Below are 72089 nucleotides of genomic sequence, written 5' to 3' on the forward strand. Positions count from 1 at the left end.
TAATTCGTTCCAGGGGAAAACTTTCCCAAGTTTCAGGTCCATTGTTCGTCTTCTCCGCAGGTCTGTAATGATATGTTTACTCACCACATCACTACTTATCATCTTTTGTTCAAGTACTCCTTTGACACTTGCTTAATTTTACCAGATCTCAAATTATAATTTGGAATACCACAATACATCTAACAATTTACTGTGGAGGATGCAGGTGTTTCCACACCTGCAGAAATTACATTACATTACATAACGTTACACAGACGTGAAGCTAATGTTCTTCTCAGGGTGAATGAGCAGGTGCAATTTGACTGTCTTGCTCTACAATATGTTGACAGGTTGAGGAAGCACTAATTGAAAGACACTGACTGGCTCCAGGGATTTAATCCAACTGTTCAATGAGTCCAACTGTGAAGTGGTTTATGTAATTACTGTTTTATCTCAGATAAAATGTCACCTTTTAAGGTCATGCAAATGACAGTTATGCCAATAGTGGCATCAATAATAGGCGCAGGTATTAAAGCCTTTCTTTAGTTTTGGTGTTGCCATCGGTGTTTGTTATGCAGGGTATTGATTATCCACTTGTTATTGGTGTAATCTTACCCTGCCCAGAGTGTGCAAAACTATTTATTTAGAATTTTCTAATGGAATTAAAAACCAACATCATTCTGGAAAGGATATTACCACGGCGGCTCAGGAATTCTTCGAAAAACCATTTTCAGTTAACATAGTTTGGCTCTACATCTATAGTGCAAGTTAAAACTCTACCAAACAAAGCAAAAGCCATATATCAGCAATACCCAGAAACGCCACCAGCTTCTCTGGGCCCAAGCTCATGTGAGATGGACTGATGTAAAGTGGAAAAGTGTGCTGTGGTCTGAAAAGTCCACATTTCAAATTGTTTTTGGAAATCATGGATGTCGTGTCCTGTGGGCCAAAAAGGAAAAGGACCATCCAGATTGTTATCAGCGCAAGTTCAAAAGGCAGCATCTGTGATGGTACGGGGTGTGTTAGTGCCCATGGCATGGGTAGCTTGCACATCTGTGAAGGCACCATTAATGCTGAAAGGTACGTACAGCGATGTCTTTTTTAGGGACGTCCCTGTTTATGTCAGCAGGACAATGCAAAACCACATTCTGCATGTGCTACAACAGCCTGGCTTCGTAGTAAAAGAGTGCGGGTACTAGAGTAGCCTGCCTCCAGTCCAGACCTGTCTCACATTGAAAATATGTGTCGCATTATGAAGTGCCAAATACGACAATGGAGACTCCGGACTGTTGAGCAACTGCAGTTGTACATCAAGCAGGAATGGGAAAGAATTCCACCTCCACAGCTTCAACAATTAGTGTCATCAGTTCTCAAACACTTATTGAGTGTTGTTAAAAGTTATAACACAGTGGTAAACATGCCCCTGTCCCAGCTTTTTTGGAATGTGTTACAGGCATCAAATTCAAAATGAGTGAAGATTTACAAAACAACAAAGTTTATCCGTTTGAACAGTAGATATCTTGTCTTTGTAGTGTCTTCACTTGAATATAGGTTGAAAAGGATTTGCAAATCATTGTATTCTGTTTTGATTTATGTTTTACACAACGTCCCAACGTCACTGGAATTGGGGTTGTATAATATTGCCTATAAAGGCAACAACAGAATTTGTACTATTCTAACAAGCTTGAAATAGCTGCTAATAGTTGGTGTAGCCAATTTTATTCTTCAATGCAGACTGAACTCTCTTAAGCAAGCTCTATTATAATTTATTTAAGTAATCTTCACGATTGTTCTCCAGGCTTCTTGAAGGATATTCAAAGCTCTTTTTTTGATATTGGCTGCCTTTTATTTTGTTCTCTGTCAAAATGATGCCTCACTGAGATTTGGGCTCTGGCGAGGCAAATCTTTCAGTGATAGTTTTACATTGTGTGCTTTTCTATCCATGCATGCTTTTACTGCACTGGCGGTGTTGGAATCATTGTTATACTGAAAAATGAAGAATGAAGTGAATTAGACACTTTACAGGTGGCATTGCAGGGTTATCATGATGGTAATTTTGTAAAGATGTTCAACTGTGTTTTGGCTTGAACCAAAGAAGATCCCCGCCCCCACTCCCCCAGATATGCTGAGTCTTCAGCTAATAGCTCTTTGGGTATCACCTTGTTGATGCCAAAATGTTATACCTGTGTTATCTTTTTTTGCAGATTTAACTAAAAACATATAATTGTGGTGCGGCTCATTGCATGAGGATGCTTGCTAGTATAGCTGTCTATTAAGTCTATGTAAACAGACCTATTTTATGGCAGTAGAAAAAGAACAAAAACAAACATAAGCATAATAATAATAATGGCTGAGCTCCATTAAGTAGCACAGTAAACGTTCACAGAGAACCAGCACACATAAAAGGAGCGGAGTGCAGCAATTGTTAATATACCTGCTGTAACTGGTGATGAGTCAAAATATCTGTTTGTGACTAACATATGTGCACGGATAATAATTTGAAACATTTTAAATTAACTTTCAAACTGAATTACAGGGAAAAGACAAGAAAAAGATAATCAAGCTCATAGATCTTTTACTTCCTCAAGCTTAATAAAGATATTAACTGGAAAAGACTGAAGGGTTTTAGTGTTAACTTTTCTGCTGCTTCACACTTTCTAATTATAATAATTTAATGTACTGCTGTCAGCTAATAAGAAGATGTTACTGACTGTTGAAAAGATGTTTACTTCTCTTGGGAGGCCTAAAGACCCTCTCTTCTTTCTCCATCTTGAGGATTAGCATCCTCTGTTTCTATAGTAACCTCTTCAATTAAGAGACAGCCAGGATCTCGCTGTTAGCCAGCAAGGTGCTAATTGATACTGGATTTCATGTCATTTGGGGGTTGAAATGAGAATTAGGGAAAGAATTAGTGTGTGTATGAGAAACCACTGACAGCTTTTGGATGTTATTAGCATTGGGAGAGACATTGCATCTGCATATAATTATTGTGACTTTGATTGGATTGGTTTCTTTTTTAAATGGCTGATTAGGAGAAACAGGCTGTGTCCTATACAGAGGGTATTAGGAAATGTGCAATCATCTAATCTTTATAGCTGCATTAAAATTGCTTGTGTGAGTGTATAACTTGTGTCCCTGGCAAGCCCTAACTCAGACAGCGACCGATTGAAATGGAGCAGCAGACCCTTTCCCCCCTTTGTTCTCCTTGTTTTCCCAATCCATCGCTTTTCTTTCTATAGCTTTCTATAGATCTTTTCTGTCTGTTTTCTTCTGCAACCTCCTAACACCCATGAATATTTATATGTGTATATATATATATATATATATATATATATATGTATATATATATATATATATATATATATATATATATATATATATATATATATATATATATATATATAAACACCAATAGGTCACAGTGCACAGCAGCTGCAAAACAGTCTTTATATCAGCAGTGTGAATCATCATTAGCACACTGCACATACGCTATGCAGATGACTTTTGGCGAGATAATAAATTAGCACAAAGTGTTCCACAAAGCAAAAATTATCCATAAGCAACGATGTAATGGTGCACATCATATGATTTGATAACACACATTAAAATGCAGCGAAAATTGCACCTACAGTAAAGTACCATTTGCTCATAATCCAGTCTGCTCTCCAGGTGACCTCACGAAATGAGCAGTGCTCTACAAATGGATGATATAAATCTCATTTTGCTTATGCCTTGCAGCAGAATTACAGCGCACTGGCTCAATTAAAGCAAAGGACTGATTACGGGCAGGAGAGAAATCAGAGCGGGAATACTGCAGACAAAAGTAGACAAAACTATATTTAAACTGCCGAGCACATTTCCTATTTTTAAAGGGGTCAGAATCATATTCTAGCGCCTGTCAAATTTGTTTGTTTTCTCATTACTCAACTTCAAAAATATTTTTTTCCTGGTAATAATTTGCCTTCCTGCAAAGCATGAAAATAGAACAGAGGAAAATTGCACTTCTATCATCTTAAGAGATTGCTGTTTTATGTTTCTGCAAATCACATCTCAAGTGAGAGAAAGAGTGAAATGTTTGCCAGAGGCTTTAATGTGGCAGGAGTTCAAAATTTACTTGTCTGTATTCCATCTTTCTTTGTAGTATTGCAGCATTTTTCCTTTCTTAGTTACAATTTCTCACTTTTGAACTTCTATTTTTAGCTTCCCTTGCGTTTCGTTCTGGGTTTTAGGAACTGCTACGTGACAGCAGGCACACGAGACTCTGTAGAAGTTGTTGCGAATGTGAATATTAAGAGGATAAAACTGTATTTTAACATCACACTGTTGTTACCCGTAAAAATGAAAAAACAAAAAACAAAAAAAAAACTAAATTAAAGGCCACATTCTTTCACGTATTGTAATATAAGATATTTTTTATTAGAAATAAGTCACATTCATTTTGTGCTGTGAAAACTGTACATTTACAGGAGGTAAAACAGAACATTAAAAACATCGTGACGAGAAAGTACAATCGGGTTTTCGATACAAGTAACTCGAGGTATGAATTGGGCTTTGGGTGGGGCAGAAAATTTTGACGGGGCAGGGGAATTGACTGGTAGTACATACTGTTGAGTTACCAACACTGTTACAGAAGACATGAGGTTCAATTACCCACCGCTACACAGCTGAGAGTAATAACAAACATCCTGGAACACAGTTATGTGATATTCATAGGCTATCATTCATTCTATATAATGCTCATTTTTTCTCAGTACTATCATCTACCTGTCACAGAGAGCTCCAAATATGGAGCCTTGTGCTAACAGATCTCTAGTGAATAAATTCTTTGAATTACTAATACAGATTTGTTATACAGTATTCTCATAAAGCATCTATATGCTCAGTAAATATGAGGAAGATGGTATAAAAATTTTGAAACATTAGTAAAAAAAAAAATCTCGGCCTATTATATATAAATTATATTATCAGTCTTGCTTGAGCATCAAGCGCCCATCATATTGCACTATATCACACTGATGGCTGAAAACACAAATGTGTTGAAGTTTTGAGGACCTGACGCTGAACTTGGAAGTCATTTCAGAGCCAGGAACCTCCTGTTCTGTCCAAAAGTCCTGCAAGGCTGAGAAACAAAAGGGCGATGATGAAAGGCCTTTCTGAACCCTTGAATCCACATGTTCAACATGGAAGAGCCTGCATCTTGTGCTAGCTGTGAGGGGAGGGTGGTGTCCCCAGCCACCTCCTCACATCTCTATCCAGCATTTTCCAGAGTGCACTGCTCTTCCCGCTTGAGAGTCTGTGTTCTTTCTGGTGCTGGTGTTTTGGTATCGAAGCAGAATACTGGAGGAAACCAGCAAATGGTAACTAACCACCACCTCCATCACCACTCAGCATTGTTTGTCCCGATGCAGTCGATATGGGCTCCGAACACATTATGGGTGCATTGAATCCTTCTTTTCTTCTTCTTTTTTTTGAATAATGTCATAGGTCACAGTACAGCAATAAATCTTGTGCCTGACACTTCATGAGGAAGGAATAAAAATCAAAATATGCTATTAACTCAATAATGAGAGAAACAATGCTAATCATAACACCAGCAATAATAATTGGAATTATAATAGCCATGGTGATAACAAGAGTGAGAAACTCTATCAGCGTGATTAAGCTCTCCAATAGAGGAGTGTGTTTTGTTCTCAGCACAGAGTCATTTTCAGCTCTGGAGTTGCAGTTCCAGATGTAAAGCAGTACAAACAAACACACAAGCTGAATAAATAAAAGAAAAAGATTAATAAAAACAATAAAGTAACCCACTTCACAAAAGCAAAATGTATGCGCCCATCAGAGTATTGGAGCATGAAACTGGTCCCATATGCTCTCTTTGCCTTGTCCTGTTTTTTGGAAGGTTTTTTTTTGGCTGGAAGAAAATCAGCCAGGAGTTCCGGCTGTTACTCCCAAGAAGCAGGGAGAACGCGCCGTTTCAAAATGATTCACTTTTTCTCCAAAGTTGAGAAGGAAAAAGAAGCACAGACATGTCAACCACAGCTCTGAAACCCAGGCTGTGGCGCTCAAGAAACTCCCAGTGAAGCATTAATGGAACCACAGACAGTCCTGGTCCGTGGACTCCACTGATCACTCCACTACCCCTATGACCTTTACAGCACTCTAATAAGAGATGCTGATAAGTCCACTCTGAAGCTACAATTAACATCTCCTTCACCATCACTTCCACTCCACCATCCCTCCTTCTCTTCCTTCTTTCCTGCTCTGGCTGAGGGTTTGAAGACATTGATTCTGGGACCTACTTTCTCACTTCCTCTCTTTCTTGGCTTCCCCTACACTATCCATGCAGGATCCCATTCCCAAACCAAAAAAGGTGATCGAGGTGAAATTAGGCGGCTTCGCTAGCCCCCTTCCTCCCCCTCAGACCTCTGTCTGCAGGTCAATGATGTCCTGCCCCACCAGAGGGATGGTGGTGCTTGTTTTCTCCCACTCCACAGAGTGCAGCTCCAGAGGCGAGGCAGCTAAGGGCTCCAGGTCTTTGCGCACCCATGCAGGGGGTGATGCCGGTATTCCCCGGACTCCCTCCCATGGCCTCTCCAGAGGACCTTGCTGCTTGTCCTGTAGGAGGACAAAAGAGAGGTCACTTTAGTGTTGCTGTCACTCATTAGCTCCGGGCAATTCCTGATCTAATTGAAATGAAATGGGCTTCATCAGAGGTGATTTTCTGATAATGAAAGTCATTTTTGTCATTTGGCGAAAATGACTCCTCTTTGAGGCATGTGGACACTATGATAGTGTGTCTTGACTATAGGTTGTAAATTTTGAGAGTGTGAGGTTGTATATAAACACTCACGCTGTGGTTCGTTTTGTCACTTCCTCCTGAAGACACACTCCATCTCACAGACTGTAAGAAGGAAGGAAGAAAATACATCCTTATTCAAATGACCTCAAGGCACTTACAACCATAGCACAATACACTATGTTGTACATTGTTTTAATTCCACAAAGGTCATTTTCACACCACGTAAATTTTTTTTTTTTTTAGCAATAACATTGCCTCTGCATTTCCCATTTATCTGTGTTTTTCAATTCCTGAAACATAATGTGCATGGAGATGAGCTACAACAATGACATCATGATTTCTTACCTTGCTGTCAGAAGCAGGAGACTCTCTGTCTTTCTCAGCATGGTGCAGCTTCCTATTAAGGTCCTGGAACATGTTCTGGTGGCGTTTCTTGGTATGCATTATTTTCTAGAGTACATGTAAAAAAATGAAATTAGTATATTGTTGCATTGCATTTATTATACGAGTCATTTTCCTAATGTTTTCAGAGACAATATCCAAATGATATTTACCTCAAAGTCCAACTCAGCATAACGAGATTTCTGTCTCTGTGAGAAAACGAGCGAGAGGAAGAAGGTCAGTTTGGTTTTAGAAACTTATTAGAAAACTGCAAAAGGAGACTAAAGCAACTATTCCATCTTCTCTTACCTCTAAGGAGCTCATGGAAAGGGTGGAGATGGTCTCACTCTTGGACATCATTGAGTTCATGGACTCGAAGGTGTTCTCCAGGCTGCTGTGGGTGATGTGAGACTCACTGGACATGTTGTGGATGTTCTGGATGGGGGAGTCTCTCTCTGAATATGACACGCTGACTTGATCAGGGGGGATCGACTTCATTCCAAAGGCAGCCTGAGGCTCCGCAAAGGGCCCGCCGAGGTGCATGAGTCTGGCTTGTGGCAGCTGCTCCACGCTGATGTTGTACTTTGTTGTGTCATCTTTGGGCTTAGCCCTCAGGGTGGAGGTAGTGTTGGGCATGAGGACGTAACCGCTGCCATCAGAGACACCACCCTCTGCCTGAGCGAGATCGGCGTCCAGCTGCTGGAAGAGCTCTCCCTCGCAGACATACACAGGTTTTCCGCAGGATGGGTCGACTCCTCCTGCCAGGCGGCTTTTCTCTCTCTTCAGGGTAAGGGTGTGGCTGGAGTACTCAGGAACCGCCTGCATGTGACCTTTACTGGGGTTGGATGGCAGGGTGTGGTAGCTTGAGCCCATGGGAAGGGGCATCTGAGGAGGAGGCATCTTCTCTTCGGAGGAGCTCTTCATTCCTTTTAAGCAGAATTGCAAGAGCGAGAGTTAAAAATAATGGACGTCTAAGGAATTTGGTCCAATAAAAATGGTCTCTTTTTTTTGCAAGTGCAAGGCTCACTTATATTGAAATGCAAATGGAAAAATGGTTAAGGGTAAGAAAGGAAAAAGCTGATGTAAAAAGGGGCTCACCTTGTCTGCTTGAATCTCCATCCTTTTCACTATCAGACGGCTGATAAAAGAACAAAAACATTCTATCAGTGTTTAATGTATGCATATATTCATTTAAGGGTAAATTCAAGAGGCACTCAAGACATTAAAAAGGCAATAAGCCAAGAAATTTACCATATGCTGGGTGTGGCCATTGTGCAGGGAACTGCCAGAGTCTCCATTTCCATCATCCTTGCGGTCGACTACTCTGCACTTTACAGCCTCTTGAACCTAATGCATGGAAGGGGGGAAAATATTGAGAACATTGTCTATGTTCTATGTTAGGTAACCTGATCAAAAAACAACCAAATCAAACCAATTCCCTTTTATCTTTTTTACCTTGTCTTATTGATTTGTTTTCTTACCTCTCTGCGCAGAATGCAGTGCACCATGACAATGATGAACCCCTCCAGTGAGTCGAAGACGGCAAAGAGGATCTGAAAGAGGGCTGAGCGGCGGTCTGTGATGGCCAAGACGGCAGACATCCAGGTGAGGGCCAAGAGAGGCAGAACCACGCAGGAGCTCCACAGTGATGCCCTGCAGCAGGAGAGAACAGCAGATTAGTAACAACTTCAGTTGTTTGATTGTGCGGCGTGATATCAAAGCACATCATCAATGAACCTGTAATGGCACTGATAAGGACGATAAGCACAATACTCGAGTGTGTTGAGAAGATCAATAAGACCTACCCGGCTCTCTCTTTCAGTTTCACGTCGGTGATGCCGTCCTTGGATACCAGCTTGTTGAAGACCAGAATACCAATGAACATATTCACCTGTGTGCAGGAAAAAAATACATGGATGAAACAGTGTGATCATGGGTGATGCATTTACAAACAGCTATGTATTGTGATGGATTGGGATGTCAAAGTCAGAATACAAACCAGAACGACAGCTGCAGCAGGGCCTACAAATGCGTAGAGGAGTCCACCCTCAAGAGAGAGCCAGCAGCTAGAAATGAAAAGGAAGAATGTTAATTCTTTAGCTAAGACAAGAGTTTTCTCTCCCCTCAAAAGAAATTCTAGAGTAAAGAGAAGTGACAAAAACAGAAGGCTTAGAGTAGACTTACTAGTTGACAGTGCCGTATCCCTTAGCTTTTGTAAAACCCACAGACACAGCCACCACCAGTGCAGGAAGGCCTGCAAGACAGAAAAGGGGGAGAAAAGTTAGATCATCAAAGATAAAAAGCTATGGAGAAAACAAATGATGCAACACAGATTTAAAAAAAAAAAAAGAGAGCGACACAAGCGTGAAGACGCTTACCCCAGCCTAAGCACAAGAAGCGCTTGCGGATGATGCGGTTGCGCAGACGACCAGTGACAGCCATATAGGACTGCCAAGCTTCGGTCAGCACCCAGCAGAAAGAAGAGAGGAAGAAGAAATGCAGAAATGCAGCGATGAGAGTGCACACCACCTGTGGGAGCCCGGAAGGAAGGGAGAGATAGAAAGATGAGAAATCTGTGTCAATCCCCTAAGCAGTAAATTTGAAAAAGAGAGGGTAGGATTGCTTAGAAAAGTGCCTTACCTTGTTGCGAGCCTGAGTTTGTCCAACAAGAATGAGGGCATTGGAGCATATAATGGAAAGGCAGAAGTTGATAAGGATAACGGAGCGCTCTGAGCGGATGTACCTAGAGTTTGGGAAAGGTGGAAGGAAAAAAGAGTGAGTTTGGCAATGCGCGGGCAGAAGGAAGGGAAAAACACAGAACACGGCATAAAATATTAGAGGCTAGCATGGCTGATCGTTGCTCGGAGGGATACTTACTTCCACACGGAGACGTAGATGATGATGAGGAGCAGCAGGGTGAGAGAGGAGACCCCACAGCCAACGATGAGAGTCACGGACGGGAGCAGTGCCTTGTCCATGTTCTACAGAGAGGAGACAAGACCACGCATGCCTCTTAGAGCTGATTATGAACACACATGCACATTTATGCAGAGAAGAAACCAGCAATAAAAGCCACACACACAGACATACACACTCAGGATACTAAGCTTCTGGGTATGCGCTATCTGGAATAGCAGACAGCTCCCCACAGGCAAACAGTTGAATGGCACAATCAGGCCACGGCTGAGGCAAGGTGACATGTCAGAAAGATGGAGCAGCAAGCTAGACAAATGGTCAGGGTCACTGCATTTCTCCACTGAGCATTTGAGTCAGCAAATGAGGTGAAAATAATACACAGATATCTCTCTCCATTAGGCAAGAACGGGGTTGCTCAAATCCCAGGGCAGTTCAGGTAGGGTTGCCGTAATCAGTCATTAGTCTGAGCTGCTACAGCGACAGTCTAATCACTGACAGACATCCTGCGCTCGTCTTTTCTCTCCCCTGTTAGCTGTGCCTCCGAATTTTGGTTCATAATTGTGCCAACCAGCAGCTCCTCATCCATCCCTGGAGGGGTGAACAGGTGGACCATTATCACCTGTGCATTAATCTGCCACCACCTGCCCTTCTGATCTCTGACAGCAGCTTGGTGCCTGCCACTGCCAGCGGCGGTGACCATCCCATGTTTCAAACAGCCCTGTCACCGAACCTCTGGTGGGGGAAACAGAGGAGGGATTGTTTTTTGTCTTTCGTCCCTGCTGCTCAATCACCTAGAGGGCCAATAGGTCACCGCTGTGCACACAAATCTCATCTCCTTGAGACTTCAAAACACCCTTGCTGCTTGGCTAACGCACCTGCAAAGCCCCCACAAGATAATTGTGCAGTTTCGCACAATTTGTGTGCCCGGAATCTCTGTCTAACACCTACCCTCGTGGCTTTAATAAGGGTTTAAGTTAATCTAACACCTCTGATCAAGTTGTCATCACCACAGAGCGTGTGATTACTGGTAAAAAAAATCTGTCTTTGACAAATGCTGTGATTGTATTTTTAATAATGTGTTGACAGGGAAAAGACGGATAACAGCTGCAAAGGGAGAGTGAGAAAACTGTCCTGAAATGAAATGAATCTGCAGGTATCAAATTAGCCCTGATAGAGGAGAGGGAGATAGAGTCTGCTTTGGCCTTCATTTGATTTATGATGGTGATAAATTCTTGTATTGCAGGGCACATGAGAAGCACAGCTTCTAATACGTTTACCACTGTGCCCCCAAATTTAAATGGTACAATACAGAGCCTTGAGGGATTGTTCCTCTTCATCTCAGTATTTGCTCCACATAGGGTTTTTCCCCCCCTGATATTAAAGCACTACCATGAAGTCCAGCCTGTGGCAGCCAAAGACTAATTTAGTGTGGCAAATTTGTTTCAAAATCTATCCAGCTACATCAGAAGGGGCCCAAAACAGATGGCAGATAGAAGTGCATTGTATTTTTTCCCCAGACTTTACTAAATCAGGCAAAGAGAACAAAAGGGTTCATACAGTTTGTCCTGACCCCTTTCTTTCTCATTCTCTATATCTGGGTTGAATCTTTACCATGGGCCACTGACTAGAATTTAGAAAGCCAGCTTGACCTACATATGAGGCATGTCTTCTGCCTGCCCTTCACCAAATCGCATCAGCTACTTGTGAAGAAATCTAAATGTGGAACATCTTAGCTCGTGCACATTTTTAAGGTGTTCCTTACTAGCACTAAGTAGTGGTCGAGGGAATCGGCTGTTCAAGCTGTGGGCTGTTCCCACAGGACCATGGTGTTTCAAACACCTGCCTCAGAACTCGTGAAACGATACCATCGAATGAGAGCTAACATACTGCAGTGTCTGGCTGTTTTTCCGCTACTCTCTATTTCAGCCTTGTGCATTTCGCTTGTGTTGTTTATACAGTTTGCAGGAAGATGTTATTGAAAATGTCCACAGCGCACATCAAAGGATGGATTGGGGGGGGGGGGGGGGGGGTGCATCAGTGCATGACCAGACGTCTGTCTCTCATTGGTCGCCTCTCTGGCATTTCAGACTTGGTGTTGTGGCCATAGAAGAAGGAGGAGGAGGAGGGGAATGGATGTAATCGAGAATTCAGAGATATTGGCAGACGAAATGATTGGCGCAGCTGCATTTTTAGTGGTGCGGGGGATTGAGGGGAGGGCCGTGTGTGTGTGTGCGTTTGTGTGTGTGTAGCCTGTAACAAATATTGGAGGGACTATTTAGACTGGCAACAACAAAGCAAATCAAATCTAGGATGTAAACAACAGGTTGGGGAGGAAAAAATGACAATCCTCAGTGGGGATTGAGCAGCAGAAAAACACTGCATACCAAATTCACTGGTTGTTTGTCTTACTCCTGCCTGCACACTTAAGGAAATAAGAAAAATTTGCGTATTTAAACTATACATTTCCTCAGACTAATGGACATCTGTTGATTGTTTATCAGATCGGAGATGGACAGACCATTTCCTCTGTCCTGAGGGGTATAGCAGAGAGGAGGAGGAGGAGGGGATGTGACTGTGTGTTCCCCCCTTCAGCATCTCAGTTATCAAAAATCACACAGGCCGAGTTTGCGCTGCAGAAGCCGTTACCAAGGCAACTGGAGAGGAAGATGCTCTAGAGGCAACACAGTCTAAAGGGGGAAAATTACACATTGTCTTTGCGCATGAAATAAAGCGATGCACAAGGGCACATTTTGGTAATCAGCGCATCGGGCATGCAAGCTGCACTAACTCCGTATAGTTTGGACAAACGTGCATTATTCATAACCATAATCGGACAATAAATGCAGTCCGACGGGCAGAAAATCATTTTATGGTGTTGAATTAATCATTCGCAGGCGATCTTTCTTCTAATACAAGCAGCTAGGCATTAACGTATTTCATACTACAGATAAAACATATATCTTTTCTATTTTTTTAATATAATTTATGTAGCTGCAGCAAACAAATCATCATCAAATTAACAAGCACGAGCAAAATAAAAATGTGCACGCCCGAAACGCAACTCGCAAGGTTTTGAATTCAAAATCTAAACGCAATCCGCGCACATCAACATGTTGCTCGGTTATCCCCCGCTAAATATACATAACCCAGAAAAAGCTGCATTTCTCCGATCAGCGGCACCTGTACGGAGACAAAGGAGCGCTGGCAGGCAGCGCTACAGCAAAGCGCTCGAAAAACAAGCACTGTACGTTCACACTGCACCGCATTCACGCGCACACTGCACTAAACTCTTAACATGTACATCGGAGGGAATAAAGAAGCTTATTTTATGATCAGATGGATAACTTACCGAGTCGAAGTTGACGTGCGATAAAATGGCGAAGGTGGAGAGGCTGTCACACACGCATTTGGTTCTGAATGAATGAACGGGCACCGCTCTGCAGCTCCGAGCAGACCAAGACCCAAGCAGAGAGGAACTGCACAGAGAAGGAGAGGGAAGGCAACAACGGGTTAGGAGAGGAGAGATCAGAGAAATCTCTCGTGTGAATGTCTCTTGATGGATTACTATTATGGTTTTTGTTATATAAGTGGTGGGAAAATATGTATATATAAAACATATCTATGCATTCAAATACCGTTTATGTGAATAAATAATTTTTTCTATAACATACTACGACTGAACTGTTTTATTTTAGAACTTATTTGCAGGTTATTTTCTTTTTGATGGGTCCATCTGTGACATAATTAGTGATAAAAGACCTTCATAAAAGTCTTAATCTCCAACAGTTCTTGCTACATACTATCTTTCTTCAGCAGACATGAGATAAAAGGCAAACAGATGTCCAACTTATGGAGGATAAGAAGACAAAGGACAAGATGTTCCCTCTTTAGAAATAGAAGGACAGGAATATGGAGGCGATGTGAATTGTGATCCTTTCTCAATTTTGAGGAAACCTACACCTCAGCACCACATGTCAGATGCCAGAGAGCACAGGGGACTTTAAGGCAATGTCCAGCACCCTCAGGCTCTGACTGGGTGGTAAACAGAGAAGGGTATTATAGCCAGCAGGTCCAGTCTGGTATAGATTGCCATGGGAGGACAGCTGCAGGGTAAAACTATTATGACTGTCTACATCTAAGTAGGCTGGGCTGCACTTTTTAATGTGCACTCTGTTTGAGCTGTGATAGGCTAAAGGTTGCATGTTGAATTGTAATGAAAGGCAGGTCTTAAAAAGCATGTGTGACCCCATTAATGTCACAGAAAAAGACCATGTCCTGCGATGAGAGCACTCTCAGACATATGCAGCTCTGTAAGCAAACAGCGACCCCCCCCCCCCCCCCCCCCAACTCTGCCATCATCCCGAGCTCCATCTTCTGCCATTTCCACCGTCTCTATCCTGCCATTAATCACATCCGCTGTCAAAAAAGAATCTAATTTGACTACAGGCACATGCCTTCTCTCTGAAAGTATACGAGTTAATTACATTTTCTCAGACTCTGGTTATTATGTGAGGTGCAGGTGTATTTTCTTATCAGTCTTTCTGAAGTATACAAGTCTATCTATATGCAAATTGTCCACCTGTGTATTGCTCAAGAGTGGCATAGTGGGTCTGGAGGCTGACTGATCCAGGGCAAGTCATTCAAATGGATGTAAGCATCTTTAAAAAACTAAACTTCCAAATGCCACAGACATTAACCTCAGCGGTGGCGGATGAGCATAACTGAGAGGAAGGAGAGGGACAGTGTCCATCGTCTTTACGCTGACACTCTGCAGTTGACCTAAAGGTGCAGCAGTGAGCTCACTGTGATGCTAATGATGAGGTTAGAGGTGCCGCCTTTGTATTTCTCCCTCTTCGGGATGTGGTTAGTTTAAAGTGACGAAGGAGACTGTTAGATCAAAGTGAAGTGTCACTCAGTTGCAACCAGTGTGGCTCATTAGGGCTGTCATTTCTCGCATCTGTGTGCTTTGCAGTAAGTGTGTAAGACAGCTGATTGAGTCCTAAAGCTTCAGGCATGGGGCTCAAAAAAATGAACATGTTGTGGCATTCCTCTGTGTTGCTGTCAAAGTGATTGACATGAAAAATGGATGAGAAATTATTGCTCTCTCTGCGGTGAGAGTAAGATTAACAGTGGGTAGTGCCCGTGGAGTGGAGGGGGCTGAATAGCTATTGTAGGGACGTCAGCTCTACGTGAGGAGATAAACAGCAGCTAGCACCAGATCAGGTGACGAGACCATGCAGGACTTCATGTGAGTGATGGTTAGACGCACATATAAGAAGAAAAACAACTTTAGTCACCACTTACGTTTCGCTTTCGTCCCATGAGAGGCACGTCTCGTTTATGGTGCCCTGCAAGAAGAGGCAGATGGAGAAGAAAGTGTGAGGAATCGCTACAGAAAAGGGAAACGCGTGGGTTGGGACACCTTACTATAAATGTGTGAGATGCAACAGCTTGCTGCCAGCCACCTGCCCACATTTCTTACACTCTCTTGTAAAAGCATGCATGAAACTAAAAACAGCTCCTTATCAGCACAAGAGGAATCATTACGCATGATTTGTCATCATCATCATTCACCATCATCATCAGCAGCCGACCACTTGGCTGTGCTGTGATCTTCCATGAATTTCAACTGACACAAGTAAAGTAAAAGTCACAGTGTCACTGAAAATGTCAGTAAAATGTCAGGCCTTGTGCGCTGTAGTGAGCAAACAGCCAGAGGGGGGTGATATTTATTCGTGAGGCTCCATTAGTTTGGAGAACCATTAGGGACTCACATTATGAAGGTGGGGGAATTCGATCTCAACGGGGGATGACAGCAGAGTTGGGTTGGGCTTGACGATTACCGTCACCACCTTAGAATTGAGGAGGGTAGTGTTGCTGTGGAGAAAGAGGACATTTCAATGAGACATTACAGCAGAACGAACGCGGGTATGGTCTGATGTAAGGCTTAGCAGTAAAAATGACTCATAAATGCAAGAAAATACAGGAGGATAAAGTCAAAGGGGCGCCATCTAGTGGCTACAAAATGTATTTCATGGAAGGCCAGTTTCATACACATAAAAGCAGAGAGATTGTATTACCTATGGAAGGACAGAATGGATGCAAGGTTTCTGTAGAGGACCATGCCAGTCACAATCGCATCGCTGCCATCTAGAAAAAAACAAGCAAAAAAAAAAAATCATGTTCACAAGGCTGCATGTTGGCTGATCTCCCCCATAAAATAAATTATGTAAAAATGATATCGATACACGTTTGTTAATTCTCACCTGACTGCTCAACGGACAGAGCATCACGGGACACTGTGACCTTCTCCTCAGAGGTCCTGACCCAGTCAGACGTGTCTCTCCAGCCCTTCAAAGTGAAGGTGAAGTTGGAGCTTGTAGCTGGAGAGCGCTTGTGAATGCTCAGCACTGAGAGGAACAGAAATTTAGACATTATGGCTTTTTGTTAGTAAACAGCACTCAGAGGTCATCTATTTCAACTCTGTTTATTTTATACTGCAACAGCTGAAAAACTGTCTGAATGAACTGATGCAAACTGCGCCAAGGACACTGCAGTTTCGTGTGTAGTGCTAGCTGACCATAGTAGTCACTTCCCACTAAATTCTGTGAGAATGTCACCTTCACTGAGCCAAAACAGCCATGCAAATTGCAGAAAGTGATTCAGCGTGTGACGTTTGCATTTCACGCTGTAGTGCTAATTGAAAGTTTGATAAGTTTGTGCAAAAGGCACCACACGCATGTTATGCTAAAAATACTGCCGCAGCATTTTGGAGGTGGCATAGCTGATGAAGATGACAGCCTGCTGCCGTTTGTATGTTCAGATACACAGCGGCGAGATTAAGATTGATGGACTCTCCGGGTGGAGAAAGGACAAATCACTCTGAGCAGACATGAGAGGGATAGAGAGAGGCTGGCAGAGGAAATTGGGGCTCACCTAAATTCTCAGTGGTTTCATAAATTTCCTGAAAGCCACTCATTTGCATCCCAATCATGCTCACAAACTCTTCAACGAGGCGGAGGAATTCCTTAATAGTGGCACCCATCTGGTTAAGAAAAAGACAAAAGAGAGAAGGATAGGAGTCAATAACAGGTGAATTCAGTTGATTGAGTTTGATTGTATAAAAAGCGTGCAAATGGATTTAATTGTGTAGAAAGGCAAAGTCGCAGTTCCTTAATTACATGTTCATATCTAGTTTTCCTGTCCCTCTGACTGTTAGGGTTGTGATTATTCTTTCAGAGTGCTCTGCAGTGGACTGAAAAAGGAGGAGAAAAAATGTTTCTTGCTGCTATGCAACCTCGGAACTTCCTTAAGGCCATAAATGGGCAGGCTGTTGATTCATACTGAGGTTTTTTCGTCCACTCTCTCCTGCTCAGTGGAAGGGAGGGCTGCCCGACTTGCGTGTTTCTGACGCACAACTGCAGCGATGTGGGCGCAAGGTGTGTGCTTGCATGAGATGTACAGCTTGTGTCTCCTTACAACAGCCATCAGTATGTAGAATGGGATGGAGGCTCACAGATTGCCGAGTGGGAGTAGTGATTTTCCCTGATTCAGTTTCTCTCTCTCCCTTGCTGTCATCTTGACGTGCTTTTCTCTGTGTCGCAATGGCCTTAGTAATCCACCCTCCTGTTTTTCAGTTTGTACACAAACACGTGTTTGCAAGATGCGGTGGGAGTTTTCTTCTTTTTGAACTTTTCTATCTAAAAAGTCTTGTCTCTCTTTGGGAACTCAATTAGTAGGAGTTGTTTCATCACTCGCTTTAGCAGGAACACTGACAGAGCATCATGGAAGTGGGAGGGGGGAATATGTTCTTCCCCGTCTGTTGTAAGAACAACTTAAGAACATATTTAAACAAATTGAGAAATTCTAGATGTTAGAGCCATAATTCTAATTATTTTCTGGAGAATGTCATGAAAATAGACTCTTTTTCTCCAGCTTGCTCGCATCTACTGTGAATCACTTGTGTATGAACCCCCTTATCACCTACCAGCTGTGCTTCATCCCATTTGTCACGATGTTCCTCCTTCAGTAAGTTGCTGATGGTTTGGACGTAGTTCTGCAGATCATTAAATAGAGGCAGAGGTGTAAGAAGGTGCCAACACCGGTGCTTTTTGAATTCCTTGCTAACAAATCTTAAGGCCTCACCTCTATATCGGAGTTGCTCAGTCTCAGCCTAGTTTCTTTGTAGAGTTCGGTGGTGTTCTTCAAGATCTCCATGATGGCCAAGATGTCGCCGCTGTAACTTGCCCCTTTATCAGAGGAGGTTCTCAGGCGTGAGATCACCTCAGCGACCCCATCCACGCTTCGCCCCATCTGTGCTTTGGCGTTGTAGTCCCTCGACTACAACAGAGAGTCAAGAGGTTAGTCTGAGCCTTTGCGCTCCCAAAAAACAGATGAGGCATTTAGGATTTTAATTAACTGGGGCATGTTTTTCAGGGCTTACCAGCATCTGAATGTTTTCATAGTTCTTGGAGACACACTTGATGTAAGTTGGGTTCTCCCAGGAGGCGAGGCCAATAGCATCAAGAGTGCAGCGGCGCAGAATCAGACCTGTTGTAAAGAGAAAGCAAAATCTTGTTTTTGGCATAGTGGGGGGTTATATAGTTTAAGCACCTAAGGGGCGGAAATAAAAACTACAAATCACATCAAACATCAGTGTTACTCTACCTGAGGCATTAGCAGGGCAGCCAGTGGCAGCCAGGTCTCCAGCGGGGGTTTGCTTCCACACGACATCTCCAGTGATTTGCTCGGGGCAGATCTCATGGGGTTCTGACAGGTAAATGAATCAAGTGAGATAAGATAGGAAATCTATTTTCTTTGTATTTGGGCTGCGCTGTACTGAGACTATGTTTATTTATTGTATCAAGACCACTAACCAGGGCATCTCTTGTCATTGCAGCGCTTATGCTCTCTAGAATCACCAGGGCAAGGTTCTCCTCCAAAGAAAGGCCCTTCACAGACCCTCTGCCTCTGCTGGTTGCCTCCACCACAAGTCTTGCTGCAGCTGCCCCATGAGCTCCATTCATGCCAGCGTCCATCAACTACACACAAAATATTTTACAGCATTAACTCTGTACTGTGAAATGCCTGATTCATTTCTTTTTTTTTCTTTAAGTGAATTAGATATATAGATATAAACATATATAAATATATATATGTGTATATATACATATATTTACCAGGGCACTCTTTCAGGAAGCAGTCGGCTGTCTCTTTAAAGCTGCCGTGGCACTCTGAACCCCCGTAAGATGGCCCGTTGCACTCCCTGGTTCTCTGCATGGTGCCATTGGAGCAGGTGGTAGAGCATGGAGTCCAGGCAGACCACTCATTCCAGAATCCGTCCACTAGAGGGAGGCAGAAGAGCACGTTCGCCGGAAAGTTATAACTTTGTGAAGACGTGACAGGCCCTCAGGCCAGAGGCATCATAGCACAGTCACCAGTACATTAACATTTCACATGAACTACTTTTTTGAGTTTAAACGAAACAGAAAGTTGGAGCTCAGTAATCTGCCCTTCAAGCATGACTGCATGTACCTTTCACCCTCTAAGATCCACTCTCCTTAAATAGAACACACGCAATTACACTGACCACGGAAGCCATCTTTCTTGTAATGTATTTTTAAATAAATTACTCAGAAATGCAACTAAGATTGAAGATTGACTGACAACAGAAACCAATTTTCACATCCTATTTTTATATTTAAGAGCATAATAACCCTGAAAAAAAAAAAAAAGAAAGAATCAAAATTGTTATTAAATGCTGTCCTGAAATGATAAAATAGATGTAATATTCCTCGTGGTCTTTAGAAAATTTGGTCAAAATAAAGAATTAAATTACAGCAAATAGGCAGCTAAGGATGACTTAATTTCCTAAACATTTCAGTTTCAAATTGAATTTATAATCCTCTCAGTAAATGACTTTGCCAACTCTCTGTTTCAAACACTAGCAGTGATTTAGCTGTAGACGACAGAGACATCTGCTGATAGTAAAATGCAACTGCAATAAGATTTTATTCTGATTTAAAAAATAGAAGGAAAAACACAGACTAAACCAACTGTGAACAAAGTAGGGAAAAACTAACAAACTGCTGCTGTGACTTCAAAATGAGTTAAATCTTTTCAGTACATGTGTAGGTGGCTGAATGACCGTGAGCATATTATGAGTCACTGGCAGTTGTTATAAAGCTACTGACTAATGCCCACAGAGGATTTTATTCTGATGCGTCAGATGTAATATCAACCTGCCACTGCAGTCGCTGTTTGTGATGGTGGTGATGCCAATAAGTGGCTTAATTAGCTCCTGTCTATGAATCACTTCGCCAAGGGGGGTTAAATAGCATATCCAGGGTCAGTTGTCATAGATTTTTAAGGACGGTAGTAAAAGAACATGAGTCCAGTAGAACTTATTTGATGAGGATTACGTATGTCTTTTTTATACTTACACTTAAATAAGCACTTACAGTCTAAAGGTTCATGACTCACCTGGGCAAACAGCAATGTTGCAGAACTTGGTTTGCTTTGAGGGGCCACGGCAAGGCTCTCCGCCATTCTGGGGCTGCTTGCATGTGCGGGTACGATCACGATAGCCGCGGCCACAAGTGGATGAGCACAGGCTCCAGGGGGTCCACTCATCCCAAGCACCATCCACTGCACAAAGGTAACACAAGGGGGTATTTTGATGAAGGATATTATAGAACACAGGATGAAAATGTAAGCTTTAATGTCCTGGAACATTTTATAAACTCTCCACTAGGTGGGGCAGTCAGCTAGGTGGAAGATAGTGAAGTTTCCTTGATGATGACAGTCAGCCCTTTTTTTCAGGCTCTAAATCTCAGTTTGTGAGAGCTCAGAGATGTTTTTATAACTTGTCTGCATCTCGTCATCTACTTTACTTTTGTGATTGATGTTGCATAAAGGAACCTAATTAAGAGATAATGGCTTCTACTTGTATTATACACTTCAAAGACGTCAGGTGTCTCTCCAATTTTCTACAGCTCTCTCTGTTTTTTTTCTTTTCTCCTTCTGCAACATTAAAGAGGATCAACCAGGGACTCACCAGGGCAGACAACTGTGTTATTACATGGCCGGTTCTCGCGCAGGGGTCCGGTGCACTGGGTGGTGAATGAGGAAGTAGCACAGACACGGCTTCGGCCCTGCCAGCCCTCCCCGCAGGTAACTGAGCATGCACTCCAGGGGGTCCACTCATCTGTAGTAGCATCTATGAACATGATATAATAGAGGGTCATCACAGCCCCTTAACACTCAGAAATGTTAGGATGATAATTAGATGCCCTGAGTAACACCTTTGGCTTGGATCACAGTGTGCAAAAGTGTTAACAAGTGCTTGCTATCTCACCTGTTTGAGTGGCAACAACTCCATGGTTAGAATCATCAGCATTGTCCCTTCTCAACCCAATTATGGCCCGCAGACCCTGGCTCTTGTTGCGCTCCTTGCCTGAAAGAGTTTGAAAATTATGCCATTACACTACTTAATCTGCATCATCTGCACCATCGTTCTCAGTTGCATGACTAAATTAGAGCTGGGCTTACCAATGCATGCCTGAGAGTTGCAAGCCCGCCCTTCCTCCACTGTTCCCTCGCACGCGGTATCATCAGGCTGGCAGGCTCGGCTGCGCACCTGGACTCCGCCACCGCATTCCTGACTGCATACGGACCAGCGGCCCCAACCAGACCAGCCCTCTGCAGGAAGAGATAAGAGGGAGAGAGATATTGAGCAAAAGTTGGAAACTTAAACTGTTGTAATGTAGCTGATTTTCAATCACATTTCCAATAAAAGAACAGGAAGTGAGTAATATATGTTTTATGTAAAGACAATGAGCAAGGACGATTCTTTATAAGCAATACAAGTTCAATTTGAAATGATGAATGTTTGCTTTTAACCACATGGTGTGAACCACAGCAGAGCAGTGTGTGTGTGTTAGCCTGACTGGTGCGTTGCTATGACAACCTCAAGTGCGGCACTTCGATTTCTGGTGCCAGCTGGCTGCGAGTTCTTTGTGTTCTTCTCTGCCCCGGGCTAACAGACAAACATGCCCTCTATCTCCCCCTAAGACTAAGCCTCCTTGTCAAGCATCTAGATAAAATGAAGAGCTGACTGTGTGTGCAGTTCAGGAGGTCCTGCCACTTAGGTGTGAACATGCACTGGCGAATTTCTCTAACACCTTTGATTTACCCCTCATTACTCTGCGATGGTTAAGTACACAACCTCTGCCTATGGCCCCGCTCTGCAGACGAGGATCATTACCTTAGCTCCTCTTCAGACACACACGCTAACAGACGAGTTGTAGAAAGCATGCAGAGCTGTGGGGTCTTGCACAACATTATCTAACCACCCCAACAACAGTCTGACCTATTTGATTATTGCTAAGCAAATAATAAGCAAGCCAGAACATACTTGGGGAAAAAAGGGGGATTGAGCACAAATCAAAACACTCAAGTTACAAACTTACTGATAATCTCAGCATCACGTCCATTGTCTTTGGGAATGGGAAGGCATTTCTCAACATAGACACCGCCTCTGTAGCAGCTTCCTGGCTTCCTCTTTGGGACCTCCCAGCACTGGCAGGGGGTGTTCATGATGCCACAGGGGTAATCATGGGTGCTACTGGACAGGCACTTCTCCAGCCACTGGCACAGCATCTGGCAGGCAGGCATACTTGGGTTCCTCTTCCCCACGACCAGAAACTCAGCCTTGAACTCACTGACATCATTCTCACCGTTCACAATCTGCAGGCCGTTTCGTGGAGCAACCTTGCGCATCTGCAGGAACTGCTTGCTTGACTCCAGATAGGTGACAGTGGTTGTACCATCGCACAGCCTAACAACCTCATCGAAGCTCTCCATGCCCAGGTAGGTACGGGAGGTCTCAATGAAGGAGTCGAACTGGAAGGTCCGGATCTGGCGGGGCACGCAGGACTCGGTGGGCTTGGTGATTTTCATGTAGACGGTGTAACGGCGAGGATCAGGATTCTGCAGGGTCCAGGAGCATGGTGTGGAGTGCAGGGTGGTCGTGGAAGTGAAAACACCAAAGAAGCGGCTCTGTTCCAGGGTAGCACAGGTGGGAGAGGCAGGTCCAGAAGGAGTGCAGGAGGTCAAACCGAAGAAGAGCAGGACGAGGGCCACACAGGGGCCGGTAAGAGCTGACCACGCCATTGGGTCGGCTTAGATAGAGGATATTGTTGATATAGCTGTGATTTCTGGTTTAACCAGGTCGTTTCTTTGACTTCTTTGTTGCAAGTTACTGCACTCAGATCTCTTACTTATCTTCACAACCCCTCTCAAGAATTGTTGGATGCTTAAGTTTTAGCAATTCAGACAATGTGCCATGTCTGTATCAAAGAGGAAGCTGCAGAAAAACAGAGAAATGAAGAAGAGGAAAAAAATTGTCAGTATGCACTAACATCTAACTAATCAAAACAAAACACCACATATTAGTATGCATGAGAGGCGCTTTCTTCAAATACAATGCATTTCTTCCACTTCCATGATATGCATTTTAATTGGCCCTATTGTCAGACTAATATTTATGCATCAGGAATCTGCCTTTGATCTGTATCACAGCGTTTTGGGGTATGTTCAGTGATCTAAAATGCCCTGTTCTTTGGGACATAATTACCCAGGCAGTGCAATTACAGTCCTTCACAGCAAGCTGGTATCTCCAAGCTTTTGCTCTTTCCTCCCACACACTGAACTGTACTGCGAATCGTGTGCGTCAGTCTGACGTTCATACAAGCATTGCCACTGGCAACCACAGACGCCTATTAGTTCCATCATTTGTGCAATGCGCCCCTGCTATTGAATGCTAAACAAGTGAAATGGTTAGTCTGTGTGTGACTTCATATCCTGCTATGGCATTTCTAAAATTGCTTTTGCATTACATACCATTGCAGTGAGTGAAATGATCTATGCAGCTATGGTGACTAATGCTTGTCTTCTGTGCATAATTAGGGAAAAAGCATGCATTTTAGGCGAGGTGCATGCACATATCATACCTGTGAATCACTGAAACCCACTCTAGTGAACCATTTAATTCTGCTCTGCTGAAAAGCTATATGCATGCACATTAGACATCTGCTGCATTCTTTACTTTTCTTTATTTTGTCTTACTAATCCTGCAGGCATACTTTGTACAGAACTTGCTTTATCTTGTAGAGACTCCAACCTTTGCCACTATATGACTAATCCTGCCTGGAGAAGCAGTGCACAGTCACTACAAAGTCTGTGTAGTCGACTGGACTCACAGAAGAAATGGCCAAGATGCTCCCTGAGCTCAGACGGGAGGACAAAACACTGTTGCTCAGCAACACCTTTTAGGGTTATTCTTTTTCATGTTCAGCTATACTTGACTGATTGTTGTCAGTGCAGCTCACTGAAGCTATCATCCACTGCGACATTTAATACATAAGCTGTGATCAGGAATTGTAAGATATGTGTATGCAGGATACTAAACATGTTATTTCAGTAAAAGCCTGTATTGGCTACATGTTGCCATAGGGTTAATCATAAAGGTGGGGCAGCGACACAGCCACACAATTGATGCCTATAGTGGCAGTCACTTTGAGAGGCACCTGCACTTTTCAGGCAGAGAACTCATAATTACTTTCCTCACATCTCGTTTCACCTCTCTCCATCCATCCCTGCCTCTCGCTAACCCTCCCTCTCCTCTTTTTGAGCAGCGCAGCAAAGACCTCTGCTTTGTGTAGGTGGGTGTCTCCCACCCGCCTCCCAACAACCGGAAGCTCCATGAATGGGCATCGGATGAGACACAGAGTGAAAAGAAAGGTCCAGCTGTCTTTGAAAAAGTCTGTGTTGCTCTCTTTCAACACCCCCCCCCCCTCCCTGCTCACCCTCCCCATCCACCCCACACCCAGTCTTTCTGCCCCTTTCGTCTTGCTTTTTCCATTAGCTGTCGTCAACAAAATTTTTGCATAGCGGGCAGCCTAAAAAGCAGGCAGATTGTCGTTATGGAGACGGGGTTATTTTTTGCAGATCAGTGTGAAACACATAAAAAGTGCAAAATAACAATCCGCAGCATGCTGTCTGCTTTTGCTGGCATACACAGTTCCTCTATGGCACATACAGCAAGCTTTGCATTACTCGTGTCAGGTGCAAAGAAACAATTATACTTATTAATGCAAAAAGCAAAAAAGCATCCATTTGATGAAATGTTACATTTGCACAGGCTGTTAAGAAACACCTGCAGATGTTTAAGACATCTGCATGAGTCTTGGCCAGGTCTCTCTTGTAAAAGAGAGTTTTGATCTTAATGAGACTTTTACCTGAATAAATAAAGAACTATATTACTGTGTAAATCAGAAAGTTATGATAATTTCCATGGGTTGTAGTAAGCACTGAGTTCTGATTTGGTTAAGATGTGATAAAGAGGATAGTGTTGAAATTAGTCAGAATACTATCTCCCAGAAGAGATATTTAATATTAAAATCCATTAAGACAAACCAATTACTTTTAATCTGATGTAACACTTTGAAAGCAGATACGTTTAGTTATCTAGATTTGTATCAACTGAAATGTGAAACTTAAGCTTTTCTGTCTGAATGCTGTTTGAGATGGAATCTGTCTCCTTCTTCACTGGTAGATTTGTGTGTATGTATGTTTGAGTGCAGTAGAGGAAGGATAACAAACAGATAATCAGTATTTCTCGACCTCTGTCTTTTCTTTGCAAGCTGCTCTCTTTTGCTGAACCGAACTCAAGAAAAGCAATTTCTGAAGCCATTACTGATTGTGCTTCATCCACAAATTGCTCGCTTTTTTGTTTGCTGCACCCATTGCAAGTAGTTGCACACGTGTGCAGGAAACTAGACCACTGGAGATGGCTTTGCTACAGTAAAAATATCAAACAGCGAAACTCAACCGATTGCTCACATGGACTCTAGGCACCTGGAGGCACAGTTTGCAGAGTGCATGTGTGTTAAATAAACTCAGTCTGTAGGCTTTTTTCAGGGATGCAGACATTTCTTTTTGCTGTGCAAAGTCTCTGTCTTAGTTATCGTTGAAATCCTGCTACATGGAGTAGTCAGACGATGTAAGCTGTTGAGGGCATCACTTAAAAAGCATCTGCAATAGTTAAATGTTCTGCTTTATACAGTTCAAAAGATTCTAACATCTTTCACAGCCACACCCAAATCTTCCATGTAGTCTAAAAGATACAGCTATACCAGAAACTTCTGTCAAACAACCTGTTGCCAAAATCAGAGCGGCATGACATGGTACTATCGCTACCCTTCCAGGATTGTTGAGCTAGAACTTTCTAACAGTTCAGAGCAGCTGTGCAGATCAGCTGTAGGGGCTGTTAAAGGAACAAACATGGGTTACACACAAGAGCTGAATAACTACAAAGAACAACAACAGAACGATTCGGCAGAAACGCTTTGCACGAACAGAGCAGATCAGATCACTGACAGGCGAGAGTTTCAGCACCACAGACAGCGACTTACAAGTGACAACAAACTCCGCTGCCGGAGGACAACACTCATACACAATCACTTTGTAACTTTCAGTGTTCAGTGTCTTAACAGCATGTTAAGTTATGAAACACAGAAAAAACAAGCCCGCACTCACATAAGGCACGTTTAAGAGATGAAGCAACGAAAGAACGAAAAAAAAAACAAAAAACACTTGTGCTCTTTTCTTACCTTGAAAACGTTTTCTTTGAAGTCTGGTCAGTGGCTCTCTAACCGATCGCCCAGGTATCTGGAATCTGGACACGGATAGCAGCTGCTGAGGATATCTCAAAGTCTGACCCGACTCAAAGTCTTGAGATCTGCGCTCTGGCCAAAACTTTCGCAGTGTTTGACGCCGCGAAAAGGATGCGCCAGGTCCAGCCCGACCCAGGAGGGTCGATCCCAAGTTTCAGTGCAGTCCAATCTCACAAGCAAAGAAATATAAAGCGACTCTAACCAAACTCCAAAGAGTTTACTACCAACTTTGTTTAGTTGCTATATCCAGAGAAACTGGTGTATAGCGGAGTGACAAATTGGTTGTATCGGAGCTCCAGCAGACAGTCCGCAGAACCAAACGCCGTGGTCTCGCTTGTCTTTTCGCTCTAAGCTCCAGGATAAATGTTGGTACTTCTACTCCCGGCTTCGGAGTCTTCTTGCTTGTGGTCTTTGCACTGCAAGTGGGTCCAGTCTGAGTGTAGCTTGTGGCCTGCTCTTGGTTGTATATATCCAACCCCGCCCCCCCTGCTTCAAGTTGGAGTTTGTGCGTGGATGGAGTACTGAAGTGAATGAGACAGCACCAAGACGGGGGGAGTGTGCGGGGGAGACGTGTTTGTGTGCGTGCGCGCGTGCGTGCCAAAGTGTGAGAGTGACTATGTCAGCGCACGGAGGAGGGAGGGAGCCTGAAGAGAGGGGAGGGATTTGTGCAGGGAGACAGAGACAAACGATTATGAACACCAAACTACGCAGATATCAACGCAGAGCCAAAGGTACCGGAAAGAGGATCAACGAAATAGGTGTGCAGCCACGGGGACGACATAAAGAGATGAATTGTCCTCACATAAACACGAACGCAACACAAGACTTTGTGTGCGCGAACGCTGGACATTGAAAGATACGTTTTTGAAAAACGTGGCTTTACAATAATAAATATTATATTAATTATATTATGACATTTAATATCATATAGCGAACATGATTATGTTTTTTAATGTCAGACACATTTGATTTGTGGCGGAAACTCATCGAGGGACGATCCCCTACTTTAGATAAGGGAAAAGTAAAAGTTGTTAAACGGTCATGTGGGGGTATTTTGCAAGCTCACACGTGCATCGAACATGATGTATGCAAACGGCGGTATCTCCTCGACCAATTAAAAGTCGAGGTGTGGTGCAGACGGTGTGGTAATGCAGGAGGAAATACGGGCGCGCACATTCTTTCCGTCTGTCTGTCTCGCTAAAACACACACACACACACACACACACACACACAGGACTAGGCGCCCCCCCCCCCCCTCGCATCCCTCCCTCTCTCTCTCACTCTCGCTCTCTCTGGGGATGTGGGTGGATCTGGGTAGTTCTCGAAGTGTGAAAGGGATAACCTAATGTGGGTGTCTGCCTGTTGGTGTAATGTTGGCTTGATTCCTCTCCTAGCAGAACTACATGACAGAAAAAAAGAGATCGGAATAAATAAATGACTGCCCAAACAGCATGATTCAGGAAGTGTAAAGCAGAGGAGCTACAACAACTGATCATCAGTCATTGTCCTTTTTTGTATTTTTTAAATTCTGTCCCGCAGTTTCATCGCGGTTAGTGGGAGGGAGGAGTCATGCTGAGTTGTGTTGTGATGGCATGGGAATCTTCTTTAAGTGCGGAGTCACCACAGACTTACAAAGTAGTACATTTAAAGGGGTGTGTGTGTGGCGCATATTCAAGTCAGGAAGGGACCAACTTGACCCCGTAGTTTTGTGGTTAAGGTGACCTTCAGAGCTGAATGTGTTTTTTTGTATGAGTAATCTGGAAATATGGTCTGTTTTGCACATTTTCAGAATGCAATTAAAAAGCCAGACATGGCACCTCTATCAAGATGCAACTACATACTGGATTCCGAATGAGACTAAAAATGACTAGAGTGATCATAAACAGTGTAAAAAAAACGACCCCCCCCCCCCCAGACAACACGTTTTTTTTTAAAATAACCTTTATAACTCTTCGCATAACTGGGACAAAGTTGGATTTTGTCACTGTTTGAATCACTTAAGCTTTATTTTTCCGTTTTTTAAATTTTTTGTGGAGAAAATTTTAAATTTTAAATAATCATTTGCAGATTATTCACCACTCACAAATACCTAACATTCTCTGTTTTCAGCTTTTATTATGAATAATTTTAATAACTGTTCCATGTAAGTAAACTAAATGTATGGATTTTAGAGCACCGGAAATAAAATAAAATTGAAGGCGTCTAACAACAATAAATAAAACCCGAGCTGACTTTAATTGGCTCGTAAACTACTTTTGCTCTTTGTGTAGTGTCACACATTTAATTGTAAGGGCTTTGAAACTCTACATTTGAAGGCAGCGTCTTTTCTTTTCACGGAAACTGTCTGAACTGTCTCTTTTGCGTGTGTAGGACGTCTTGCCAAATACCTTCAGCGACTTACACTTAATGACATTTCACAGAGTTACGAGAACAGCTGTAGCAAAATTGTATTTGTTTTTTGGACTGAAGTCAGCACACAGGCTTGTGACGCTGGCGTTATGAGTAGGAACAACAGCGTTTGTATTTCTTTACACATGGGTGACACAAACTGTCACTGCAAAACAACATCCTGTGCATCATATTACGAGCCATGTTCGACATTTATAAAGCCACTTGTTACACAACACAAGTCGGGCTCCCTTTTACTGTACATTATCCATTATCATCATATCATACTGTCTACAGTAATGGCAGTTCTTTGAGTTCACTGTAACCCTGCCATTAACCTGCATTTAGTCATAAAGCTACATGTTGTCTGCTCTCCTGTTGCTGTGGATGCTGTATCCCATAGCAAGCATCCTCTATGCATACATTGTCCCATAACTTTTCACCCCTTCAGTAATACATTTATGTCACGTTTATTCGGATAGATTATACTTTCTTTTCTTCTGCTGTCTGAGCAGAGTGCTTTTGAGTGGAAATACCAAATATACGTCCAGCTGTGTGATCAAATGAGCCATTAGACGTCCCAGCATGTGAGAAGCTGGGGACAAGTTTGACCCATTGTTCAACAACTACCCTCCCTCATTAAGCTCGCCTACTGGGGATGGCAGACTTAAAGGGCCAGGAGAGTTTGTGAATTTTGATGATGAGTGGATGCTGGTTGTGACTAAAAAGGTAAACAGTGGTAGGAATTCTGATTGGAAGACTCCAGACAGTCTGGGCAAATAAATGTAGAGCATGTTTGTTCACTGTCTACTGCTTACCAGACCTTTCCTCACCTCCAGCTACTAAAGTAGAGCTGCTCAGAGGCCATAACAGCAACTGTGCAAATGAGTGCATGCCTGCAGCGAATGTGAGAGTAATTAACAAGCATGCACCATGGCTAATAAACAGCGATCTAGCTCAAAACAACTCAAAACCCAAACCGCTCCATTTAGTTATTTGAACCTGTGAATGCTTTCTGCTTTGCCGGTGCTCATTTGCGAGGGAGGCGTGGGCTGCTGCAGGCACAGTTATATAAACAAATGCCCATATATGCCATTGTAACAGAGAAAAAAAAGTTTTGAGGAAACACCAGTGCACCTTTCTACCTTTCGCCTCCGCATTCTGTTCCACATGAGCCAGGACAGCCCTCTTACTACACAAGTATTTCGGAGGCGAGAGGACCGCATGGGCCCAGAAAAAGCATCACGCCCAAACGGAGGCAAATCCCCACATGCAGGTGACTCACAGGATGTAGTTTTCTCAAGGAACCAGGTGATTTAAAAAAAAATTGGTGGTTTGATTGTACTTTAAGACCTAAAACAGGTACATTTACAACTCTTTCAAAGATCACAGCAGTGTCAGAAAGGTATTTATTTCTACCCAATTTCAGCCATTTCAGCTTTGCACCTGTGTTGACTAAGCCCAGCTTTAGTTACACCAAAATGACTGAGGTCATTTCTCATGCTCAGCTCCTGGTTTGCCTTCATGGACCAGCAGCTATGAAGGTGTCTGGACTCTAGATGGTGCTGTCTTTAGATGAAGCTGCAGCATGTTGTGCTGGCCTCCTGTTCATGTCGAAACCAGGAGAACACAGAGCTGGGCTTCTGCATTGGCAACGCTCAAATTATATAAACAAATACTAAAAAATTTGTAAATATGGAAATAAAGGAAAGATTTTGAAAACCGGTTACTACTTGAGATTCATGTACATTACATGCACTGCAAAAATTTGGATGAAACTGGAGAGACAGACATTAAAGAGGCTTTTTGTCCCTGTTACTCTTTGGCAGCTGAAGTCTCAGTGCTTACATTGATCGTTCAGTCTGAAATGTGCTCAGCTGCAGTCTGCTTGAAAGAAGAACATCTCATGCATCTTACAGGTACTTGCATAACAAGACAGCTGTGCCTGTGTGCAGAAGCTTTTTGCCACGTACAATTAGCGTATTTGCTGAGACTCTAACTAAATAAGATGCTGCACAAATGATCTGCTTCATGCTGCACACTTGCTGTAGCTTTAATACTCCTGACAGCTTGAAAGAAAGGCAATGAACAACACAAAACAGGAGATACAAATGTTTTTATTTACTTTTCCTTTTTCACAGTGGAGAGCAAAAGTAGGACACAGACACAGTAGAGGGTGAAAAAAGGATACGGTGGATTGGTCCTCGTCCAAAACCAATTACCATGACCTGGGCTTGCAAATCACCCCTCACAAAGCAGACAGCACACCACTCTGTTAAAGAGGTCTACATCCTGTGGACGCTACAACACAGATGAACTACTGCAGTTCATCTTTTCTCAACTCACCTGATTCACCTGGAAAAGTTGTGGAAAGAGTGCATTTACAGAACAGAACAAAACACAACAAAAAGCCCACAATGCTTAGTGCCTGAGAGTAAACAGTTCAGCAAATGCTGTAGTTCCTATTGTAAAAGAAAAAGAAAATAAAACACAACTATAGCACAAACAAATCCAAAACTATATGTACAGATGTAGCTGGTAATCTGCTATATGATACAGATAAATAACTCACAGAACACTTTCCTAACCAGGGTGTTTAATCTTAATCTGGAGGTTTCATAAATAAATATTTTCATATTTTCATCCGGTAAAATAAAGTGGATCCCATTAATCTGGCACATGTGTAAACTAACTTTTAAATTGATTTTGTGTATGTTTTGGCCTTTATTCTGATCAGAATGGTAGAGTAAAGAGAGAGCGCAAAGGGAAATAGCCCATGGCAGACCTGAACCGAGACCCCTGGAGAAGCCTTTTTAGCACATGTGCAGGCCGCCTGTTTGACCAGGTGAACCGTACTGGCACCCGGTGTGAATTCACTTTTAAAAGTCAGCCAGATATGCAGTTCTTAGTTTTTTCTTTTTGCGTATGTGTGGTTTTGGCCAAGTAACTTGAAACAAAAGGCAAAAACAGAAATCCTGGTGGGTGTCTGCTGGCATGAGCAAGGCAGGCCTCCAACAGCTATGCTTGGCGTGGATTTGAAATTCTGATAAAGTAGCTTTAATGATATTTCCGATGCTCTACTTGCTCTTCAAATCACTGGAAGATGGCTTTTATTTCAAATCTTGGTTAAAAGTTACACACACATACATGTATAAAACATAAAAATGAGCAGTTCTGCTGTAAAAAAACACGTCTTTACACTTGCAGTGTGGCATAATTTCCCTCTAAATGACCACCTACTTGCCTACTTGCTCATCATTGTTTATCTACTGCCACTTCATGTGTACTGATAGTTAAAGTAATGGTTTCAATTACTCGTTATTAGTGGGAGTACTGATAAGAGCTTCCCTGGAAGTGAAAGAAAACAAAAGGTGAGGAAAACTCACTTCTCAATTCAAGAATTTGGCTTACATCTACAAATAAAAGAGATCGTACTTGATATAATACGTGGGAATTTGCATTTAAACATGAAAATTGAATTTTTTTTTTTTCACACGATGACCTACTTTCAGTGACAAAAGGAGACCCCTTTCCCTTTACAACTAAACCTGAGAAAAAGTGAGAAAAGAATATCTTCAAAGGTGTCTTTCATGCCACACTTTCACTCTTATCGCCATGTGCCTGTCACGGTCTGCGGAGGCAGACCGTGCGGAAAGGTGTGTGGTGGACCCAGGTGCGAACACAAACGAGGATGCAGGAGTGGATTCCAACAAAACGAGCCTTTTATTATGGCTGATGAAAAGAACAAAAACAGAATGAGGGCAGCATACGTGTAGTACTCAACAGAAAACCTAAACTGGACAAAACTAAGGAAAGACTATGGCTGGAGGTACAGAACACAGGAGGTGGTAACACAGACGACGCGAGACAGACTGTATGAAACACAGAGACTAAATACACATGAGGGATGATCAGGGGAAGTGGCCACACATGGGAGCACAGCTGACACACATGAACTTAACGACAGGACAGAAGGAGTGAAACTGAATACACTGACCGTGAATACAGACTTTCAAAGTAAAACAGGAAACATGGAGATTAGACAAGACACATGAACCGGGGAGACGTAGTACAGGGGAGATGACATAACCGACAGCATGGACTTGACAATATAAGACACGCAGACATAAACACACGAAGGGCAAGGGAGACTTAATACACGGGTAATATGTACAAATGGCTGGACTGCCTTAGTGACCCTAAACAAAGAATAAACATCAAAATAGGCTAAAACACAAAACACTGGGTCGCACGACCCAGGACCATGACAGTGCCAGTCAGACTTTTGCTGCTCATCGTTTTTCTCGCCTTTTTCTTTGTCTTCATCCTTCAAACACTGATTGACAAGACAGCAACAACTGCCGCTGTCAGTCGGTGGACACATCCGTACTTTTTCTACCACTTATCCAATTTAGGATTGCAGGGGGTGCTGGAGCCTATCTCAGCAATCACAGGGCAAGAGGCGGGGTGCACCCCTGACAGGTCCCCATAGTGAGTGGACACGTGTCAAAGCTAATCTTGTGTTTGGTGGCAGGATGTTAACCTCACATCCCTTTCTCTAAAGCGCATCACAAACTCACTGAACCTCTATAAAACATAGCCATAAAAGGTCAAAAGCTGCTACACTCACACACAAACCATAACTCACCTTTAGAGCAGGGAAAAAACTGTACGATGTACCAGGACATACTGTACCGCACGGACAATAAGTGGCAGCATGAAAACAAACACGAGCTGGCCGTTGTTGTTTGGGTGATCTACCTTATATAACATCATATTATTGTTATTTTGATTTGGTTAGCCCCCCCACTGGTAGCTCTGTAGTCGTAAGAGCATAATCTCATTAGATATTGCACTACACACACACACACACACACACACACACACACACACACACACACACACACACACACACAGATGTCATAGAGGATGATTGAAGTTCAGGAAAGATTATGTACTAGAAAACTAAATACGCACTGTTTATTTAACCAAGACAACAATCTCCCCCCAACTTTAACTAAATAAACTAATTAAAGTTTCCACACAATTTCAGTAACATATCCTGGATGGCAGCATGGTAGATAAATACTTTTTTAAGAGACAAGGTTGAGAAGAAGGAAGATTATGAAGGAACGTTTTAAAGGTCTCAAGGTACTTACAGTTCACACTCAACTACACTAAGATGGTCTCACTCCTCACAATCAATATCCCTCAGGGCTCATCAACTGGTCATTAACTCCCCCATTGTGTCCACTTCCCGTTTTTCACTGCAACGGCTGAGTGTACTGGGTGGCAGTAGAATCGTTTTAGACATCAATTTGGAGGCAGAGAATAAAAAATTGACTTGAGACAGAAAATTGATTCCCCTCCCTTAACATTTAGCGCATGCTGAATTGAACCCCCTAGATTTTTCTCAAGAACAGAAGCAAAATCACCCTGCCTGTCCACGTGTCAAACTGAGGTGGACAGGCAGGGCGTGCACCCAAGAGAACTGTGCGTTTGTGTCGGATCATACCAACAAAATGAATGATATGCATGGAACATAATGTTCATTTTGATCCAGTGGAAGCTTTCCCGTTGTTCATGACTTTCTCAGCGACAACAATTACAGTGAGCTAACAGCACGCACCGAACTGTTCTTTGTCATCGTCACGTCTGTGAAAGAGCAAGATTCATTATGCACTGATAGGGCAGGTGGTGTGAATTTAATAAACACCAGGGAGAGAGCGCGAAAGAGATGTAGGCATGCAGGAGAATGACTCACAGGAGTTTCGTTACACTGAGTGCCAGAGGAAGGCCTCTTCACAACAGGTCCCCTCAGAGGAAACAGATTTGGCCACAGGAAAGACATACATGGTGTTACCTGTGGATGAGTAGTGCGGTGAATCCCAAACAAGTAGAGAGAGGATGAAAAACCTGGATAATACAAAAGCCAGGCTGGCCTTGAGGGTCTGACTCATTTCTTGCTTAGCTGCTGAAAAGAGTGACATAAATGTAGAGGAATCAAAGCGACACTGACATAACATTTTTCATTTACCTTGTAAATCTGTAACTAACCACATCAGAAAAAGTCAAGAATGTACAGAAACTAAAGAAACTGTAAGTAGCTTTAAAGGGACGGTTTAAGGACAGATGCAACCTTGCTATCCTATGACGACTAATATGAGAAGCTCATGCCGATCCATTAAATATAAGACGACAGTCATCGGACAGTTTGCTGAGCTTTGCATGAAGAGACAGACTCATATGGCATATACTCATCAGCCACTATTAGGTACACGTGTCTTAATTCTTTGTGGCATAAACTCAACAGGTTCAGGTCACATGAGTGCAGTGAACTCCCTGAAACACGTTTGACATGATTTGAGCTTTGTGACTTGGTACGTGTTCCTTCTGGAAGCAGCCATCAGGTCATAACGGGATGGACACGGTCAACAACAATACTCATGCAGGCTGTGGTCTATAAATGATGCTCGATTGGTACTAAAGGGCTCAAAGTGTGCCAAGAAAATATTCCCCACACCATTACACCACCAGCACCACCAGCCTGAACATCGACGTAAGACAGAAGGGACCCATGCTTTCATGTTGTTTACACCAAATTCTGACCCTCATTAGACCAGGCAACATTTTCACAATCTTCCACTTTTGGTGAGCCCGTGCAAATTACAGTCTCAGTGTCCTCTTTGTAAATGAAAGAAGTGTTACAGCGTGTGGTCTTCTGCTGCTGTAGCCAATTTGATTTAAGCTTCATGTTGTGTGTTCAGAGATGCTTTTCTGCATACTGTAGTTGTCCACTGTTGCCATCCTGTGAGGCTGAATTAAATTAAAATGAATTCTATTTATAAAGCACCAAATCAGGACACTATAAAGCACCTTGAGGAGACTGTTGTTTCCTAATCCCATGTAACTGAAATGAAATTAATTCAGCTGACTTGAAAAGTCTAATCATTTTCCTCTGACCTCTGGTATCAACAGAATATTTTTATCCAGAGAACTGCCGCTCACTTTTTTAGATCATTCTCTGTAAACCCCAGAGATGGTCGTGTGGGAAAATCCCAGCAGATCAGCATTTTCTGAAATACTCAGACCAGCCTGTCTGGCATCAACAACCATGCCATGTTCAAAGTCACTAAAATCGCCTTTGAACTTCAGCAAATTTGACTCAATGCCTAAGTGCATTGAGTTGCTGCCATGTAATTGGTTGACTAGACTTTCACAATAACAAGCATTAATTAAGTGACTGGTCAGTGTAATGTTTACATGATTTAAAATGAGTATGATCCTTTTACATGACACACATTTATGCCTCTGTGAAACATATTTTGAGAAGTTCAAGTTCTATCAGACAAACGAGAAAATGTGAGAATGTATTTTATCTTAAAATGTCAAATCTTTCCTTTGTAGATCATTTTCTCGAGTTAAAACAGTTCAAGAGTCTTATGCAAACCTGAAAAGAGAGTTTTACGTAACATGAACATCGCACTTCGCATTTGGCATTTCATAAGATTATTTCCATCTTATGAACGCTCTGCAGTTTACAGTTTGTTCTCAAGAAAGTAAAAATACTCAATGGAAGGCGCAATGGCAGCCTAAAAATATTACAGACATATCAACATTCAAATGTGGTAAGAATGCCATTAATGAGTTTTCCCACACAGCTCCATGTCTCTATGGGTGACTACCTGCAGATCAAACATTAAAACCGGCCCCCCGTGCTGCTTGGCTTTCATACAGTGAAAAAACACATATCACACCTTTATCACTGTCTTCAAAGTGCATCTCCTGTTTAAACGAATATAACTGGATTACAGTTGGAACACAATGTCATGGACTAATGAGTGCATAATCTGTCCCTGTCACAGCCGTGTAATTTTCCCGGTTCTCATATAGTTAACATTTGTTACTGCTAACATTTCGGTAAAATCCTGTCTCCTCACACAGAGACAGCAGAGAGATAAACAGCTCTGTCTTAGAGGGGATTATACTCCTTCTCTCCCAATGAGGGGTCCACAGACTTGAATTATAGACTTGAATTACTCTAAGCTGTGTAAAAAGTGTTGCAACAGTTTTAATTGTGCAACACTACTGGCAGTATTTGTTTACTTTATACATTTACTTCATTTTTCTCCCTGCTCCCTATCACAGAGGCATAAATTTAGTCTATAACCTGAATGTTTCCATTAACCTTTCTGTCTGTAGCATGGCTATTAGCATGATAAAAGAAAAGGTTAGTCGTGGACCAGAGTGGGTATCTTGACTGCTTTGTTTGAAAGTCTCAGGAACTTCTAGATGAATTGGCATAAACTTTGGTCCAGATAATCTGAAGAGCAATAGCTTTATTTTGTATATTTGCTAATTGCAACCTCTGGGGTGGAAAAATGAAGCAAAAATGCGAGTGGTGTTTGATTCTTGCTTAGCATGTGATTGTACAAAAAACACTTTTTGGAGTCAGCTTTTCAGTTTCTTCAGTAAATGCATTTTATTTCTAAGCACTCAATTGTAATATCACTGTGAACAACATATTCACAGCGCCTCTAGGACGACATAAGGTTTGTATATTGCAGTCTGTGCATTTGAAAGATGTGCCATTGCATGTATAATGCAGTAAAAGTAAAAAATAAATATCAAGAAATGTAAAATTTGCTTTTTAATTTCAAACCCTGTGTGCAGAACTTGCAGAATACATTTTAAATGCATATTTTTTAATGCATTTTTCAATGCACGACACATGAAACATACAGGTGTGAGCAGGCTGCAGTGCTGTGGGTAGAGCATTGCGTGGATTTGGAGAGAGGAAACTGGCTTATATTGCAGAGTGCAGAGATTAATGTTTGCACAGTCATTGCTTTTCTTCTCTGGCCGTGTTACTTCCTCAGTGGGAATGTGCGGTTGTTATAATGTGAACACCATTACTTGTTTTAAACGTCTGCTGTTACACAGCTTTTGCAATGCTTTTCTTTCTTTTGTCGCTTGCTGTCTCACTCTGCTTTCTCTCCCTCTCTGACTTGCACACATGCAAGGCTAGGGAGTGTGGGAGTCTGAGGGATGACTCATCTGTTGCACACCTCATCGTTGCCTGGCCATATTTGGGCTTCCCGGAAATCCATTTTTCTGGTGTAGCAGAGAGAAGCAGGCAATGCAGAGACAACATGATGAGCTCTTTTCTACTTTCTTTTTTCTTCTGTACTGTTTTTCAAAGCATGGTCCTCTAATTCAAGTGCCCCAGTTTGTTCATCATCACGTGAACAAATGTGGGGCTAATTTTACATGTGCTCCTCACGGTTTTCATTATTCACATTTTTAGATTTCATGAACAATCAGTCATGGATATGTGTTTCTTCCCTCTCTCAGAGATATGAACACTCTCACACACCCGGCACACACACTCACACACCATATGAACCTAATACCACATAATACCCGTATTACTGTATTCATTAGGCCAGATTAACTTGACAAAACAACAGGTTTCCTACTTGTCAGTGTTTCCTTTTCTCACATTTCATAGATTTACACTTTGTCGGCCTGGTATTAATCTATGTTCAGCTCTTGCAGACAAAAGTGATGCGCCATATTTCAGTGATTTTCACAGAAAAATGAAATGCAGCTTCTTTTGTGCTCATATATGTTGGTGTGCACACACAGTGGAGACAGCAAAGAAAGGAAGGTGGAAAATATGCAAGTCAATAGATTTCTTTCAGTAACAGGACACACACACACACACAAAAGATTTTTGGGACTTGACGCAGGGACAAAAAAGGATTTTAGCACTAAAGTCATATTGATCTGTTCAATTTTACTTTTCTGTCTGCTTCTGTTGCATGTGCAGATGCTCGCACTCACAAAAACACAGTTGCATTCCCATCACTTCAGAGGACATGCCTTCGACTTACATTGAGAACTAACTAACTGAGAACTAACGCTCATAATAAATATGAATTTTTACTTAATGGGGGCTTGATTGTCACCAAAGGGGTGGCGGATCCTCATGAAGTGATTGCGTAAATTGATTTTCTTTGCTGTCCCCCGAATATATGTGGCAGAGTGCCATATCAACACAGATACACAAAAATTGAGTTTTTATTCCATCTAAGACATTCTGTCCCAGCAGTCTTCCCTCTTCAAAAGTAAAGGCACCGTTACACCTTTGGGCTATTACTATTTGTGCATATTTGCATTCATTGCGCCCACCATGGAGGACATTTGTGTCAGAATGACAGCTTGATCAGACACTTTCATCTGCATCATATCTCGGTAGGTTTGCCTTAGTTTCTGCAGGTCAGCAGCTCGCAGTGTTTTCAAAAACCCACAACATACATCCTGCAGAAAAAAGCTGCTGCTGTGACAACCTGCTGTGGAACAAACAAAAGCAGCTTCCGTGTGTGTGGCAGAGACACTGTTGGATATCGAAACAATGCGGAAAGAAAATGAAGGTAGAATCGGATGAAACATTTCATCATCAATGCCCTGCGAGGCAGTGTCTTTGGTAAGTTTTTTTAATTAAATGGGATTGTTAAATATTAAATAAGTTGTGAATAACATTATTTAATTCAAGTCATAATGATGGTTACACTGCCTGGTGTTAAAATACTTGATCTGTGCCTGGTCTTTCATAATTCTTTGCCCACTTACCTGCAGCATAAAGACATGCTGGGGCAGCAAAGGCTCTAAATGCCTTCTTATTCTGGCATATGCCAGCACACTGGTGCCGACTCCATCTTCCCTACCACATTGCACATGAATAAGCAGAAGTAGGCAGTGACTTGCTTGGTTAAATTTTGGCTTCCTCTCAAATAGTTCGGGCAAGTTTCCAAGACAAAAATTCTGTCTGTTAAGGATTAAAGTGTCCTGTTAAACCAGATTAACTCAGAAAAAAAGAAAAAGGTTTGACAGGCTTTGTGGGAGTCCTGGATTCAACCTCATCTTTAATTAACAAAACAGAATACCTGAAGAATTATTACAGTTTCTTCACAATTTAGAGGCTTAAGTTAAATCTCCAATGTGGCAAATTACTGCTGTCTTGGATTATTAGTGAAGCCCAAGGACACAAAGTAAGACAAGTACTTATTAAGGAGAAAAACCCACTCAATTTTGACTTTATGATACTAAATTTCAGTTTACAAGCCCATTATTACAATATATATATATAATATCACTAATGAAGTCTAGATCTAATGTTATTATGGAAAACACTTTTTTTTGTCTAACCTGGTCCCAGAACAAGGCAGCGCGCATACTAGCTTTATCAACATGACATTAGCACAGACTGTTTATGTCACAGTTTCACACAAGATGCCCTTCCTGATTGGAATCGACCCAGCAACCTTTCACTTGCTGCCACTACACCATGAAGCACATGTTTTTTCAGTAAGAAGAAAAGGGGAAATTATTAGTATACTCACTAGGATGCTCACTAATATCACTAACAGGTGTCTTTGGAGCATGTCTGAAACAGCATTAGTTATTTGGCCTGCTTTTCTAATTTTTGCAACTTAGTATTTGTATTCTCCCTCCATACAGGAAATCCTGCATACCTTGAGTAGTGTCTTGCTCACTACCTTCAGGAGAACAGGAATCAGGAAGCTGGCCTTGTGGAGTAAAGATGAGTTAAGAATTTACTGGACGTTTAGACTTGTCTGAGTTTGTCTGGTTCATGTCTTGGATTTGATAGCTGGAAGATTTTCTTTCAGCTATCTCCTTTTCATGAAACCTGTGAACTCTTCCCTGCTGTGTCCTGCTATTAAATTTTTTGTTGGTGATGTGATGACTTTGCTGTGTATCTGGCAAACTAGACCAGAATATTTTCTGAGTGAATGAAAACAGGAAACATCGCACCAAGCAATTATTTCATGTACTTAAAAAATATGTGGAACATGTCGGACAAACAGCATTTACATTTTAAAGAGTCTCTGTGGCAAAAGTGTGCAAACATTTGCTGAATTACAGTTTATTTGTCTGTCTGTCTGATAAATTGAAGTTCAGAACAGCGGGGTGTTGGAGCTTAAAAGCAGCTGCCTGTTGCTACTTAAATGTAGAAGATGAAAGCAGGGAGGGTGGAGGGAAAAACCATCACAAAAAGTTTAAAGAATAAATTCTTTCTAGAGCTGTGGGAATCCTCAGAGTTTGGTGATGATTTCCACTTTGTCACTATGAGCAACCGCAGTCACGACTTACATGTTTATACGATCCACTGATGATTAAAAAGTACTGATCAGTGCAGCTTTAAGCAGACGTATTGTATCCACGTGTTCCCGTGTTGCGACAGTATCCCCGTGATACTTTGGTTCATGCCAGTTTCTGTTATCTTGAAGCCCACTAACACCCACTTTCACTCATAATTTTCCTCACTGTGATTATATCACATTTAGTCATCTGATTATTTTACGTCTGTGAGGTAAAAATATAATCGGTCTGGCACGCTCTCCCTTGCTAAACCCACTCACAGATACTGGTGTGAAGTGGGTGAAGAAGAAACGATTGAAGAATAAGCCAGACTGTTTATTTCCCAGTTGTGTACCTATCTGGTCTTTCTCAGTGCCTCCACGGCAACTGCTGAGTTTTGCAGTCATTACTTGCATTGTTAAGCTGGCTTTATTGCCATCGTGACCTTTCTGTGTGTTTGCTGGCGTGATTTAATATTAGATGTTTTTACCAACTTCTTCTGTCTTATCTGTCTTAAAGACATTCAAAGCTCTTCATTTGACAGTGGCTTCCTTTGGTTCTGCTCTCTGTCAAGATGATATCACACTGTTTCAATAGCGTTGAGGTCCAATCCATGACTGGTTGTGTCCCATCATGTGTTTTCTATTCAGGTATGCTTTTACAGGGCTGGAAGTGTGTCTGGGGTCATTGTTATGCTAAGAATTAAGCAGCTGACAATCAGGTGCTTTCCAGGTGTTGGATAAATATGGTAGTGCTTTTCTGAACTCATAATTTCATAATTTTGGATGAATCTCAAACTCCACTGTTGCATCTCACTCTCCACGTCCAATGTATATATTGTTGACACTGGACTCAAACATTTCAAATTTAGATTCATTAATCAGTAAGACCTGTTGCTGCTGATTTTCAGTCCTCTGAGATCATTTTTGACGAGGCAGTAGATGGGTCAGCTGAAGGCCAGATTCTGTCCTCTTTCTTAAGGGCATGACTTTCAGATACTGCTAGTTTGATAGTTTTATAGCTGTAACATTTCTTTTTTTTTTTGGCCCCCATTTGTCCAATTTCCTTGAAAATTTCTAAAGGAAACCCCGCACACCCACCTGATATATGTCAACTTTTCAAATAATAGCTCTTTGTTAACTTGTCTGTTATGTGTAGACACAACACTAGTTAATGTTTTCAGTTAGGTTCATTTTTTATGCTTGAGATCAGCATTAAGTCTCTTAAAAAACAAATGAAGAAATATTCCTATGAACATGCTCAGTTACACGAACCGGACTGAAAACGAATGAAAAAGCAGCCAGTGTCCAAAGAAAAGCCTTTCAGACAGCCTGGAGAACTTTTGCTCAAGACCACAAGAAAGTCTGGACTCCATACTTTTGCACAGCACTGCATCCACACATATAAATTTACTGACATTTTTTCTAATTTGCTATTGTTAAGAGAATTACATAATTCCAACAATTGTTTAGGGCCGCACATAATTAGGCTCGTTGCCAGCAGATGTGGAGACTGCTGCCTGCCTTCACACACGGACTATGGCGCTTTATAATCTCTCGCTATGTGGCTCAAAATGAAACAGTGATTGCTCTTGTAATCCAAACCTGTGGTTCTTTTTAATTATTTATTATGTTTTTTATTGTGTTTTTATTATTTGCATACTGTCAGTATGTACACGCACCGAGTGACCATTAATTTCATTGTATTTAGAAGAATGAAAAGAGATTGATAACTTTTAAATGCTATACATGAAAATTGACAAATTTGCATTGTTTTAGGTTTATTTTACAAGATGTGGTCTTTTTTGTTATTGTTTTGTTGCTTTACCAGATTTAAGGGAATTTGGTCTGTGTGCTTGGAATTCACTCATATAGTTTGCGGTGGGACATTTTATTCAAGTATTTTATTTGAAATCTGAAGTGTCACAGGTGCAACACTCTCAGTGCTCCATCAGTGGTGGATGGACTGGTGCAACTGTTTAAATGCTGCTCAAATAAGATGTAAAAGTAAGGCTAGACCTTTTTTTTTTTTAGCTGTTTACCCCTGAATGGCTAAACCAAAGTCAGCCAACACTGAATTTAACTTCATCACCTGGAGTCAACAATTCTCAGTATTCTCAGTTCATGTCCTGTAGTTGCATAAAATGGCCATTTCCAGAAGCAAAAAACAAACAGCACTCCTGATAACACAAAGCGGCAGCAATTCAGTCATTATATGTACTTATTTTTCAGATACAGGCATAGGATCCTTGAAACCGGTACTTAAGACAGCATGTTTTTAGTTTACAAAAACGATGCAAAAATAAAACAAAAACAACCTGTCAAGACATCAACACACATTTGTGTTTTCAAGAAAAGGATCAGAAAAATCAGAAGAAAACAAACACCAGGGGGGCGTGAGACTGAAAGACAAGGCTTATATCAGCCAGCAGTAGATGTAAAAATGTTGATGGACAGTGGGCTTAACTAACTTTTACAAAACATTCTTTTTTTCCTCATTTATCTCTGAGAACCTTCACAGACTCATTTATCTCTGTTTATTCGTCTCTCTCACGATGATTTCTTTTTACTAAGAAATCCCCTCTTGCGGTGTAACACTGCTGTACAAGACAAACACCTCTCTTTCTGCAACATCACATGTTCAACTAAATGAAATGTGTATTTATAAGCTTTCTGAAGTCTTGGTGCAAACTCTTTTGTAAAAAAAAAAAAAAAAACTCACAAAAAAAAAAACACGGTCACGTCACAATTTTATGGAAATATACTGTTCTGACATGCTTCTATCTGTGATGCACTTATTACCACACAGCTTTTCATCATTCAGCTATGTCAGGCTGCATGGAGACACAATGTGAATGAAATTTAGTCACATCCTAAATCTGGATGAGGAGGGGAGTAGGAGAAGATGCTTTAAATAGCAGACATGGTTGATGAACGCAGACATGGGCTTGCTGTTTTTAACCCAAAGCATGAGCAATGTAATCTAATAAAAGATCCTCAGTATTGATTGTTTAAATCCTTGATAGGATTAAGGAGTTAATGGGTGCAAGGGCACAGAGTTTCAACTGCATACACGGAAAGGTGTTGGAAAGCATCCAGTTTGCACTATTAAATCATACAGTCAACACTGCGTTACATATTGTTCTATGTGCAGAAGAATAAAGTTTCAAGCAATGAAGACAGTGTATCAGTGTATGCACAGTACAATCAGCCTGCTCTAAACACTCCGTTCTAGGCAGTATTTTCTAGTCTTGGAGAACACATAAGCCCCGCCCACCTACTGTTCAAACCTGTTTGCAAGTGGTAGCCAATCAGAAGAAAACTGGGTGAAAGTGGGTCTCAATGGAGCTACAACTGCTTGTTGTTGTAAGATAAACAACTCAAGTCAAGACAGCTTATTCATATAGGACAGTTAACCACAACAGCAGCAATATAAAAGCACCAATACAAATACTTTAAGAACAATAACAACAAATAAATAAATAATAAAAGTTAAAGTAGCAAATAACAATGAGAAAGGAGAGTAAAACTAGTAAAAGAGATGTTCTGGGGAAAGTGACATAAGGCTGTTGGGACTGGGTTTAGGTGGGATTTGACCAAATCTGAAAAAGGAGACAATTCCAGAGTTTTGGAGCTGCAATGAAGAATGCCTGCTGTATCCGCCAATCAGGAATTTGGAATTGCCAGGAGATGCAGATCAGTGGATCTAATGGTACGGTATATAGGAGCACGTCCATACGACACTTATACGTAAGATGCAATATTCTGAAACTGATCTGGTACTTCACAGAAAACTCGTGCAGCAACTCAGGAATGGGCAAAATATGATCATGTTGCAATCTCGATATTAATGTGTTGCTCAGTCCAACATGTAATGAACTGTAGTAATTCAGTCTAGATGTAATAAAAGCATGCATGACTTTCTCTACTGTAGGTTGTTGGTCTGGCTTCAGTTAAAAGTCTGCTGTAAATGAAATGAAAATATGCTTCACTTGTTGTTTTACTGTAATAGAGTGCAAACTCACACTGTCATCTAAGGCCCCGTCAAACATGCTGGTCAGTGATGTCCTTGCAACCCAAAATTCTGGTGGTCAGCTTTGGGGAACATACTTTTTTCCCTAGCAACTAGTGGTTGCCAGGGTGTTACTGATCAGTCTGGAGGCCCAGGGCTTTACTGTCATGTATTTGAAAAAACAGGAATTCTTCCACAATGTAAAAATAAAACTTTGAACACCTTCATAATCAGTCCGGCCTCTGTGAAGCTTGTGCTCAGGTTTGAATGCTTTCTTTTTTATTATTGTAGGGTCTTTACCTTAAAATATAAAGCACCTCGAGGCAACTGTTTTTGTGATTGGGCGCTATATAAATAGAAATTGAATAAATGAGGCAGGATCAGGGAGGTTTTCATTTAATTCGACAGTAATTTCTGTGACAGTAGGTGCTGGTGGCTATTATACTCAAAAGTGTTACCAAAATATCTTTTCCACCCTCATTTACATACAAACTGGGACTAAATCCTTTTAATAACACTAAGTGCAATAATCCTTTCTGGCATCGTTGTATTTTTACTCAGTTGTATATAGCATTCGTATTCTATTTTTATCTTATTGTATATTTTTATTCTATTTTATTCTACTGTATATAGTATATTATTTTATTCTATTCTGTACAGCTGTGTACTGTATTTATTCTTATTGTATTCTAATTTTTGCGTCATAACTTTTGCACTGTCCACTTCCTGCTGTGACAAAACAAATTTCCCACGTGTGGGACTAATAAAGGTTATCTTATCTTATCTTATCTTAATATAATGTCAGCAAATGTGCGTCCTACCTGAATGGCTCTCCTGGTCTTTCCTGAGTCATTAGGTTGCTCCTGTGCTCATAGACTCATGCAGGGGAATGGGAATTGTTTTGGCCATTAAAGACTTTTTATTGAGGCAGGAGCAGTAAATGTATGACAGCATCTTTAAACGAGGCAAGAAGGGGGTTTACTTCTGTGGCCAGATGCAGATCACTGTGACTTTCTGTGTTAAAATGTGTCATCGGGTTTTGCCAACGTGCGTCAGAGACTCCATCACATCCCATAAAGTGCAGATATCTTTGCTTATAATTGAAGGGGGGGAAAGACAAGTGCTCTTGTTGGTGCTTAATTTCAGGGTTTCTGCAATCACTTGTATAGTAATTTGCAATTAGAGAAAATCTTAGATCTATAAAATATTTTAGAGTCTCGAGGGTTTTGAAGGATCCTTTTGTCGCTGCTATATGACGGTTTTAATTTGATTAATAGAAACTGAAGCTTTTCTATTGTTAAGAGATTATATCAAAGATCAACTCCAGTCTGACTTAATTAAGAGTTCTCGAAAGCCCAACTGCAGCTGAAGTCATGTTGCCCTGTCCTTGTTTACATATTTTGCAGAAAAATGCTAAAACAAGCCCCCCACAAACTTTACATGAAATTTCATGTATCATACATGTATACATACACAATATACAACATACAGTATGTGCCCTGTGTTACAGCGGCACATGCTGTTTAGTCAGACATATCAAAGGTCATGAAAGTCTGGCCAACATGGCTTTAAAAGTACTTTTATCCTCACAAACAAAAGGTCCACAGGAGTGACCACTATTCTCGCTGCATGTTGGTCAATATCAGACACATTTAACACCCAAATATCTATTTCAAAGGGAGACTCTTTTTATAAAATCTCAACAGCGTACCAGTGTATTTCTAGAAATGCTGTACTAAAACTATTAGTTTACTGTTTGGCTTCGACCCAAAAGATATAAAGATGACAAAAATTACCCATACATAGGACTTATGTAGACAAAAAAATAAAGGCTGAAAATCCCAAGAAAGGTGAAATATGAAACCACGGATCAACACTAGTACATCTGCTGCCTGTGGACAACCACTTCACTGTTACTCATTTATTTTTAAAGCTGTTTTTATGTCATACCTGTAATGTCAAATTCATTAAATCAGAACATCTTATTCTCCTCACACTTGGTAAAGAAAGATCATGGTCTGTCCCCTCACCCTTCTCTTTTTCAAGTGTTTCACAGTCAGCAAAAGCTGTCATCTGTTCTTTGCCAGGTACCAGGAAAAAAATTACTCACAGCTCTGTCAGGTGTGCAGTACTTTTGGGTTTACTTTTGTAGTTCGTGGCACACATCAAATGCTGATCACAGACCATTCTGTTTGCATATTATAGAAATGCGTTTTACTGGCGTCTCTGCAGATTATTAGCGACCGTCGACGGCGGGGCACAAAAACACAGGAGGAACGTTGACATGCACAGAATGACTGCTCAAAGCTGAAAAAGACAAGCAGTTGGGCTCTTTCTGTGAGGCTGGCGATTCTAAATCGTGCCTGGGTATGTATGAGAGCCTGTTTTGTTTCTCTGTGTTAGCCCTATGATGGATGGATGGCCTGTGTGAATGTGCCCTGCGGCTCCTGGGAAAGGTTAAGACTATGGGTGTACTGACTGCTAAATAGAAAGCCAGAAACAGCGGATGACCTCATTAAATATTCACATTTTTATCCCACTATGCAAGATGATGAGGGTGTTAACAAACAAAGAGAAAAAGCTGGTACAAATACAAAAGACTTTCTACTGATATATATTCCACATGAGTAGCTCCATCTCAGACATCTACTTCTCCGAAATGCACCATTTAAAAAAAAACAAAAAAACGTTCCAATCACTGATATATTGATCCAATTTCTTATGAGGGCCTCTTTATAAAGGGCTTCAGTAACAGTTAATGCCTTCCTACACATTCTCATTTCCAACTCATAAATTATTGGTTAGGCCCCTGCTTTAATTTTTTTATGAACAGGACAGTGCTCCAGTTCAGCTTATGGCCAGATGAAGAGCTTAAAATCCACAATGAGGCATGAGGGAAATAAATTGCAGGACTTACAACAGAAGAACTTCACATCTAACGCTTTTCTTTTCTTTGTTTCCAGCTGCTGTTTTGGGAAGGATCAGCGCTTTGGTTAAAATATACTTATACTGTCTCATATGGTTAATGACATGCTTCAAAGTAAATATCTCCAATCTGCGACAAGCTCCCCCCGATTTTCTGTTATTACATTGAAATGTTCTGTGACGGTGGCTATGGAACGCCAGGACTGCCATAATGAATTAATTAAATACACCATTAAATAATTAATTAAATGTGGCAATAATTAATTAAAATTGGAATTAATTAATTAAATAAATAGTTATGATATATGTAATTAATTAATTATTGACACATTTAATTAATTATTTATGTATTTCACATTTTAATTAATTATTGACACATTTAATTAATTAATTATTGACATATTTAATTAATTATTTATGTATTTCACATTTTAATTAATTATTGACACATTTAATTATTTATTGACACATTTAATTAATTATTTAATGATATATTTATTTATTTCATTTTGGCAGTCCTGACGCCTGGCTCTCATCATGAAATAATTTTATCTGTCAGCCTCACCCATCAAACTCAGGGGGCGGGGTTAACGCTGATCGAGTCAAAACCATTGCTTTGGCCTGGTGGCCATTGTTTCTAGCACACAACAACCGGCATGTGGAAGCTAACAGAACTGAGCTTTGAAAAACCCTGTTTGTGTGTTACCAAATACCGTTTTAATATTTTTTTAGCCGAGAATGTAGTGGTTTAATCTTCATGTGTCTGGTCGGTTTGTCAAGATACAGCCTCTTTGCAAAAGTGTTTCGATGATTTCGGAGATGTCGTCCCAGTCTCACGGCAAAGCGTGGGATAGACCCGCTCGCCTCGCAAGCAATCCCACCGACAAAGCGCAGGCCCCGGTACACAGCTGTAGTAACCCCCGCTGACTTCTTTTACTGAGGTTATATTTATCGGTGTTTTATTTCCTGATGTTCTTATGTGTCCTACGTGTTTCAGTCGCCAATTCTGAATTATAACTAACATTAAAAACATGTTTAAGGAGGAGAGAGAGCAAATAAATCTGTTTAACATCTGATCTTTGGGTTTTTGTTCAGTAATCAGCGTGACCTGTGTATAAACACATAAAAGAGATAACGTTGGTGTTTCCGTCATGTAGTAACTGCTGGCTTTAACTGTACAAAGGTTGTTCGACACTATGAAACACATACAGACTTCATGATGTTCGGCTAATATTTTTATTGTGAATATTAATCATGCTGACCTCGCTCTGTACACCACGCAGCGAGGTCAGCATATCCACGATATCCTCAGCGCCATGAGTTAACACAAAGTTTCCCAGCTGACTATCTAACTGCCAACTATTCCAGAGACGTGAAAATATACAGCATAAAGAAAAGTGTAAGAGACTCAGCAGCAGATTAGAATAACAGTTTGTGGCGTGAATAAGACACGGCGGGACCACGGAGCAACGTTCAGAGTCATCTTTATTTACATCTCACCACACCACAACACCCCCAAACCCCTCAGTCCCCGTGTTTTTAACTAGGCGGGCGTGATTAAGGATGCCGTGCAGGTGCGTCCGCCCTCCCTGCACGGCACCGCAGACCACGCCCCACCACATACCCCCATCGCCCGATTGAGGCCGGGGAGCCATCCGGCCGAACCTACTCCCCCACCGCCAGTGGGAGAGGGAATCAGCCCGGACAGCTGGCACCCCCAGGCCCCGGCCAAGCGACGGGGAGGTGCGAGTTCAGGCGGCCGCCCGCGAATCCAGCGGCGCAGGCAAAGCTGGTTCGGAAGTCGGACACGTGACAGGTGCACCCGGCGCGGCCGGCACAAGCGTGAGCCCCAGCTCACAGGTGGCTGGGCAGAGGTGTGGCGTGTACAGGCCTCTGGTGGTGGTGAGGCCGGTCTGGCGAGCACGGCGATCTCAAGCGTGGCGCCCGCCTCGCTCGCCAGTTCCACTCGAGCAAGCTCCCCTGGCACTGGGACCTCCAGCTCCTTGCGCGGCCCCTCCGTCACCGCTGTCGCTCCCTGCTGGAGCAGCCCATAGCGCGACTCCTCCGTCACTACTGCTCCCTCCGCCGCCACTCCCGGCTCGAGCAGCCCCTCGTGCAGCTCCTCTTTCTCCAACCGGCGCAGACCCTCGCGCACCTCGTCTGCCGCCTCCGGTTGGAGCGGCTCATCCACCACTCCCGGCAGGAGCAGCCCTTCACCTGGCTGTTCCCCCTCCTCCGGCAGGCGCAGATCCCCGCGCGCCTCGTCTGCCACCTCCGGCTGCTGAGGTGCCTCACGCGGCTCCTCCACCGCTTCACTGTCCTCGGGACACACCTGTGGGGGTGGCGCCCAGGCCCAGAGCAGCGCCGCCAGCTCCCCAATCCTTTCCAGGTGCCGCTCGGACTGGTCCTGCAGCTCTTCCTGCTGGCGACGCACCTCCGCCGCCTGCTCCCGCTGGGCGGCCGCCATTTCGGCCACCCTCTGGGCCAGCTCCTCCATTCCCTGGCTCCGATATGGACCCGCCGTGCTGCCTCCTGGGTTTCGGCACCAATGTGGCGTGAATAAGACACGGCGGGACCACGGAGCAACGTTCAAAGTCATCTTTATTTACATCTCACCACACCACAACACCCCCAAACCCCTCAGTCCCCGTGTTTTTAACTAGGCGGGCGTGATTAAGGATGCCGTGCAGGTGCGTCCGCCCTCCCTGCACGGCACCGCAGACCACGCCCCACCACACAGTTATACATTTAATAAATCACCAAATGAATCCAAGAAACGAGCAAACCTGTTCCGACAATTTGAATTTGTATTCCCTCAGCTGCAGACTCGCTGCTGTTTAAATGTTTGAAAAGGAAGATTAGATATAAACAAACGTCAAACATAGACTCAGTCTGCCTTCACATTTGATATGAGGCCAGCACGTATAGTGGCCTCAGCAGGCTATTACTGAAATACACGTGCTATATCATAAACTATGATATAAACAAGGAGGTCCTATTAACATGTTTAGTTTTAAAGGACACCTTCCTGCCTTTAGTCTCATTCATGAGCAGTATTCGTTTTCTTCTAACATCCAGAAGTCTGCACAATGTGTTTCATAGTTTGTAACAAGCCTTTGACAGGTAAACATAACATGACCGAAAAAGCAAAAAAAAAAAAAGAGAGAGAGAGAGAGAGAGAGAGAGAGTGTTGACATAAGAAGAGAAAATTCTCTCAATTATGGAGACAGGCAAATGGTTCATTTATGTTTGATGTGTGTTTATTCCTCCCTAAATATCGTCGGTGAAGTTTGCCATGCACGTCAGATTTTCCTGCGCATTTTTATACGTCTGCCAACAGAGAGAGAAAAAAAATCACATTCTAACAGACAGCTGGTGCTTAGAATAAAGTTGAATAACTATTAAAAAACAGATGATATTTAGATGATAGTTCAGTCTAACACATGTGCCAGTGGTTCATTAAACGTCTGTGAAACTATGCAGTTATGAAACGTAACTTTAACCTCAGCCAAACCGATTTGCTCAGTTGTAAATAAAACAGCGAAGTAAACGTGACCCGACAGACAGAACCTGAGTGAATGAAGTCCAGCGTTTAACCACTGAGAGCTAAAACTCAGCTGAGGTTTGAAAGCTGTGTGCTGGTGATTGGACATCAGCCGCTGATAAAGCTGTTCGCCTATAAAGTGCTCTGTAAGGAAACAAGCTCCAGCAGCTCTGCGCTCGGGGAAAATACTATATTTACTTATCTTGTGCAGTTAAACTGTGACTATCACCAGGTAACTAGGCGTGTTTCTTGAATTAGCAGCAGGTGTTAAACAGCTGACAGATGAGGAGGAGGATGCATGCAGGTAAACTGAGGGTCTGCTGAGCTGATCGCTGGTTTCGTGAGAAAAATGTCAGCTCGTTCTTTATGTTACAGAAGCACAGAGACACAAGACCAGGCGGAAAGAGACGATCGTTCGGTGAAAATGAGAATCTGCGAATGCAACATGTGGAACACGGAGAGTGGAATATGTAAACAAACCGGTTAATGTACCCCCTCGGTGCACTCTGCATGCTAACTGTTAGCAGAGCTAGTGAAATCTCTGAAAACATCTGAGCACTTTTGCAAACATGTTCTATGTTGACAACCTGACCAGACATACGGCGCGACATTCGCGGCTAAAACACTGTTAAAAGTGTAGCTGGTGACAGAAAAACGGCCTGTGATTTGATCTGCATTCTGGGATAACTGGCTGCCCCAAGTCTACACAAGCAATCGATTATCTAGGATCGACCTGTTTTGACTTACTTTGCACGGCAACCAATCAAATGTTAGAGAAGCTGCATGGGCAGCGTTAACCCCGCCCCCTGAGTTTGATGGGTGAGGCTGACAGATAAAATTATTTCATGACGAGAGCCAGGCGTCAGGACTGCCAAAATGAAATAAATAAATATATCATTAAATAATTAATTAAATGTGTCAATAATTAATTAAATGTGTCAATAATTAATTAAAATGTGAAATACATAAATAATTAATTAAATGTGTCAATAATTAATTAATTAAATGTGTCAATAATTAATTAAAATGTGAAATACATAAATAATTAATTAAATGTGTCAATAATTAATTAATTACATATATCATAACTATTTATTTAATTAATTAATTCCAATTTTAATTAATTATTGCCACATTTAATTAATTATTTAATGGTGTATTTAATTAATTCATTATGGCAGTCCTGGCGTTCCATAGGTGGCGACACAAGCAGAGAACATCTGTCCGAACAGCTGGTGCTCATTCAGTCATTTTTTTTTTCAGTCAATTGAAGAGTGTGTGTTTAAAAACTATGCTCGTGTTTTTAACTAGTGTGATGCTAACAGGTCCTGCAAAGTGACAAGTGAAAATGAACCAAAGCTGGACAAGACCAAATTATTTTGGATTTGCTGAGTGATTGACCAAAGATGCACTCACCACTTCATTAGGCACATGGGTTAAACTGCACATTATCATGCTGCTTTGAACTGATAGCATCTCTGAATGCACAGTATGTCGAAGCTTAAAGCAGATGGGTTACAGAAGAGCAAACCGGGTGCCACTCCTATCAGCCCAGATCAGGAAAATGAAGCTGCAGTTTGGATAAGCTCACCACAATTGTAAAAAGATTACTAAAAAAAGACCCTACCATCAACATGATAACATGGAGCCTTGTATCAACAGTTCAGGCTGCACGTGGTGTAATGGTGTGGGGAATATTGTCTACCAACAATTTGTCCCTATTGGCACCAACTGATCATCATTTAAGCACCACAGCCTTAAGTATTGTTGCTTACCATGCTCGTACCTTTATGGCCACAGTGTACCAAAGAGCTCAGATCATCTCAAACTGGTGCCTTGAACATGACAGTGAGTTCACTGTATTCAGTCACCAGATCTAAACCCAGTAGAGGACCCTTTGGGATGTGGTTGAATGGGAAATTTGCAGCATGTGTCAGGACTGCTAGGCCAGCAAAACTAGTGAGCTCAACATCCAGAAACAATGCAGATAGTTCTAGACAACAAAAGGGCTTTCATGGAGTTCTGGGATAATGCACAAGTGACAGACATCAGTTGATTAGAGAAGAGGAAACGGGTATAAAATGGGGTCAGTTAATTCCAAAACTGTCCACGGAGAAAAATCCACCACGAGTAGAAGTGGCTGATTCAGATTGCTTACTTGATTTATTAGAAGGCAACATCCAGGAGGGGTTTGGTTCCGCAGCATGGAAATGTTGGAAGATGGACAGACAAGTGTAGTGGTGAGCAAACAGTGAAGGGTCGAGGTTATAAAATCCAGCCTGATGGAAACAGGTGAGTATGAGTGTCCACTCCATCAGCCAGCAGGGAAATACTGGAAATGTTATGCTAGAACACCAAAGGTTAAATAAAAAAAAAAAACCCTACTTGATTTACCCTGTTTACCTATCAAAATTGCACATAATCTGGTAAAGATGGGAGTAAAGGGTGGCCCTCCTTTCCTGTTTGATGAGGCACAGGTGGTCTTGGCTGAGGAGTGGAAAATCCAGAAGGGTGGAGCCTGCCTGCTCAACCCAACCTGGACCTGAAGAGAGTTAGCACACAAACCAACGGACAGACCATGACAGCATGGATATAGAGCACACAATTCTGCAGCAACTGTGCGATGCATGTGCCCCTGCCCTCCCCCCAGCTATCTATCTATAGATATTTACATCAGTGAGCTATTAGCGTAGCTCATAATAAAGCATTTGCCAAGTTAATTCCTCATTTACCGATTCAGAATCTTTACAAAAATGTTCCAAGTCAATAATCTATGTTTATAACCTGATTCAGTAGTATGAACTGTAAACTATAGTTTTCAAATCCATCAAAGTAAGTTCCCAGAACTGTCTCACTACCCTATTTGTGTTAATGTCCTACCTGTTTACTTCTCTCCCCTTTGCTCTTGTTTTTGTTTGTGCAGTATGTAAATGGAATATCCCATCACTGCCTAAAATAACAGCATGCCCATGCTGAGACGTGTGTTTCACAAAACCAGTGACGACGATGTCTGCCTCAAGAGTCTGTGTGCTGATGAAACACCACAGCGGGGAGTTAATGATGATTTCGTTTACACCTCTTCCCACACTGCCCAGGGCTTGGGCCTAACTGTCACTGTCTATCTCAGCCAGAAAACCACTTGTATGACACATTGCACGGCACCCATCATTCATTACATGTGGTTTATGACTGATAACTGGGCCAAACGCCCAGAACAGGCTGCTGACGACTGGTAGGTCCCCGATACGAGGCACAGGACTCAACTTAGTCTTCCTTCTATCTGCAGAAAGTGGCATGAGGTTTGAATCATCAGTGGGTTTGGCACACAATAGCAGGGTCTCCCACCCACACGGTCACTATGAGTGGCTACAATATGGACTCATCTGAGCAGACAGGATGCCACTGGGAGCCACCTACTGATTTTCATTTGGTTTACCGTCATGTTATTTGTATTCATCACGTATCAGGAGAGGGAATGACGAAACATACGGACATGAGCTTGTCTCCATTTACCACTCACTGCTTTGCCCATTGGGCAGGAAAATGATGCGAAACTTTCACTGACATGACGGAAGTTTTGCTAAAATGTGTAATGAAAAAGAAAAAAACATTTCCTGACACATGATTTAAAAATTATGCTCAATGCATATGGGAGTAAAACTGACAAATTAAAGGATCAGTTGGACACTTTGTTGCAAAATGGCACTCATGCTTAGAGTTAAAACATTAGTATTAGACTCAGGTCTGTGAAGTAAAGTGAAGCTCAAGCCTCTGATCGTTTAGCAAACTACTATAAAGACTGATAGAGAGCAATTTTTAGCCACTACCTTCCCAATTTTATACAGGGAGTGCAGAATTATTAGGCAAATGAGTATTTTGTCCACATCATCCTCTTCATGCATGTTGTCTCACTCCAAGCTGTATAGGCTCGAAAGCCTACTACCAATTAAGCATATTAGGTGATGTGCATCTCTGTAATGAAAAGGGGTGTGGTCTAATGACATCAACACGCTATATCAGGTGTGCATAATTATTAGGCAACGTCCTTTCCTTTGGCAAAATGGGTCAAAAGAAGGACTTGACAGGCTCAAAAAAGTCAAAAATAGTGAGATATCTTGCAGAGGGATGCAGCAGTCTCAAAATTGCAAAGCTTCTGAAGCGTGATCATCGAACAATCAAGTGTTTCATTCAAAATAGTCAACAGGGTCGCAAGAAGCGTGTGGAAAAACCAAGGCGCAAAATAACTGCCCATGAACTGAGAAAAGTCAAGCGTGCAGCTGCCAAGATGCCACTTGCCACCAGTTTGGCCATATTTCAGAGCTGCAACATAAGATAAGATAAGATAAGATAAGATAAGATAAGATAAGATAAGATAAGATAACTCTTTATTGTCATTGCACAGTCATACATAGTACAGTAGTACAATGAAATTGGAAAAACTGTCCTACGTCGGCACTACATATAACACAACACGACACGATATGACACATCACAACGTAACAAACAACACAACACAGTATATTAACTTAGTATAAAAAAGAAGAATAAGTGTATGTGTATTGCACACTGTTATTATTGCACATTAATTATTATTGCACCTTGTTATAAATATAAATATTATTGTTATCGTTTTAAACATTGTAAACTCCCCCTAAAAAGTCCAGGGAGGTATCCAGTCAGGTCAGCTATTTACATTGATCAGGGCTATTGCCCTGTTGTAAAAGCTGTCCTTGAGTCTATTTGTTCGGGACCTCAGCAGCCTGAACCTCCTGCCAGACGGCAGCAGCTTAAACACCCGGTGTCCTGGGTGTGTGCAGTCCCGTAGGATGCTGCGTGCCCTCTTGAGACAGCGAGTGCTGTACAGGTCCTTCAGGGAGGGAAGAGGATGTCCAATGATTTTTTGGGCCATGTTGATGACCCTCTGGAGTGCCTTTCTGTGTGCTGTGGTGCAGCTGGAGAACCACACACCGATGCAATATGTCAGCACACTTTCAATGGAGCAGCAGTAGAAGACGGTCAGCAGCTCCTTCTTCAGGTCCATTTTTCTGAGGATTCTCAGAAAGTGGAGACGCTGTTGGGCCTTCTTTAAGACCGCAGAGGTGTTAGAGCTCCATTGGAGGTCTGTGTCTATGTGCACACCCAGAAACTTGAAACTGGAGACCCTTTCCACGCACTCCCCGTTGATGCTGACAGGCTGCAGCTCGGACTTCCTCCTTCTGAAGTCAACTACCAGTTCTTTTGTTTTGGTGGTATTGAGGTCCAGGTTGTTGTCTGCACACCAATCTGACAGCCTCTGAACTTCAGCTCTGTATGCAGTCTCATCTCCCCCTGAGATGAGCCCCACCACAGTGGTATCATCTGCAAACTTGATGACTGTGTTGTCTGGGTGGGAACTAACACAGTCATGTGTGTACAGAGTGTACACTGGAGTGCCCAAAAGCACAAGGTGTGCAATACTCAGAGACATGGCCAAGGTAAGAAAGGCTGAAAGACGACCACCACTGAACAAGACACACAAGCTGAAACGTCAAGACTGGGCCAAGAAATATCTCAAGACTGGTTTTTCTAAGGTTTTATGGACTGATGAAATGAGAGTGAGTCTTGATGGGCCAGATGGATGGGCCCGTGGTTGGATTGGTAAAGGGCAGAGAGCTCCAGTCCGACTCAGACGCCAGCAAGGTGGAGGTGGAGTACTGGTTTGGGCTGGTATCATCAAAGATGAGCTTGTGGGGCCTTTTTGGGTTGAGGATGGAGTCAAGCTCAACTCCCAGTCCTACTGCCAGTTCCTGGAAGACACCTTCTTCAAGCAGTGGTACAGGAAGAAGTCTGCATCCTTCAAGAAAAACATGATTTTCATGCAGGACAATGCTCCATCACACGCGTCCAAGTACTCCACAGCGTGGCTGGCAAGAAAGGGTATAAAAGAAGAAAAACTAATGACATGGCCTCCTTGTTCACCTGATCTGAACCCCATTGAGAACCTGTGGTCCATCATCAAATGTGAGATTTACAAGGAGGGAAAACAGTTGCTGCTGCACGCAATGTTGATGGTGAACAGATCAAAACACTGACAGAATCCATGGATGGCAGGCTTTTGAGTGTCCTTGCAAAGAAAGGTGGCTATATTGGTCGCTGATTTGTTTTTGTTTTGTTTTTGAATGTCAGAAATGTATATTTGTGAATGTGGAGATGTGATATTGGTTTCACTGGTAAAAATAAATCATTGGAATGGGTATATATTTGTTTTTTGTTAAGTTGCCTAATAATTATGCACAGTAATAGTCACCTGCACACACAGATATCCCCCTGAAATAGCTAAAACTAAAAACAAACTAAAAACTACTTCCAAAAACATTCAGCTTTGATATTAATGAGTTTTTTGGGTTCATTGAGAACATGGTTGTTGTTCAATAATAAAATTATTCCTCAAAAATACAACTTGCCTAATAATTCTGCACTCCCTGTAGACTATAAACACAAACAATTCTGATCTCTGTGACCATATGAGATACTCTGCTACATAATGCCTAAAAAAGATGAATTTTATTATTTCTTTCCAGATGCTTTTAGATATCTTTAGGCCTTTTTGTAATTCTTTAAAGTAAGCTGACAAGCCGCTGGCTCCTGCTTCATAAATACTACAGAGTTGTGAGGTTAGTGCTCTTTATCTCTTTTACTATCTGCTCTTTAAAATCAGTTTGCCAAAGAAGCCAAAAACCCACTAGTTATAATTTAAGTGCACCACCCCTATATATCTTTTGCTTTTGTTCTTAAAGGAAAAGACAGTTGGTGCATGCAAATGTACCCACCTGCACATCCACACCTTTGCACACCTCCATAACTACATTTGTATTTACACGATTCACGTACACCCACTTATGCAACCAACCACACACACAGAGTACAAAGTAAACTCAAACACATACCGGAGCGGAGACTCAAAGGGCATCGCAGCAGAGACTTTGCTTTGATTCAGTTGTTTTTGCTGGGAAAAGAACCAGTTGGAAGCAGCTTAGCAGTATAATCTAGCTAATCCTGGTGGCTTCTTCCACAGCTGGGTACTCTCATTTTCTTGGTCTTGTATTGCTCCGTCTCACACTCACCAAAGCCCTCTCTTTCAATATCATAATTGAAATGTGAATGTTTCTCTAACTGTCCTTCTAAAAAACAGGTTATCACTTATGATGGAGCCCTACCAGTTACAGTTGGAAGGATTAAAAAAAGTCGAGAAGCTTTCTGAAATAATGCACAACGGTTTAGTTTGTGTGCTTGAAAAATAAACCTGTTTCAAATATTAAGTAACATCTTACAAAACTGTGCCTGAAATTAGACCTTTTTTTCTGTGAGTTTTCAAAAGAACAAGCCAATTGTTATGCCGAATAACCTCAGGACAAATGATTCCAAATAATTACAGCTATTTACGCTGGAGATAAGTCGTATAAAGCAGCAGATTTAGGACTTTTGCGCGGGCGGCTGCCTTTGCTTTGCACCGAGATTACTTGTAATGATTTTGCTATTGTGTATTCGAATTACAGATCATAGCGCTGAAATCAAAACCTCTAATGACATGAAGACCAGGTACATACTCTAACCCAGACTCGTGACTTCTACTTGTTTGTAATGCCCCCACACAGCTTTGGTAATGGCCTTGTTTATTTCCGAATGCGGATCACGATCCTCGTTGCTTTTGGAAGCTGATTTTTGACAGTAATTTGTTCTTAAAAGAGCTTAGTGATTGATTTTTTAGTGAGAAGTTCTGATGATTTTTCTGCTTGAAGGTATGCAATAAATCAAAAATAAGATACTGCGCCCTGATCTTAGGAGCCATTCTTCAGATAAACAAACAATTTATGGTGCACATGGTGACAGTTCTGCTTACAGCATTGCTGGTGATTGCTTCCTTCCGCAGCTTTTGTATTTTTCCATAGTTGCCATCAGCGCTCCACCAAACCAACCACTAAGCCTTAATAATATGTGACGTATGTTGCTAACATTGTGATGCGATCTGTTCAATCAACAGAGTAGTCTGTTGTAACAAGAGCTAATGAGGAGGTCAGATGCTGCAGCAGCACACATGATATTACAGTATTGACCGGTGCCTGAGTCATTCACATCTCCTGAAACCTAGACTCAATTTAATGGTGACTCCAGTTCTGATTTAGAGATAATAAAGCTGCCACCGTACGATCAGACCTGCTCAAATTTAATCAAAGGAGTAAAATTCAGTCTCATGGGGACTTTTTTCCCCTTCAGTTTTGATAAATGTCATGAAACACTTCAGTATGTGCCTTAGTAATATTCCATCCACATAAATGTGTTCTCCAACTTCATTATTCTGTTGTTATAGACAGAAACCCCACATTTCTCTCCATTAAAGAATATGGATATAGCATTTGTTTTGTATCCTTTTTTTGTATCTATTGGTTATCAACTCCAACTCAAATGAATTTTTAAAAGGTTTTGTAATCTGCTGAAAAATCTTTTCTGAAGAACTAAGCAACCATCTTAGGCCACTTTTAACCCTTTACAAAGCTGCTCCACAGCTGTATCTGTAGTTTGAGTGTCAGAGCTTTACAACATTTCACAATTACTTTTCCCATCTGTAAACTGCAGACTGTGGCATTATGAGAACACGATGTGTCATTCCGGTAATGAGTGTTTGGAGCTCAGATTCGTTTGTGCTGGCCAAATTAACATCTGATCCATCCTTGATTGGCAAATTACTCACAGTGGATCTGACTGTATCAAATGCAGCACGAAAATCTGGAAATGAACAATAAAGAATTCAATAGAGTAAGTTGGGTTTTGTAGTCTTCCACTGAAGAGATGGGCAACAGGGGGGGAAAAAGTTCCTTTTGGATCTTTGTAGAGCTTGGTATTGAGAACTGTGCTTAACTTTTACGAGAAGGACCCATTTTTCATTCCTGTCAGAAGCTCAGACACAGTCTCTTCTTCTGGTGTTACCTAATGCTGAGACAGGTATTTTAATGGAGTTTTGTAAAGTAGCAGGGATAGTCCCTCCAAGCTACCCTCTGTTTCTTTAATCATTAAATATATTTCAATTTTTAGATTTCCAGGCCGAACTGCACCTCTACCCACGTCGCTCTAAGGCTGCACATCTGCCGTGTGATATTTAAAATGGTTTTAATTAGTCTTTTCTGTAAGAATAAGATTCTATCTTTTCTAAATTTGTTTTTAGTAATTACGTGGAGAATCATAATTTCAGACAAGGTTAGAGTGGCCTAACCTTGTTTTTTCCTTTGTCCCAGGCTTTGGTTTTCTCATCGTTCCTTGTGTCTAATGTGGTGGACCTGAATTCTGGTAGTGACTTGAGACTTGACAGATTTTGTCCCTTTTGTGCTGCAGTGTAGGTTGATGAGATTCCATTGGTTTCGAGCCAAGTTTCCCCGATTAATCGGTTCTGGTCACCTCGGCAGGGTGACCACCCTCCTCCTTTTAAAGCCGGGCTTGGGACCGTCCTTGGCGGAGTTTAGATCGAAAAGTGTGGAAGATAATCGTTGGTCAAGCCAGAGAACCTGCGGCACCTACAGCAATGTACTAAAGGACAAGAAGAAGAAGAAGAGTGTAGGTTGACGTGCCTTTATTTATTTATTTTTAAAAATACTCCCTGCAATAAGCACTCTGTCTATTTTAATTGCTTAGGTTGGTCACTGATGTCTGGCACCAGCTGTTTTAGCTTGGCATTTAAGCGTTCCAATAAAAAGCCTATTGTTCATATTCATGGCTTTACTGGTTCAAATTGGTTCCATTAATAGTAAAAGTCAGTTGTTGATTTGGATGTATGTCAACGGCTCTTCCTTGTGTAGGTAATGTAAATTGTCACTGCTACATTAACTGTAGCTATCACATGTATATGATAAGTAAATAAAAATATCTTAAGGCAATCCTCCACTCCCCCTCCTCAGCTTATTTTTATTCTCAAAGGGAAAATCTTTTTGTCATTACAAACAGCCAAATGTACCATTAACATTTCCTTCATGCTGTCCTACTTGCTGTAGGTCGGCAGTTCATTTACATGACATTCTCCAGCTTGTATTTTTCTTCAAACTTCATGCACGGCACTTAGTGATTAATCTGAACCACAATCTCAAAATAGTCACAGGAATCCCTCCCCACAATCAGACAAATGCGAGTCATTCAGTGTATTTTTTTTTTAAAGCAGATTGTGTGTAGGAGCTCTAACCATACAAAGAAATATCCGGCTCACACATTTTCTTATCAATTCCAGGGTGATACATCTTTTTTTTCCCTCTCACCCTCCTCCATTCATGCATTTATCATGAGGTGTCCTTAGTCTTGTTGTGGGATTCGTCATAGACGTGTGCTAGCTATATCTGGGCTCATGTGTGGGCTTCCTTCATGTGTTACCCACTCTGTATTGCAAGCATGCAGGGCTTACCAGGTTGAAGTGAATGGTAGGCGGAGGAGAGGAGGAAAGAATATTAGCAGATATTACAGTGTCTTGTTTTAAAAATACATTATTTTTCTTGATTTTTTTTTATTACATGCTAACAAACGGAACAGAGGGAGGGTTGTTTGATGTAAGGGTGTGGGTCACCTGGTGATTAATTTCTCATATGGCCAGTAGTGTGGCACCGCCTGAATCTGAGACAGACTGAGGGAGAGCAAGACAACCTGCTGCAGTCTCATGGGTTTGCCCAGTGATGTCATCTTCCTTAATGACCTCATAGCGCTATCCCCACAGCTATTGGCCATTACAGCCAACGGCAGAATAGAAGCTTCCTGGTGACTCATTCGTGATAACCCCATTTGCAGTCCTCTGATGTCTGTTACCAAAGTTCAGTTTGGAACATTTAAATGTTAAAGGTTGCTGCCATATCTAATACTTTATAGATTTTTTTTTAAAGCGGATATTGCCATATCAAATTTCTGATTTTGTTTATGCCAGGATTTAAAAGAACTGGCAAGTTTGCTGTTTGAATAACTGATTGCTACAGCAGCTTGTTGTGGGAAAAAGCCAGAAGGCAGAAAAGGAAAGACTCATATTTTTCCGAAGAGGAGCATGTGTGAATCATGAGGTTCCTACAAAAACCATGAAAGAAGGGACCAATAAGAATTTTATTCAAAACGGTGTCTGAAAGCCTAAAAGGCTCTCATTCGCATCTTTTATGCTTTTATTTTACTTTGGAAGTAATCCATGCTCGTATGTTTGAAAATAAAAACCCTCCTGATGGAAACATCAGTTTGCTGTGCAGAATCTCTAAAACAATAGTTAAGAAATGGACTATAAAACTAAAATGTTTACAGAGAGAAGCAAGGAAGCACAGTGCACTGATTAGCACTGCTGCCTCACAGTGAGAGGGTAATGAATTTGAATCCTGGTCGCCTGAGGCCTCTCTGGGTTGAGTTTGCATTATTTGCCTTTCTCCTTATGTGATTCTAAACTGGTTGTAGTTGCAAATATGGGCACGAACAGTAGTCTGTCTCTGTGTTAGCCCTGAGACAGACTGTGACCGTGCACCCTCTCTTGCACCCCATGACAGCTCCTGTCACCCTGAACTGGAAAAGTGGAACAATACGAATGGATGTCAATTTAACTTTTTTCGATGCAGCCTGTAACCTCAGAGCACAAATGGCTGGCCTCAGACACTCAGAATAGCTTACAGTAGGTCACAGTATGCCTTAGCACCATTTATCCATTGCCCCATCAGGCAGACGACAGCACCGAGCAGCTTTTAGAATATTTTTGCTCATTATAATAAAGTGATGCATTTAAATTTAGATTTTACGTAAACAGAGGTAATGGATTTAAAAGGGAGGCCCATCAATGCTCTTTAACCAAAGGTTTTCCCATTCACAGAGCTGGTAAACACAAAAGGTTTATCAATTGAAAAGTTGAGACTCTTAAGAGTCCCCATCTGGTGAGCAAAAATGATTCGCTGGCCCTTTTATGAATCTCTCACTAGGCAACATAATAATATCACTGGGGTCCATTAAAACAACTGCAAGGATGTTATTCATGATCCTGTTGCTAAGCCAACCAGGACAAAAATAAAACGTGATGACGAGGTAAATCAGCAGGAGTACTTCCTGGAACAGGAAAGCTAACTTCGTAATGTTGAGTGCTCTGAATAGATTTAAGTTTAAAAAAAAAATTGTGGTTGTAGTGTCCGGTCAAAATAACACTGGATATGCGCAGCTTCCGTTTTGGTGCAATGGGCAGCAGCCATTCAGAGCAAACAAAATAATATGTCTAGTCTACAAAACAAAAAATAGACACCAAACAACAAAAACCTAACAGAAATGGCAAAGAACTGCTGGGACATTATCTGGTAAAAGCTGCCCCAGTAGGAGAGAGTCACTCTGCACTACTTTAAAACAGCAGGTATCACTCAGGAGTTAGTAAAGTGATACGCAGCTAACACGTGGAGATTATGCAAAATCACTTCCAAAGTTGCCATGGTAAAGCTAGGACCTGCAGTAAATAATGTCCAATTGATGGAGTTTAATATGACCACTGTAGGAAGGTGTTCTCCATTCACATGCACAGGTGCGGGAAATTACGGTGTCTTTGTTAAAAGCCTGAGCATCTGATGGAAATCTGTGGTGCAGAGTGGTGGTGTGACTGATCTTCCCAACACAGTGTCCTGGGCTTCAGCTGGAGAGGCAGATGACAGAAAATGTAGATGCTAATTTGTATATTTGTGGTTTGTTTTAGTGAGTTATTTTGTGATGTAGTATTTGTTCCTTTAATATAAGTCAGTTTGTGAACTGGAAGTACATCTCCCACTTGTCCTCAAACCTGGAAATTGTGTCATCAAGATCACCAAGAATGTGATTTCCATACTGAGGTCTGACAACGACAACCTCCGGTGCTGTTGGCTAGTAGGGTGCTGGTGTAAACTGTGCTACCCTTGGCTGAAGACGCAGGAAGAGAAATGGAGAAAGGTGTGTTTAGGGAAGCGAGAGCATGAGTGTGGAGGTGATCATGCGTAAGCTGCACCACAGGTTGGATTTTCTGAAAAGGACAGAAATGGCATATTTCAAGAAGAGGGAGGAACATAGGGTGACAGAGTGGAGGAAGCTATACACAGGAGGACTGTATCTTATGCAGAAGCTGCAAACAAAGCTAAAAGAAACGGGACATGGAAGACTGTAGCTAGTGGGAATGGGTTGGTAGTCTGCAGAATGGCTTTGTAAATCAACACGAGGAAGCGAGTTAAGGCAGAAGCAAGGATTAAATGGTGAAAGCTGAAGAAGGAAGAATGTTGCCCAGGGTTTAGGGAGAAGCTGAGGCAGGCTTCAGGTAAAAGTACAGCAAAAGTGGTGAGAAGAACTGCTAAGAAGGTGTTTGGGGTATCCTCTGGACAGAGGAAAGGCGATAACGAGAATTGGTGATCTAATGAGAAAGTACAGGAGTACTGGGAGGCTGCATGTTCAGCAAAGAGAGCCAGAGGAAGAGGCTTAAAGTGAAGTGAAGTGAGACCTGACACTAAGAAGGGTGAAAAGGACTTCTATTGAATGGCTAGACAGCGACAGAGCTGGAAGTGATGTGTAGCAGGTAAGGGTGATAAAGGACCAAGATGGAAATGTAGTAATGAATAAAGAGAGTGCGCTTAGACGATAGAAGCACTACTCTGAGGAACTGATGATTGAAAAAAATGAATGGGAAAGGAGAATGAATGGAAGGCAGTTAGGAAATCGGGAAATGAGTGGGATTAGTAACAACAAAGTGGCTGAAGAGTGGAAAGACGGCTGGTGGCAGCGGTAACAAGATTCTAGTAGGGGTATGGAGATGTCTAGGATAGAGGGCAGTGAACTCTTTGACCAGATTAAGCAACTACAGAGGGATAAAGATGATGAACAATACCATAAAGATATGGAAGATAGTGGCTGAAGCTAGATTAAGAAAGGTAAACAAAAGCACTGAGCTAAAACCAGCAGAAGGAAACTGCAGTGTTGGCTTCTTTTCGAGAAGTAATCACTGTCCCTGAGACAGTTAAAATGAAGTTGTTTATTTCATATGTTTCTGTGATAGATTCATGCTTAATTTAGTTCATGCATTTGTTGGAAAGAATTAAAAATGTATTGGATAAGATGATAAAAGTGTAGCATTGATTAAAAAAACTAAAATATGTAGTTAGAAAGTAATGGTTTGTTAATGATGTAAAGCGCTGTAAAGTTTGTATTAGGTAGAGTTTGTAATGGTCACATGACCAGAGTTTGGCTGAGAGCACAAGCATGGCATTGTGGAGCTACCATGGATACAGAGCTACAGATGCAGCTACAGCCACAACATTAATGTTATTCTGTATGTGGTCCAAGAGGCGCACACGGTATGGTTTCATGTATATTGTTCATATAATGTTGCATACCTGTTCTACATTGGTAAAAAGTAATATCCATTCATTTGCATTTTTTCTGTTCTGCTTGCTCACGAATGTTTATGGACACTAACATGAGAGACTTTAATAAGATCAAAGACATTTATGTTGTAAACTTTGTGTTTCTTCAGTTTTCATGGTGTCTGAAGACAATAAGAGAGAGAGAAAAATAAATTTCCGAAGACATCAGTATGATGTGTGGCCATTCTTTGTTGGACCCCTGTAGTCACAATCCCTTTTAAATGAAAAAAGCCATGCAATCCAGCCATGAAGCCATGTTTATCTTCACCAAACAAAGGGAAAAGTTACCATGGCGAAGTATTTAATTTATGTCATGCAAATAAAGTTAAAATTCTCGGTTAACCTAAATTAAAGCAACCTCTTTCTGCTTGGATAATAAATTTTCTTTTTATTTGTTGTGGTTTTGTGATGCTTGTTATGATATTCAGACTCAGCGCATCATCACAAAGTTAATGGAGATTGCACTGATCTATTAAATGCATTAAAGGCATTTAATAGATCAGTTTCATTGCCCAGTGCACCTTTACCTCATTATGAGTGCTACTCTTGGTAAAATGTAATTTTTTGAAACTACACGTAACATTTTGAAAGCATCCTGACTTTAAGTTCCTAAACTTATCCATTTCAGCTATGATAGGGCAGGAGGCTGGGTACTACCCTGGACACGTTGCCAGTCTTCTGCAGGAGAAACACCCTTTTTTGTGTGTGTAACAAAACCCAAACCAAGAAACTGACTCCCTCATGCAATCACCTAAATGTGTGTTTAATTTGCAAGGCACTATGACACTGAAGTGATTTATTGAGGGAATAAAGAGAGATAAGCACAAAAGGGAGATAAAGAGAGAAAAGCTGAGGCAAATTGAGCAGGGCTTTAATGAGAACACCGGGCACAAAAACACATCTAGTCTCTGACAAGTCATTAGTTTCTCCTGTAGCATAAATTGTCTGTTTTTGCCTTAGAGGTTGCAGACAAGCGTATTTGGTATCACTGTCTGGTTTTCAGCAACTCTGATGTTCTGGCACCAGACATCCTGCTGACAACTACATCTCAACAGGCAACAGGCAAGTCAACATCTTTGATAAACTTCACAACGCCCCCTCCCTGGTCTTTCACCATGTTTATGTAATGCTGCCAAATGTCACAAGATGTCTTTTGCTCTCAGTCAAATGTTATTCTACCGAAATGAGGACAGCAGGGGAAAATTTGGGACCGCACAGTTAGGAATGATAATCGTAAGAACCGGGCACCAAATGTGACACGGACCAACAGATGGATTTGAATGCTGAATGTTGCATTCATAATTTAAGGATTTGCATACGAACATTGTATTTCCAATCAGAGTATTCACAGAAAATTCTGAAACGCATGACAGCAAAGAAAGAGGCCTCAGGAATGAGTGAATGACATAATCTAGCAAAGACTTGACATTTGTGTCATCCAGCTGTATAACTCACTTCCTGTTACTTTCTCTTCATGACGGTAGTGTAATGATTACAATAAGTGGTTCTCAGAAAAGAGGTTCCGCTCTCATAATGACGTACTTGCAATTATAATAGGTTTGAGTTTTGAAAGGTCTCGGTTTCTTAATCCTGAAATTATATGAAACTTGCTGACTGACACCTTAATTGACTTGTCAGAACGATCACTTATTTTTCTTACTTTGAGGACACGAGGGGAACAAGTTCTCCGATTCTTTTAAGAAGTAAAAGTAACACAGAAAAGTTTTGCAATCACATGGGAGGTCTTGCAAGTCTAAATTGGTAGAAGCATATCTACTGGTTGGTTATTAAAATCTATTGTAGCTTGCTGCAGAAGATAAAACCCTATATGATGCCCTTAAGAAATAGGAAAAAATAAAATCCTGTAAAGACCCGACACAGCACCTGAGAGATCTGAACCTTCAGATGATCGCTTACCGTTCACTGAAGTTTCATCAGAAATGGTCTATGTGTTGGAAGTGTTGAAGAATTAAGGTGGTAATACCAAATATAGACTTTCAACACTTGCTTGAATTGTAAAAACTCTGTTTTTGCCTTAATTACTGCATTTTCATGCATTTTTGTGTATTTTTCAATAAACTGCTCCATGTATTTTCCATTTTCCTGGCAAAACTAAAAAAAAATGAGGGGTGAATTAAAACATTTACACAGCACTTTATACTTTACTTTCCACAACTGGCCTTGGCTGTTGATTTTGTAAAATGTGTTTACATGTACCACTTTCTCTACATTTTAAGTGGACCACGTCTTTTTGTCTTTGCAATTGCAATGATGTCACTGCAGAGAGTGTTTACAACGGAGTGGTGCACCACTAAAATGTTTTTCATCAGAAATGAGTAAAGCCAACAACTAATTATTAAATTGGGTACTTTTGGCCTTCCAAGCAGACTGCAGTGGGAGGCGAGGTGATGCACCCGTGAAAAAACAGGGTTTGTCGTTGGTAGCATAACATCATGCTTTTTTTTTTCTGCACGAGAACGTGGGACGAGATTTTTTGGGGGATCACCTGTGGAGGATGTGGAGGGCTCAGTTGGTAATATGTGCTGTGCTCTTAGTGCTGAACAGGAAATCCCTTTTATTGCCATGGCAACGCCTTGTACCTACGTTGTAATGGCGTCAACCAAGTCCCTGAGCCGCACAGCAATACTTTCCGAAGTAAATCAAAGAAAAGCTTTCCTTTTAGCTTGAGTCATGTCATGATCTTATGTCAGGAACAGGATATGATGGGAACAGACTTGTCTGTGCCCTGATTAGAGCACTTATCACCAGATGTGAAAACTGTAGGTCTGGTATTTTATACTTGCAGTCATATTCAGCTGCAAATAACTCCATAAAATTCAGGTCAGCTGTTAAAATCTGATTTCCAAAGTTGCTTTTTTCACAAATAACGTGAAGTACACAGAGGTATGTAAGAAAATACCTTCCATTCATACATCAATTTGCTTTCTAGTTCACGTGACTCCTGGAAGTGGTTACAGTTTTTCTGATTCTTTTTTAATTTATTTAAAAACTGGTCTATGGCAGGGAGAAAGAGGGGATATTAAAATGCAGCTTATGGAGATTTTTTTTCACTTCAACAGTGATTTTTGATCACCACAATTTTTCTGCTTGTCTGACGGGCAACTTCGTTGTCTTTTCAACCTGCCATCCCCTGCTTGCTCACTTTGTATATGGATTACATTGTTAGTTATGGGGTGCAAGTGATGGAGATTTTCATCAAACATTTCATTTTGATGCCACACTCCCGCTCCCCTTTTAAAATTCATTCAATTCTTATTAGTACACGAGGATCCGCCCGGCCTTCCCCAAACCACAGCCTGAATTTATGATTCTCCATCTGCCATTGTCCAGTCTTAATGAAAATGTGGTCCCAGCAAGTAAATTACTGATAAAATTTGAGAGGTGTAAGCATGAATTTTTGTGCAAGAATCACTGCTTTAAGGACACAAGCAAGAGCTGTGCTAATGTACCCAGGGCCTCTTTCCAATATCGCTTACCGTAATATTGGCCATTAGAATAAGCAGTCATGCTAAGCTGGTTTTGAATTCAATATTTTAACCCAGAGTTTCCTGAGTGTTTGCATGAAAAAAGTGGTGCTGGACTCACATGACCAATCATAATCAGGATAAGAGCAGAGGGGCTAATTTTTACAGAGGAAGATCAAACCATCTGAAAGTAACACACAGAAATCAGCAGTGAGTGTGTGAGAGGTAAAGCTCTGTGTCGTAGTTTAGTAGTAAAAGTGTTGTATGAATATATGAGACTGAGAGGGATAGGCTACACTATAATAATAATTCAGTGTATTTAAAACCTGGAAATAAAGCCATCAAATATGCAGACTGTGTGAGTTAGCAGACTTATCCTTACCACAGCTGTATTATTATGACAGAAAAGAATCTGATGGATTATATTAGAGTATTTCATTTGATTAATGTTTTAAAGACATTTTTATTTTTTTCAGCTGCTGCCCTGGTGGTTTTTAATTATCTCAGAGCAAGTAGAGCAAGTCTCAGAGCTTAGATTTGTCATGGTCCTGGGTCGTGCGACCCAGTGTTTTGTGTTTAGCCTATTTTGATGTTTATTGTTTGTTTAGGTTCATTAAGTTAGTCCAGCCCATTTGTAATTATGTTACCCTTGTATTAAGCCTCCCCTGCCCTTCGTGTGTTATGTCTGTGTGTCTTGTATTGTCAAGTCCATGCTGTCGCTTCAGTTGCACTCTCCTGTCCTGTCGTTAAGTTCATGTGTGTCAGCTGTGCTCCCATGTGTGGCCACTTCCCCTGATCATCCCTCATGTGTATTTAGTCTCGGTGTTTCATACAGTCTGTGTCGCGTCGTCTGTGTTCCCACCCTCCGTGTTTCCATGCCCAGTCTTTTGTATCACCAGCCATAGCATAGTTTGTTCCCAGTTTAGGTTTGTTTAGTTACTGCTCTTGTGCTGCCCTCATTCTTGTTTGTTTCTTTCCTAATCATCAGCCACAATAAAAGGCTCGCTTTTGTTTAAGTGCACCCCTGTATCCTCACTTGTGTTCGCACCTGGGTCCTCAACACACTCTCCACACGGTCTGCCACTGCGACCGTGACAAGATTATGTATGAATCTGATATAGGGTCCAGGTGCTTTGTTTTAGGATCATATATTAGTGTCATGGTCCTTCAGTCCATCATCTTCTGTCTCTCCTCATTTTTTGCTCTCCTCTCCCCTGTCTGTTTGTGTTTGTCTGTTTCTGAGAACTTTAGACCTTCCTACTACCCATACACAGAGGTCTCATGGATTCCAGGAATGGCAGCGTTATTTTTTAGAGAACTGATTTGGTGAATTTGTTTATTCCGATCTCAAACATAACCTGCTCCCAAGCAGGTTTGACCTACTGCACAAGTACAGAAAATCCAGGCTTAACCCTGAAATTATGTGGATGACCTGTAGGTTGCTGAGCAGGAAATAAGCCAAAATGAAGTTGAAGATCGACAAATAAAATAAATGATTACAAACAAACAAACAAACGAAAAAAAAAAAACAGGAACACAAAGGATCCCTAACGAAACAAGAGATGAAAGGAAAAATGGAAAACTAGATCTGACCAGTCATCCAGCCACTCATTCTCTTATTTATTTGTTTTCAGGACAATCTTAAACAGAGAAGCCAATCCAAGGAAACATTGAGGCATTCCTAGGCCAGCCAAGAAATGTAATTTCTGGGTTCACCCTGGGGCCTCTCTCTAATAGGACATGCCCGGAACACCTCTTTTTGGCATGGAGGAGTAGCAGCTCTATGAGTCCCTCCTGAAGAACTGAAATTTTCTCACCCAATCTCCAAGGCTGATCCAAGCCATGATTATTTCTTCCACTTGTATCTGCTGTCTCATTCTTTCAGCCACTACCTTGAGCTTGTGATCATAGGCAAGGGTAGGGATGTATTGGGACTGCAATCAACTTCTCTTTTACACTCAACTCTCTTTTCATCACAATGGAGCATTACAGCATCCACATCATTGAAAATAAAACATGGATGAAAAGACAAAAAACAAGACGATTCATCCAAATGGATTTAAAGAGGGATTATTATCACACTACAGTTTTATTTTCCATTGTTTAAATGCAAATAGGCAAATATCGTTTTATTTTTCTTTGAGTAGTTCTTGTTGGAGCTTTGAATGTCAAGACTCTAGAAAATGTCAGCACAAGAGGGAGGCGGCTTGAGTCTCTCACAGTAACATCTGGACACTCCCACGAGACCTTCACACTCTGCTTGGTGACTAGAGCCTTACTGTGTGTTCAGTATACTCACCCTTCTCACTTCAACACCCTCAGAATAACACCCTAAACTCACAGGTCAGGTCCCCCTCATTCTGAACTGTCGAT

At 41.7% G+C, this 72089-nt stretch overlaps 1 protein-coding gene across 1 annotated transcript; it reads right to left on the reverse strand.

The window, feature by feature from the left end:
• Positions 1-4411: 4411 nt before the first annotated feature.
• On the reverse strand, positions 4412-27420 carry LOC309698500 (adhesion G protein-coupled receptor B1-like). Its single transcript, XM_082520982.1, has 32 exons — positions 26749-27420; positions 22546-23441; positions 21626-21775; positions 21432-21530; positions 21132-21293; positions 20558-20722; positions 19255-19419; positions 18952-19116; positions 18743-18844; positions 18519-18625; positions 18221-18415; positions 18063-18131; positions 17012-17120; positions 16342-16485; positions 16156-16225; positions 15850-15952; positions 15380-15423; positions 13425-13551; positions 10037-10140; positions 9800-9902; positions 9538-9688; positions 9344-9413; positions 9159-9225; positions 8965-9050; positions 8641-8812; positions 8411-8506; positions 8258-8297; positions 7469-8085; positions 7333-7368; positions 7124-7228; positions 6830-6880; positions 4412-6594 (listed from the first exon to the last, which is right to left on the reverse strand). The coding sequence occupies exons 2-32, from the start codon at positions 23246-23248 to the stop codon at positions 6397-6399; spliced, it is 4575 nt and encodes a 1524-aa protein (XP_082377108.1). The 5' UTR covers positions 23249-23441; positions 26749-27420; the 3' UTR covers positions 4412-6396.
• Between the last annotated feature and the right edge of the window lie 44669 nt (positions 27421-72089).

The sequence above is a fragment of the Aulonocara stuartgranti genome (assembly GCF_965226115.1).
Source record: "Aulonocara stuartgranti genome assembly, chromosome: 22".
NCBI classification, from domain to species: Eukaryota; Metazoa; Chordata; class Actinopteri; order Cichliformes; family Cichlidae; genus Aulonocara; species Aulonocara stuartgranti.

Coding starts and splice junctions, on each gene's coding strand:
- LOC309698500 (XM_082520982.1), bottom strand. CDS start 23,248: ATGGCGTGGTCAGCTCTTACCGGCCCCTGTGTGGCCCTCGTCCTGCTC. Junction 10,141..13,424: donor CGCACGTCAACTTCGACTCG/GTAAGTTATCCA, acceptor TCCTCTCTGTAG/AACATGGACAAGGCACTGCT. Junction 9,051..9,158: donor CTGCTGCAGCTGTCGTTCTG/GTTTGTATTCTG, acceptor TCCTGCACACAG/GTGAATATGTTCATTGGTAT.